This window comes from Arachis ipaensis, chromosome B5 (assembly GCF_059453495.1).
Source record: "Arachis ipaensis isolate K30076 ecotype BB chromosome B5, ASM5945349v1, whole genome shotgun sequence".
In the NCBI taxonomy this organism is placed as follows: Eukaryota; Viridiplantae; Streptophyta; class Magnoliopsida; order Fabales; family Fabaceae; genus Arachis; species Arachis ipaensis.
In genome coordinates, this window is record NC_142440.1 from 140,372,114 (window position 1) to 140,442,971 (window position 70,858).

The following is a 70,858-nucleotide window of genomic DNA, read 5'->3' on the forward strand; positions in this document are numbered from 1 at the left end:
ATTGTTTTAATATAAACCTATTTTTTAATTATTTTTGCTCTACATTATACTTCTTTTTTAAGTTTTAGTAAAGTGTTAAAACTATATAATATTTCGTATATTATATCAATTTTTGCAGACAAAAATTTTTATAAATGGGATAGAATGTAAGATCCTAATTTTTTGAAAATTAAATAATGAGTTAGTTGAGATTTATTTATTTGTCTAAGATTTTATTTTTAGAAAAATTATTTTACTAAAATTAATTTAACTAGATTTTTGTAATTCGAATTTGAATTAATTAGAACTTTTATATAAATTTTATAAGAGTTAGGCCTTTTTGCATACGGAAAAGCTCTGCATACAAGCCCCAATGGCTTGTATGCATTACAAGTTTATTAAACAATAAGATCAAAATACGCGCTGCTTTAGGTACGTTGATTACACGCGCTATATAACATCGCGCGTATATCTAACTACCAGATTTAAAATATTTCTTTCCCTTTTCGTTTTCGTTATTTTGAGATTTCGTTCTTCTTCTTCTCCCGCGTTTACCCTCCTTCTTCTCCTTTTCTTCTCCTTTTCTTCTCCTTTTCTCACTAGCATCTTCTTCGTTTAGGTTACCTTTGTCTCTCTCTGCAACTGGAGCTTCGTTTTCTATTTTTGATTTGTTGTTTTTCGAAATCAAAGTTTGATCTCGTTTTGAAGATAATGGATCATTCAACCTCAGATTGTCATCTGAATGCAGGCGAAGTGGATTATGAGTCAGAATCTAACGAAGTCCCTGAGGTTTGATTTACATAAGATTAGTATGAAATTTCTTTCAGTAATTTGTATAGCATTGTGTAGTTGAAAAATTGCTGAACATTGACTGTGAAAGTAACACGTTTACCTGAATCTGTCGATTCAATGTATTAGTTGTGATTAATTACCTGGAATTTGTAGCAGACGCTCGGGTGTAGATCAATTCTTGTTTGGGTGTATTTTAGGTAGAAGTGTGGGTGTATCTACACTTTACTGGTTTTTTGTTATTTTAATTTACTTGTTGTTGTTCAGCTGTATTATAACAGACATGATTAGGTGTGTTTTTAGAACTGTATTATATCTGCATGCTCTGTATTTACAGTTTATGGCTTTAAAAGTCATTCTGTAGTTGAGTTGTTGCGGTTAGGGTGTATCGTATTAGACATGATTGGGTGTATTTAAATCATATCTATGGGTGTATTTACAGTTCTGACACGCTGTATTTTGCAGCCTCTCTCAGTTGTTGATGACGAGCTTGTTCCAAAGGTCGGAATGACCTTTACCACCCTTGAAGATGCTGGAAAATTTTACAGGAACTACGCCAAGGCTGCAGGTTTCTCTACAAGAGTTCGGTGCACAAATAGGAAGGGAAACGAGATTAAGAACCAACTGATTACATGTAGCAGAGAGGGAAAATGGAAATCTAAAATATCTCTGACCGAGAAGACCAATCCGACAGCCGGTCTAAACTGTCCTGCAAGAATTTATATACACACATTGAAGGATGTCGGTGCTTGGATCATTTCAAAGGTTGTGCTGGATCATTCACACCCCTGCTGTCCAAGCAAAGCAGAGATGCTCAAACAGCACAGGGAACTAAGCATGTCCATTCGTCGTACGATAGAGAATAACGAGGAGGCCGGTATCAGACCAAGCAAAACCTACCAATCATTTGTTGCGGCTGCCGGGGGTCACCGCGAGTTAAATTTTATCGAAAAGGACGTGAGGAATTACATTACCAGGGAAGTGCGGAATGTTTCCGAACAAGAAGATGCAAAGGAATTCGGGAAATATTTGTTAAGAATGAAAGAGAAGAATCCGAATTTCTTTTTTGAGCTCCAACTCGAAGAGGATCAATCGATTAAGCTGGCTTTTTGGGCCGATGCAAGAAGCAGAGCCGCCTTTGAGTATTTCGGAGACGTCATTTCATTCGACACCACCTACAATACAAACAGGTAACAAAATGTCCCTGTTTATGATGCCAAATTAATTTATTTTTACGAATCCGCAGTAGAGGTGTATATTGGCTGTTTCATTGGGTGTATGTGAAGCATTTGTTAGGGTGTAGCTAATGATTTTGCATTCTGGACCATGGTAATTTGTTTCAGGTATAATTTGGTCTGTGGTTCTTTTGTCGGGGTGAATCACCACGGTCAATCAACACTTCTCGGATGCTCTTTGATGAAGAACGAAGAAATTGAATCATTCAAATGGTTATTTCAAAGCTGGCTTCGTTGCATGGGAGGAAACGCTCCGAAAGGGTTTCTCACCGATCAGTGCGCATCCATGAAAAGGGCTTTAGAGGCCTGTATGCCAACAACAGTTCACCGCTGGTGCATTTGGCACATCATGAAGAAGATTCCAAGCAAATTAAACGGGTACAAGGGACATGCCGATATCGAACAAGAAATGAGCCAAGTTGTTTGGAACTCTCAAAGCAAAGACTCATTCGATAGGAATTGGAACGATTTTCTGCTGAATTTTGGTCTTGGGGACAACAAGTGGCTTTCAGGTAATGTCTTTTTAAAATCTGCATCAGAGGTGTAAGTTGCATGTTTTCTCGGGTGTATTTATAGACTGTCTTTGGGTGTATTATGCAGATCTGTACGAAGACCGTCACATATGGGTTCCTATCTATCTGGATCACCATTTCTGGGCAGGGATGAGAAGCACACAAAGGAGCGAGAGCATGCATTCATTTTTTAACAAGTATATCACCCGGAACAGCTCGCTTATTCAGTTCGTCAAACAATACGATAATTGCCTCGGAAGCAGGGAGCAAGCAGAGAGAGAATCAGATGCTGCAGATTTTCATACGGTCATACCGTGTGCAACCAAATCCTGCATTGAAGCTCAGTTTCAAGATGCGTACACTCACGCAAAGTTTAGGGAAGTCCAAGCGCAATTCAGAGGAAAGGCGAATTGCATCACCAGACTAAAGAATTCCGCTCTAGGCTATTCAGTATACGAAGTCGGAGAACAAGTTTCCAGCTCAATATTCAACAAGTTCGTGGTTACTTATGACTCGGTTGCAGCCGAGGTAAAATGCCATTGCTTATTATTCGAGTCGAGAGGGATACTGTGCCGTCACGCACTAAGCGTGTTAAGCTTCGAACAAGTAAGCCAAGTGTCACCGAGATACATACTGGAACGATGGAGCAAGAAGGTAAAGAGGCGACACACACACATCAAGAGCAGCCACGACGAGCCACTAATGGAGCCAAGAAGCAAGAGGTTCGACCAATTGGTTTTTCGTTCGCAAAATATATGCGAATTTGCCTCCGAATCGGAGGAGCTGACTGCAATTCTGCACCGCGCATACGATAACGTCATGGCTGAGATGGAAGCATTAAAAGCCAAAAGGAAGGGGACATCTTCTTTATCCCACGAAGACGCCAACTTGGAATCCGTTAACGAGCTTCAAAGCCCGCCAAGGATTCGAACAAGAGGACGTCCAAAAAACAGGCTAGGTTCAAAGCTGGAGAAACAGATCGCAAATGCCACAAAGAAGAAGAAGACGAAAGTTTTAAGCGAGGTAAAAGTAATGTTCTTTAAATTTGTGGCGATTGAGTTTATTTTTCTCGTTAATAGTTTAGGTAATGTGTGTGTGTTATATTTCAGATAAACCTGTTTGATGCTGCATCAGCGGCGCATTCAAATTGCAGCCAATATCAAGGACACGTTATGAGTTATCAGTTCAGGGTACCAGCAGCAGGGGATAACTCGTTGGGTGTATAGTTTTACAGAATATGGGTGTAAAAGCACCGTTATTTCGGGTGTATTTTCGTTAATTCACAATTTAGATATAGACACATATATAGATATATATAAAACAAAAGCTGTAAAAATTCTCAGGTTATGGGTTTATATTTGATTTGATATTTTTCTTCATATTTTAGTACATGTAATTCATACATTTTGAATACAGCACAGACAGTTTGGGTGTATATTTAATACAACCTTGGGTGTATTATTAGACTTGCGTTGGGTGTAGCAGTTTATAATTTGTGTTTTTTCCTTCATATTTTACCACCTGTAATACAGCTTTTGAATACATCTCAGACAGTTTACCAGCACAGATAGTTTAACTATGGGAAAAAATATACATGGAATAGAAGTTGTAGATAAATGGCAAATATTTACATCATTTGTTCAATTTACAAACTACCAAGCAATTGGATTACCCAGTTTCTATATCAGCAGAATTAATCTGACAAAACGGACTTAATAATATAGAGGATGGCTTCGACAGCCTTATAGCACTACTCTCTCTAATTGCCTGATCTCTCTGTGTATTCATCTCACTGAATAGTATCCGGGATGCGTACTCCACTCTATAGTGGTCCACCTCCTCCTACAATAAAAAAGTATATTCTGTTTAAACAGCAATATTAATTCAGTAAAGTAATACAGAGTTATATGGTTCTAAAGACAGTTACCTGTGGCCAATTATCCCATTGATACTTCCCCTTTTTGATGTTTTCCGGCTCAATTATCTCCATCCACTTCATAACGTACACAGCGCAGTCATAGCTGAAAACGAAGAAAATAAATTACAAATCTCATTTACAAAAGTTTAATGATCAGACTCACAAATTTATACCTTGTTTTTTGGCCTGATATTTTAACATATGGTGATTTAATTTCCTTCTCCCTCTCCCCTTTCTGAAGAGGTTTCCCGCCAGCATATGTTATCAATCTTAAAAATACGTATCCCTTAAATACGAAAACAAATCAGTAATACACCCGAATGAATGGACAAGATACATCCAACTGAATGGACAATATACACCCATCACAACTAATGAAATAGACCTATCTATTAAAGTAAAGAAGACAGAGGCAACTTACAGTGAATTTATTAATGGCCTTTCTCTCATCAGTGGGAGCTATTTTGTGTAGCGGGTCAAGTATTTGACATTTACGCTTTCTTGTATTTATCAGCCATAACCACCAATGCCCGGCGTAGCAGACAGGGGCAAAAATCTGAAGGATTGCCACACATGGAACAGTGTGTTGTTTTATTTTGCAAATAAGTAAATAAGCGTACTAACAAATTTAGCAAACGAAAACTTACATATGGGTGCGAAGTCAATTTTTTTCTATCTATGAAGGGAATGAAACTCGGGTAGGCTTCCACCCTGAATTCCTTTTCCGTTTTTGGTGATACGAATTCCCCATTTGGGTGATCCGAAAGTGCCATGCACTGCAAGAATGGGAAACGAGAAATGAAATACTAAACTTACACCCAATGGAACGTGACAAATACACCCAAATCAATACAGAAAATACACCCGAAGTTCGTAGAAGTAAGACTTACCACAATATCGGGGGGGAGACAGTATATTTGTTCTTGAAATCTCTTTTCATTTTTGTTGTTGAGGATGAGGCAGATGGCAGATACAATCTAGAAATATATGCCGAAATCAATTTTACATTAATAAGCATTGTAATTGACTTTGGTGTAAAAACATGAATCTTATTCTAATATTACCTGAGATTCTATATCACTTTTTGCCTGGAGGGAAGCAAGGTGCATTCTCATCAAAATGTATTCTCCTTGGCCAATCAGAGTGCACATCTCCTCATACTCGTTAGTATTGCCATCTGCATCTTCCTTCAGTCTCGTCCCCCAGATGTAGCACTTTTGTTTCATATCATCCGTAATCTGATATAATCCCCGAGGAGTTTCAAACTTTGCAGAACTTTCTCCCCCAGTCTCCCTCTGAATTTGTGGACTTGTGTTTTTTCCCTTCGTCGCGCTGCTTGCTATTCTTTGGACCAAACTGTCCAATTGTTCTATCAAATTCGCAGCTTCTGGAGATTTTTCCCTTTCTGTCTCCTGCGTTGACGCCCCCTCCTGGCTTGAATCAGTCAATCCAAGGCTGAATGATGGCACCCCTGGATCTGTTTTCGGAACATAGGAAGCTGTCCGTGCCATCATCAATAGGGCAGCAGCGTCTTCTGCGTCTGGATGACTGCGTCATCATGTATAAGAATAAGAATAAGAATAAGAATATACAGATGATAAGCAAAGATTGATTTTAGTCTGATGAACTTACACTTTAGTTGGAGCTGGGGGAACTGTGGGTGTGGTCTCTTGAAGTTGTTTGGGGGTTTCAGGAGTGCTGCACAGTTACAAAAAATTAATCACGGCGTAAAAGAAACTAATCAGGAACAATATACACCCAAACTGTTAGCTAATATACACCCAAACTCCAAACAAATATACACTCAATACTATTTCTTACGTTTCTGTAGTCCCTTCAATCTGTAGCATAGGGGTTGGTTCAAAATCTGTCTCAGTGGTTGTTTGGGATGCCGGCACAAAAACCTGAATCGGGACTCTAAACAAGAAGAAAAATGAAAAGTTAACAACGCCTTTGAAAATAATAAGGTTATAAGGGTGAATATTATTGTAAAACTCACATTGCAAGCGCTTCCGACGGTGTCTGTTCCCTCACAACCATCATATTCGAATCAGACGGACTCAACCTAAAATACACCCAAAGAAATTCAAGAAATACACCCGAACAATTCAAAAAGAAGACAGGCTTTGTTTTTTTGAGAACTTACATACTTGCAGTTTTTGCTTTTTTTTCCTGCCTTTTTTTTCTTGAATAAAATAATAAAGGGCTTTTTTTTCTAAAAAAAAATATATACAGAATTAGAAGTAGAAGGGTAATAGAAGAACAAAAGTAACGGTTATTTGAAAGAGAAATTACATGCTCTGTGACGGCTGGTTTACACTACTCTGTTCTGTGTTTCCTTGAGAGGAAGGAGCATCAGTTCCCAAGTTCACAGCCGGTATTCTAAGACAGATTTGATCCAAGCAACACAACAAAGTTAATATTCCAACTTATTAGACAACATACACCCAACTTGATCCACTCAATACACCCAAATGGTACCACAAGACACACCCAATTCATGATAACAAGATTTTATTAAATAATAAAGCTTCTTACGTTTCAGACGACACATAGCGACCTTCTGTCGATCGCAGGTCAGGTTGGTTCTCCCTGCGAAACAAGAAACAATTATTAGCATACAAAACACAACAAAATATGAAATAGACAGCCCATCAAGACATACCCCTCTGCAGCAGATTTATCAACGTTTTGCCCTAGCCATTCATCCAGTTCGTCACTTGATATTTCATATGTCTCACTACATTCATAAAAGAAGATGTTAACAAAAATAATTACGACGATAGACGGTAATATAGCTTACGAGGTACTGTACCCGTCAAAGTATTGGTCTTCTTTAGGAGGTGAATCCTCCACGAGAACTTTTTTCTTTTTTGGTTGTGTTCTGGGTGGAAAAAAAAGAGTACCAATCAGAAATAAAAAATTAATTTTATCACAGAATATTATGCAAAGAAGTGCTTACTTTTTTGGTGTTGTTTTTGTTTTTTTCTTCTCCTTCTCCCTCTCTGCAGGTGATGATTCTTCACTCCTATAAGTTAATAACAGACACTTCAGTTAATATACGAAATCTTTATAATGAAGCCAAAAGAAAGGAGTAATAATTTCAGGACATTACTCATCACTTTGTTCATATTCAGATTCTGAATCAGAATCTGGCTCCTCTTGCCTCTGCTTTCTTTTTCTGGAGTCCATTCTGGAAGGCAAACAGTGATTATTTAGAACATACTAAAAATACACCCAACGTGATCAACAAGATACACCCAACTCGAAAAAGAAATTACACCCAAGTATGGTACTTACTTTTTCCCCTTTTTGATGGGGTGTTTTCTTGCTGAATCCTCCGAGTCTTGTTGAGTCTCAGACTCAGAGGTAGAAGTGTCACTGTCAGTAGCTGTTTCTGTCTCCGAAGACGATGTTGGACTCGCCTTCCTTTTTTTTGTTTTTTTGATTTCTTGTTTTTTTTCTTTTTTTTCTTTTTCTTTCATTTTTTCTCTTGCTCTTGTCTCCGCCATCTTCACAATCCCCTGAAACATGAGATATTTTAGCTAGCAGCATTCAGGTAAATAAAATACAAGCAACATATTATGTTTACTTACCAAAATTTCTTCTTTTTCTGCAGTCATTCTTTCCACCAACTTCTCCTTAGTCCAGTTGGCAATCCAAGGCTTTGGTGGTCTTTCGGCCCTCTTCTTGCCTTTGTTTTCAGAAAGATGAAAGTATATTATCATGAGGGCAAAGAGGCAGCCATCAATTGCCTTCTTCTTCTTCTCCTGGTAGTCTGTGATGCCTTTGATCAAGAAGGTCAAAACATGCGCCCCCCAGTTTCTATCCGATATGCCGTCCATCTTAAAAATTGGGGCGAGGTGCACGGGCGATATTTTGTTTATCGTCGTTGGCAAAAGGAACGCCATCTGTATGTAGAGGATGAATATCCTCTTGAACATCAGGCGTTCCTCTTCGCTGCCAACGCCGATTTCCATCATTTCATCGGTAAGACTTTTGAGGGTCTTACCCTGGAATCTTCTATAAATTATTTTGTCATCATCAGAAAGTTGCTTATAAAGTTGCTTATACTCAACTTTCTCAGGAAACAGATTTCCTACAAAAAAGAAAACAACAAAGTATCAAAATCGGTTCAAAAACACCCAAGCATCAACCTTAAATACACCCAAGCATGAACTTAATATACACCTATAATTTTGAGCTAGTTACCTATTGCATTGATGCCAAGCGCATCACCTATTGTCTTTGGTGTTATTTGGAAAGAACCATATCCTGTCTTCAGTCTGTTCTCCCCAAGTTTGAAGTTGTTTGCCAGTTCCCTTAAGAGTTGGTGATCCACCCTTAGAGGTGGGACATGCATCAACCCACCAAATCCGAGATCCCTGACAATTGCCTTCTTCTCCTCAGCCATGTTTCTGAACTTATCACTCAGGAGATGTGTGGCACACTTAAGGTCTTTCGTTTGGTTTCTTGCTGCCATTTTGTCTGAAACAAAAAATACACACAAATATACTCCCATTAGTAACAGTAAGATACACCCATATGTAAGATTCAGATACACCCATTGATAACAGTGAGATACACCCGTTGAAATTATTCAGATACATTCATATATATCAGTCAGATATCAGTCAAACATGTTTCAATATCAAGCAACATTACAAGGTCTAATAACAGTAAGATACACCCATATGTAAGAATCCGATACACTCATTGTTAACAGGGAGATACACCCATAGATATTATTCATATAAATCCATATATATCAGTCAGTTATCACTCAAACATGCTTCAATATCAAATTAATTCAGATATCAGTAAGATACACGCATATATGAGTCAGATACACCCATTGATAAGAGTAAGATACACCCATATGTAAGAATCAGATACACCCATTGATAACAGTGAGATAGATATTATTCAGATACATTCATATATATCAGTGAGATATCACTCAAACATGCATCAATATCAAGTCACATTACAAGTTCAAACAGTATTCAACCCCCAATCTACGGAATAAAGCCCCAAAAATCAACAACAGTAGCAAGAGAACTTAGAACAAGAATGTAGAACGACGTAGAACTTAGAAGAATGACGTAGAACTTAGAACAGTGTGACAAAGAAGCAAGAATGATAGCACAGTAAACCCTAGAAGAACGACGTAGAAGAAAACTAAAATATACAGTAATCTTGATGAACTTACGTTGAGTGTATTTGCTTCGTTTTCTCTTCAGATTCTTCACGGAGAGTTTGATCTTGTTTTGATGGAGGTTTCGAACAACGATTTGTATATTTTGAACTTTGATTTTTGCTCGAAAATGGGAGCGTTTCCTTGGTTTCGAAGCGTTTTGAGAAGTGGAAGAAGTGGAGGAAGTGGAAGAGTCTGCCATACGTAACCGTTTGTGTTGAGCGCGTGATTTTGACGCGCCATGTTATGCTTCCTTATGCGCGTGTCTTTGATTTGGGCTGGGCCAACTTGGATGCTTGGATACTTGTATGTGTAGCAGGCCCGTTTTGCATATTTACAGTTATATTTTCACTAATTAAAAAATAATAAAAATTTGTTAATTTAATTTAAATAATTGAGATTTAAAATTTAATATTTTAATTTTATGAATTAAAAAAATAATTAAATTATATTTAATTTTTAAATTAGAATAGCTATTTAAAACTAATTAGTGAGTTTATAAATAAATAATATTCTAAAAAATAATTGTATTTAATATCTAATTTTATCAAAATTTTTATTATATCCTTATTCCCTTTTCTAACTTTAACCCTAAAATTATTCACACACTCTTTCACTATTCTCTCCCTAACTCTAACACTACACACACACGGTAAAGAAGAAGAAAGAGATCAGAGAGGAGACTGAAAAATTGAAGGAAATGGAGAAGAGAAGAGAGGAGGGAGGAGAGAGAAACAGTGCCGGTGGTACTAGGTGCCACCTCGCCCTTATTATTTTACATCTTTTAAAGAGGGATAGGAACTATAACTATATAATATATGTTTGTATATTATTTGTATAAACTGTTATAGTAAATAAAAAGTGCAGTCGTGAATTGTGACGTAGTTATGTATATTTGTGTGATTTATTTTTAGAAGAAAATAAAGTGTTATAAAAACGTCTTCTATTTTAAACTTCATTTTATTTAAAGGCTCCTCCTTATTATATTTATATAGAGTTAAGTCGTCGTGATATCCTCGCTTTCAGAATGACGCAACTGGAAGCGGAACATTCTGATAGTGATGGTGTTATAGTAGTTATTAATTTAATTATTAATTAATAATATATTACCGTTGGATGAAAAAATCTGCTGATAAATAATTACCGGTGAGGTTTATACTGTCAGATTTATTCCGACGGTAAACATATTATTGGCAAATTTTCTTGGTAAATTCTTTGATAAATCCGACGGTACTTAGCATTTTTCTTGTTGTGCAATTTTTTTAACCAATTGCCTCTATGTTACTCAGTATGACAATTTTAAGTGCATTAAAAAATTATCACGGCAAGTGCACAACATCACAAATAAATTTCACTCAAATATCACTCCCTTTTCACCATTTCTAATAATCTCATTGGGATAAGCTATCACAAAAAATAAAAAAACTTATTATTGGCCATTTATATGAGAAACAAAAAAAAAAAGAAAGAGTTGATGTAATTGAGATAGATTTAGTGTGATGAATGGATGAGTCAAGAAGCTACTTATATAGGTCTTTTTTCTAATGTACTTATCTAGGGTATAGAGAACCATATACATTTATACATGTATCTCGGGTACAGTGTCTCAAATTTGGTCTCATCTATATTCCGGATACAATGTATCCAGTTTATGCACAACTGCGTAGTTGTATCATATTACAGGTACACTCGATTTTTGTTTTTTTTTTTTTATTTATCTCTGGTACAGAGTCTCTAGTTTATGGGTTTAACGAATTTTTTCCTTTTATATCCGGGATATGTAATGAGAATGCACATCCATAATTTCTTTACATTAAATACATTTATGTAATTATTATATTTACTTGATTTAAATAAAAAATTCAAAAAATTATTGTGGTGGTCCATTTTTTAACAGTTTTCTTAAAATAAATTAAATAAATATTTTATTTACTGAAATAAATATTTTGTAGTTTTTTAATGAAAATGCACTTTATATTTTATTTCGTTTACACTATAAACTAAATAAGGCTAACATGTACAGACGTGTATATTTCGTTTACAGTGTAAACGAAATACGTGTAATATTATTTCGTTTGCACTGGAAATGAAGTACGTGAAAAATTATGACGTTTACAGTGTAAACGAGATACGTTACAATAAATTTTCAGCAACTATAAAAGGATGTGCGACCTTTTTTATTCTTCACAATTATTTCATTACTTCTATACCTTTTTATTCCGCAAATTAGCCATAATGTCTAATAGTAGTGGATATTTGGTTGTATGTGTGTATCCCAATTGCCTTATGAGAAATGGTAGTCATTTTTGAGTGTGAGAATCCCGTTTTGTTGCGTATACAGTGAGTTACTTCATTGTTGGAGCTAAAGAGCTTGATATTGAGTAGCATTGCTAGTAATGGGAGAAAAGAGATTGGGCGGTTAGGGTATATGCTGCTAGAGCTGATATGGAGTTTTTCGGTTTCGTCTGTTTTGGCTACATGGCGACGAGCATGTGCGGCTGATACTTGACATCCATGGGAGAATCATTTCCGAACAAGTGATGGAGCTTTCTATAGAGGTTGGTGATGTCGGTGGCGGTGGATCTGGATAGTCGGACTTTGTGTAGGATGATCCACCTCTCGCACTACTAGCGATACACGTTGCTGTTCCAGTGGATGACATGGATGTTGACGGTGAAGACTCAGACGAGGAGTATGTTACGGATAACAACGAGGAGGGTTTCTGGATTGGCAGTATCGGGTGGCATCTGTCGGACACGCTCCTGAAGTTATGTAAGTTTCAACGAGAAAGCCTCTCCCCTCTGCACTCCCTGCTGCTGTACTGCAGAAGGCCTGGCACCGAGTAAATGCTCAACCAATTCCCAAGCTTCGGTGTCGTACCAAGTATGGAAGTCACGAAAGCACCCACCGGGCTCACCGTTGGCGCGTAGCCCAAGGTGGTAGGCGACGTCCTGTAGTGTGATTGTGCACTCACCCTACGACATGTGAAAGGTGTAGGTCTCTGGACGCCAACGCTCCATAAATACTGTGATCATGGAGTTATCGAAGCGAAGTCCCTCAGTGCCACGGCGTCGCCAAATCTAGCCTCCCTCAGGTAGGGAAGAATTGTGTCTGGTGGTGGGAGTCTGTGACTAACTCTCCTGGGCTGTAGGCGACCCATCTAGTAAATAATAAAAAATCCAAATTAAGAGTCTATCAACCTATAAAGCTATAAAAATTTTAGTTTACATAATCTTACCAACGAATTTTTTTTAAAGAAATTAAATAAAATATTTATTTAAAAAAATTCCTCCGACCAACAGACGTTTACATAACAACTTAAATTGAATTATAAAATTAAGTTAACAAATAACTAAACATACATCTACATTGTAAAATCATTTGAATAAAATTGATTACTTATTGAATGAATAATTAAATTAATAACCGTCTACATAATTAAATTCAAATAAAAATATCTAATAAAAAATTCGTAATTAAATTGGCAAATGTCTATGTAATTTAAAGTAAATAAATATAATCATTTAAACAAATAACAACAACCTTCATTTTTCATCTAATTCATAAGGTAGATTACGTAAAAATATTTATTAAAATAAGGAACAATGACTACAACATTAACTTAGTAATTTAATCTAAGTTATAACAACTTCAAATTAAGAATTTAGGAATTTTTATATTGACTAAATACAAACCTACATATTCAGATGTAATTAAGTTTACCAATACTTTTTAATTACCTTTTTTTTACAACTAAAGTCGTTAAAAAACACTTAGTAACCTACATCAAAGGAAAACAAATCGAAATAAATATTTAACTACCAAATTCATGTCAAAGTATGTCTAACATCACACTGGATCGTTCAAACCATTCCAAACAAGGAAATGGATCCTCTCCAGTTTTTTCAACATTTGAGGAAATGCAGTGTGATCTCTCACTATTAACTTTATAAGTGGGGCCAAAATTAAATATGAGAGAGAGAATAATGAAGGGTGAGAGATCACAATTGACACCATCTAGTTTTTTTTTCACTGGAGATGATCCACTCCCTTCCAAACAATATATTCTTACGCCTAATATCTACAGCACACTACTATAAAAGTACCCACACTATGGCAACACATTTCATGTTTAACATAAACATTAAACGAAGAACAAGACCAACCTCAAAGTCGGCTGCTCCGGCAACGTGCCACGTCGTGTTCAGTCTATTGATGTCCGCATCGTGTTGATCGGCGCACGCCATAATCTTGAAGTAACTCGTAAATTTGATTAGAGAAGGGTAAAAAGGGGAGAAAAGTTCAGGAAACGTACGGTTTAAGGTTCTTCTCTGTGCTGTGAACGAAACTCCTATATATAGGCACGTCTAGTCTTATTTCGTTTACAGTGTTAACAAAATAAACTCGTTACACAACACGTGTATAAACGTCATGCGGCCACCACATTTTTAGTCTTATTTTATTTACAGTATAAATGAAATACGTGGAGAATTATTTCGTTTATACTATAAATGAAATAAGTCATAGGATGTACTTTTGTAAAAAATCTGAAAAAATATTTATTTCGGTAAATAAAATATTTATTTAGTTTATTAAAAAAAACCTCTTTTAACCAACAATTTAAATAGCGTGGATATGAAAAACCCGATAAAAATGCAAATAAAAATGGCGTAAAAGAAAGTAACCTTATTAGTTAACAAACCCTATAATTTAATGTTATTTTTTTTTAACTAAGATAGGATTGCATTCATTGGAAAAATGAGTACAAAAAAGTCCTTACAGGACACGCACAAGGAATAGAAAGGGTCATCCCAAGAATCAGATAATAAAACAAACAGTAAGTGAAAAAAGAAAACTTTAGTGCTACTGCGTTAGCTTGCTGAATCGATATTCTTCATTGAGTTCCACTCTTTCATTCCATACTTCTTGAGGTGCCATTTTCCATCCTTCAAAAATCCATTTGTTTCTTGCTACCCACATTCTCCATACCAGGGTTGCTACTAAACTACTCCTCATCCGAGTATTAGGTCTTCTGTTGGGCCCCTTATAACCTCCATCCATCATGTGCGAAAAGCCTCATCATCTTCCTCTCCAATTCCTCTATGCATGTCAGCAAGCTGCCAAATAAGCTTCGAGTGTGGGCAAGAGACAAAGCAATGCATAATTGACTCTGGAGCTTGGTTATGGCAAGGACATATTTCAGAGATTGTAGCTATTCTTTTGTGCAGTTTCAATTGGACAGGGAGCCCTCCATGGAGCGTTTTTCACATATGAACCTTCACATTTTCTGGCATCTCCAAGTCCCATACAGAATTCCATAGGGCTTTGTTCTTAAATTTATCAGCAAGAAATTCAATTGGAGGATGGTATAGCTGGAAAGCAATTCCATAACCTGAACTGACTAAGTAAGCTCCCTTTCTTTCTTTGCTCCATGTCAATTTATCACCGTCTTCATATATCTTGACTCTGTGAATTGATTGTACAATTTTTGTTGGGAAACAACTATTAATTAATTAGGAATTCTATTCCCCTGAGTCGGTCATCAATTGAGAAACCCAAATGAGGTTTGGCTGAATTTGAACGTGTGGTTTGGCTATTAAGGGCCCTTCTTTGTTAACCCAGTTTGCTTCCCAGATGTTTATTGAGCTCTGTCTCCCTACTTTCCAAATTGTCCCCTGTTCAATGATTTTTCTCCCTTCCAGTAGACTTCTCCATGCCCATGAAGAATTATTCCCAACACCTGCTTTCAAGAAATCACAGTGTCTGAAATACTTGCTTTTAAAAACTCTTGTAACCAGTTAATAAGGTTTTGTAAGAAATCGCCACCCTTGCTTTCCCAACATCACAATATTGAAAGCTTTGAGATCTTTAAAATTCATACCTCCTTGACATTTTGGTCTACACAATGTGTCCCAACTGATCCATTGTAATTTTCGTTCATCATGTTTTTGACACTACCAAAACTGCATTAGTTGTCTTTGAATGTCCTCTATGAATTTTTCTGGCAGTTTAAAATATCCAAAGGTGTAGACTGGGATGGCAGTTCCAACAGCCTTTATCAGCACCTTCCAACCGCTTACTGATAGTAATGATCTCTTCCACTGTTGTAGTTTTTTTTTGCCACTTTTTCTTTTACATAACTAAATGTGGATGTTTTGGATCTTTGTACAGTTATAGGCAGACCCAGATACTTATCTTGTGCTCCCACATTTGGAACTTGTAGCAAATTCGCCACTCTTATCCTCTCTTGTTGTGGTGTGTTACGGCTAAAGAAAACTGCCGACTTGGCCAGGTTAATTTCTTGACCACTTAATCCTCCATATATCTGCAAAATATTTAGTACGTTCTGACAAGAAGTAGAATTTGCCTTTGTGAATATGATTGAGTCATCAGCAAAGAATAAGTGGCTTATAATAGGACAATTACTGTTGATTTTTAAACCAACTAACTCATGATTTTGTTCTCCTCTGTGGAGTAGATGGCTTATTAGGTCCTCTGCGCAAAGTATGAAAAGATAAGGAGAAAGAGGATCCCTTGGCGAAGACCTCTTGTAGGTTTAAACAAACCTTTAGGTTGTCCATCCACAGTAACAGAATAAGAAACAGTTATCACACACTCTTTAAGCCAATTAATCCACCGGTTACAAAAACCCAGTTGTTCCATCACCTTCCACAAAAACTCCATTCTACTTTGTCATAAGCTTTACTCATGTCTAGTTTAAGTGCCATATCCTAATCCCCATTTCTTTTATTCTTCAAAAAATGCATATATTCATGGGCAATTAGTACATTATCTGTAATAATTCTGCCTTTAATGAAGGCACTTTGATTGTCACTAATCACTTTATTCATAAGAAATTGCATACAATTCACCAATATCTTCGAAATAATTTTGTAAAAGACCGAACTTAGGCTAATCGGTCATACCTGGGTCATTGTCGTAGCATTTGGGATTTTTGGAATTAGACATATATGGGTATGATTGAAGGATTTGAGCATTCTTCCACTTGAGAAAAAATTTTGCACTGCTCTAACTGTCTCTTCTCTAACAACACACCAAAAAAATTGGAAAAAATTTGCTGTAATTCTGTCTTCCCTTGGAGCTGAAAATAGATTTATTAAGAAAACTGCTTTCTTGATTTCAATTTCAGTTACTAGTCTTGTAAGCAACCAGTTATTCTGCCCTGTTACTTTTCTTCTCATAGTAAAAATAGCTGTTATAGGATCATATACACCTTGCGAATTGAAAAGAGACTCAAAATATTGTTGAGCTACCTGTCTAATACCTTCTGAGTCTGAATACATTGCTCCATTTTCACCTTCCAGCTGCAAAATTCTATTATATCGGTTTCTGATCTGCGCTTTTGAGTAAAAAAATTTTGTATTTTGATATCCATAATTGAGCCATTGAACCCTTGCCTTTTTCCGCCAGAACCTTTCTTCTTTTAAGTATGCTTCTGCCAATTCCTCTTCTAAAACCAGAATCTGATGCTTGTCGGCCTGATTGCCTTTACCTTTCTCTTCATTAATTCGCTGTTTTAGATCATTAATTTGTCACAGCGAGTTGCTGCCCTTGCTCCGTTGCCACTTAACCAAGCGATGACGACATCTCTTGAGTTTGGTGAATAATTGAAACATTGGAGACCCTTGCACCGCTTCTTTCCATCCTTCTCTAACTATCCGTCCAACCTGTTCCTCCTCACACTATCTCTCCTGAAATCTAAATCGTCTTTTGATCCTCCTCTGCTCCTCTTCCGTGATCAACAGAATAGGCCTATAATCTGAACCTTGATCATTTAGGTGCACCATGGCATATCTAGGGTAGGCCTCACACCAATTTGATGTAGCCAAACACCGATCAAGCCGCTCTCGGACAAGGTTGCCTCCATATTGCCTATTACTCCATGTGAATCTACACCCTTCAAATTCCAAATCCACCATACCACCCATGTTGAGAAAATTATTGAAACCTTCAATAGATAAGGTTGATTTTGATCTGCCCCCTTCCTTTTCATGATATGCCGTTATAGAATTAAAGTCTCCCATTATTACATAATCACCTTCCAACATTGCTACTAGATTTAACAGCTCCTCATATTGCTGATTTCGTTGATTTTCAGCACTATGAAGGTGAACTCCCACTATATGCCACTTCAAATTTCTTATTGAATCTTCCCACCTCCAATGAATGAAGTATTCTCCATTATTCATGACTGTAATATCAGCAGTACTTTTCTAAGCCAATATCAAACCTCCAGCTATCTCTTGTGGTTCCACACTATATACCTTTTCAAAGCCAAACTTCTTATAGTGCATAGTTACCATCGAGAAATTGTTTTTAGTTTCACACAAAAACAAAACTTTAGGAGAATGAGATCTTTAGATCTCTTGTATGTTGTGAACTGTCAGGAAATTTTCCAAACCCCAATAGTTCCACATCACTGTCTTTATTGTTCGTGGAGTGCCATTTTTGGGTTGGCACCCACCCCCGTATTCAGCATTCCTTCTTCATCATTGCATTGCTTCTTCATTGTTACTCCTTTTCCTTCTTCCTCTTGCTTTCTTTTTTTTCCACTCAATCTGCTGCTACCTCCCTCTCCCATCTTCCTCGCCATATGTTTAATTTTAACAATTTTGCATTTCTGGTTTTTCACACCGGATGGTTTGCTAATGTGAAAACCATGTTTGACAGTCTCTTCAATATCTAGCCATTTATCCACTTGTTGTCCCTCTTTCTCCTCATAAAACATGACTTCTTTACTGGTTATCTCCTTCTGAACGCTAACTCTATTACCTTGAATCCGCCTATCCCCATCCTCCGAGACGCCTTTATCTTCCTCATTTTCCATTCTCCCCATTCGACCAATTGATATACAATCATCTAACTCTTTTTTTCGACTACTCATGCACGGACAGGTTAGCAAATCCTTTGAGCAAACTCACTGGAGTTGGTTTGTGTGATTTCTCCCTCAGGCTTGTTTCAACTTTAGGCATATTGGGATTACATTTCTCCTTTTGTTCTAAAATTTTCCATCCGATCTGCTCTACCTTTAGCCAATTTTCCCACTTTTCCTCCATAACATCTCTTGTCACCGAGTCCTCCAAAAACTTCCACAACTCCTAATCTCATGACCTAGGTGTCCGTAGTAGTAACAGAAGCACCCAATTTTTTCATATTTGATAGAGAGTTCAATGATCTTTTTGTTAGGACCAGCAATTCTCAATGATCTCCTTAGAGGCATTGTGACATCAATCTGATCTTCACTTTCAAAATACGATTCTCTTTGCTTTTCATCGAGAAAAAGTCCACGTCAATCACTTTCCGCATATTATCTCCTATTTTCCTCCCAAGCTTCTTAGTTTTATAGTGTTCAGAAATCCCCCATAATGACATTCATATCGGAACCAGATACAATTCATTATGTTCAGCATCAACTTTCTTCACTATAGCCAATTCCTGGGATCATATATGATTGCAACTTGTCATAGTTGACAATAGCACGAGAGCAAATTAAAGATTCATGACAATTAATTAATTTCTAGTTTCAATTTTATCAAATGAAAACATGTACGTTGATCATGAATTGGATATATTGTCAACAATAATTATACTACTCCACTTGCAATACAAAATGCACATAAAATGGAAATAATTATTATCACCATCATTTCATTTAATTTGCAAAACCTGCATGTCTTCACGAATTGTTTTAGTTAATAATGTACAATTTATTTAATTTATTGGGGTAATAAACAAACAATTGAGTAATTATGGTTAACATATTAGGAAGTTGAACTATCAAGTTTGGCATTTATAGAGTTGGAAGTGCAATATCATCATTCTAATTTCTAATAATGATCAACGTACTATTTTTTATATTATTAAATATACTAAAAATATGCCAATGAGTTATAGCTCAAATGACATAGTCTCCCCATACTCAATTACGAGGTTGCGGGTTTGAGTCTTCTATCTTTGATAAAAAAATAAATAAATATATATATATATATATATATATATATATATATATATATATATATATATATATACTAAAAATATCAGTGTTTTAATAATTTTAATTATTAATTATTTTAATTAATATATGTTATATAAATTTTTTTATATATAATTAAAATTAATGATTAAAATTAATAAAATATTAATATTCTTAAAATATCTTATTTTTTTTATATTATATTATATTTGACATTCCATAGCATTGGTTGTGTCAACGTCAAATTTTCCTGTAGGAATTAATAGTCAAAATCGTCTTCGAAAAATATCTCGATCTCCATTTTAGTCCCCAAAAAATAAAATTAATCAAATTCATCTCCAAATGATTATTTTTTAATCACGTTCGTCCCTCCGTTTAATTTCTTGACACTGCAGTTAACATAGAACGTGAAGTGACAATACAACATAATAAACGGTGTCGTTTTACATTCTTCTCCGAAGCCACCCCGCACATGATTCTCATTACTCCATCGCTCTTTCAGTCACCTTCTCCTTTTTTCACTTATGCATCGGGGAAGAAGGCTAAGGCAGGAGCTGGGTTTCGTGACCCAGTCGCCTTCTTCTTTTTCTGTTTTTATTGTGCTCAAACACCATCATCTATCTACTTTCATGAAAAAAAAAATCCACACTAAAACAAATCTCCCCATTCAAAATTCAAATTAATTTTTCTCGTGAAAATAATAAAACTAAAAATCACAACAGAACAAAACCAAAATCACCAACTTCAAATTAGAAACTAACATAGGTTTGCATTTGAAAAAAATCACAATAAATTTCACAAATAAAAACAGAAAGATTAAGAGGAAAGGATGATTCACCATAAAAAATCTCAATTGATCAAGAATCCTCATTGTCCTCTTCATAACCCACAGTAGAAAGACCCGCATCAACAGGGTCACAATCGATCCCAAGAAAACAAAGCACCCAAAGAAGAAAATGAAATCTGAAGAGAAAATACGGCTATAGTAGCTCATGTTATAGTAACCACCGTTGCCACCATTATTAAAACCTACGCCACAAAAGGGTGCTGGAAGCCCTCCAAAGTAAGGATTTTGAACACCGCAAGATCTCGCAGCATCACCACAATACACTACCTCAGACACAAGCATTTCACGCCGAAAAAGAAAGAAAAAAGAAAGATTTTTGGAGCAAAACAGAAGAATGGCTGTTATGAGAGGTGGTGATGGGAAGAAACGCGATTAAATACCCCATCCTGGACATCAAACGGCGTTGTTTCAATCCTTGGAGGGAAAAAGAACAAAATTACGTCGTTTTAGAGTACTTTACGCGTTCAATGTCAGCAAACGTTAGTCACAGTTGACAGAAGGACGAATTCCATCAACGCAATTATCATTCGGGGACTAATTTGATTAATTTTATCTTTTAAGGACTAAAATAGAGATTGGATAATCGGATAATCTTTAAAGGACGATTTTGACTATTAACTCTTTTCTGTAGCTTTGAAAATGATTCATTGGGACCATACGAGAAACCATTATTGGCAGGAAAATATTTGAATAGCTAAGTCTATACTTTTGGTGTTAGGTTGTCGTTATTTAAGAATTAAATCTCCTCATTTTTTTTAAGTGATAGTATTAAGTGTGATTTTTTGTTAGAATTGTTATATTAAAAAAATAATTAATTTTAAAATTATCTAAATACATAAATCTTATTAGATTATTTAAACTCTTTTTATTATATATTATATATATTTTCTTATTTAAAATATGTATAATAATAAGAAACTACATTTTATAATATTATATAAAAGAAAAAAATTAAAAGATTATATATACAACTATATTATGTGTATATTAAAATTAGCTACTAAAATTAGCTACCAAAATTAGTTACATCATAAAATATATATTAAAATATTAATACACATTAAAAATAAATTAAATCACATATATATTTATACATAAATATATTAGTGACTAATTTTAGTATATGAATAGTGTTCATACCTTGACCCAACACTATGACCCAGGTCCAAACACACCAAAAGGCCAAATCCAAATATTGGCCTTCGTTATCCACCGACCTCCTCAGGAGAGGTCGGATTCAACACAGACTCCACTTCAAAGAAGTCGGACTCGAGGGATAGCTGACAGCTAACACTTATTCAAATAAGTAACTTCCCCTAAAATCTCTCAACCCACTTCTAGGAGCCATATCTCAACTACCCCAAGATAAAGGGACGGTTATCCACCTTAAAAGGTGGAACTACTCCAATAGTGGTTATTGGATCACCACTATAAATACACTGACACCCCTCAGGTATCTCTAAGTTCCAATACACTCTACACCTACTTAACCCCTTGCTAACTTAGGCATCGGAGTGTCTTTACAGGTACCACCCCCCATTCTTTCACATACACAAGTCGGATAGCGGCTCCCAGATGTAAACCAAGTCGGAGACCACCTCCTCTTGACGCTTGGGCCATCATTCAAGCCCAATCCCTCAATCTCAGGTTACCCACATAACATTGGCGCCGTTGCCGGGGACCTGGAAGGTTAACCCATGATGGCGGACGACTTAAACGAGGATGAAAACACAGCGTCTGATTCTGAACAAGAGAATCAAGACGATGGTAACAACGACAGAGCCATAGTCACTCACCAAGGGGCGACCACCCAACACAAGGAAGGTCCCTCCGGAGTAAAGGACCCAAGGGAAACCCCCTCTGAGGGGCACGAATCAGGAAAGGAGGGACAACCCCACGCAGCTGATCTCATGGGATTGTTCCACGGCCACCAGGGACGGCTGGAACAGTTGGAACAAGAACTGGAGTGACAGCGGGAGGTAGAGAGAAACTTGAGGAGGGAGGTCGAGCGACGAAAGGAGCTTGAAGAAAAGCTCTTGAGATTAGAATCCGCTCTCCGAGGTCGAAACTCTCGCAGAGACCAAGAAGACTCTCCCTTGGGAGGGGAGGACCCGTTTAGTGAGGACATAATGAGGGTAAAAGTTCCAAGGAACTTCAAAAGCCCCGATATGGACCTATATGACGGGACTACTCGCTATAAGGCATTTTCGACGACCGTGACAAAAGCAGCGATGAAGTGGTTCAATAGCCTTCCCCCCAGGTCGGTCACCAGTTTCGACAACCTCTCGCATAAGTTCCTTATGTGATTTTCAATCCAAAAGGATAAAGTGAAGCACGCGCCGAGTCTCTTGGGAGTAAAATAAGAGATCGGAGAACCTCTGAGGGACTACATGGAAAGGTTCAATAAAGCGTGCTTAGAAATTCAAGACCTGCCGACGAAGGCAGTGATTATGGGCCCAGTAAATGGACTGCGAGAAGGTCCATTCTACCAGTCCATCTCGAAAAAGCACCCGACTTCTTTAAGCGATGTACAGGAAAGAGCTGAGAAGTACATCAATATGGAAGAAAATGCCAGACTTCAAGAGCCAAGCTAGCGACCTGGGCATTCTCACTCTTCAAAGGAAAAAGAGAGGGAGCCCAAGAAAAAAGAAGAAGTCAGGCCTGAAAGGCCCAGGAGATTTCACTCTTATACTCCTCTACGAGTTTCCCTAGTCGATGTCTACAGGAAAATTTGTCACACTGAAAAGCTGCCTCCCCCTAGGCCCATCAAGAACAAGAAAGGGGAAAGTCGTAGCGAATACTGTGAGTATCATAAGCTGTATGGTCACTCAACAAATGAATGTTATGACCTGAAAATTGTTATAGAAAAACTTGCCAGAGAAGGTCGGCTTGACAGATATCTCATGGAAAGGTCGGATCATCATGGTAAAAGAAAGCGAGATGAGGAGGATCGAAGAGACCCACCACCGCAGACCCCGGAAAGACACATACATATGATCTCAGGAGGGTTTGCTGGAGGAGGTCTTACCAAGTCATCTCGCAAAAGGCACCTGAAAGAAGTCTACCAGGTCTGGGGCGAAGTTCCCGACCTTCCAACCATCTCTTTCACTAAAGAAGATGGGCAAGGCATCATTCTCGAACATGATGATCCTGTAGTGATTACTATGATCCTTGCCAACGCCTATCTACACAGAACCCTGGTGGATCAAGGGAGCTCGGCCGACATCCTGTTCAAACTAGCGTTTGATAAGCTGGGATTGGATGAAAAGGAATTAAGAGCTTACCCTGATACCCTACATGGGTTGAGGGATACACCAATAAAGCCACTAGGATTCATACCCCTACACACAACTTTTGGAAAGGGGATGAAATCCAAAACTCTGAGTATCGACTTCATAGTCGTCGATGTGGGTTCGGCCTATAATGCTTTGATAGGCAGAACAACTCTAAATTGGTTTGGAGCAGTGGTGTCCACCCCCCACCTTTGCATGAAGTTTCCAATGCCAGAGGGAATCACAACCATCAGGGGAAACCAGAAACTAGCAAGAAAGTGCTACAATGAAAGCCTAAACCTGAGAGGAAAAGGCAATGAGGTTCACACCATTGAGCTCAGAGGAGTTCGAGTTAAAGAAGAGTTACGACCACAGCCCGGGGAAAAAACTGAAGAGGTACAGATCGGAAAGGAGGAAGGAAAGAATACTAGCATAGGTGCCAACCTGAAAGAAGATTTGAAGTTGAATATTATAAGGCTCCTACAAGAGAATTCCGACCTCTTCGCCTGGAAAGCCTCCGACATGCCTAGCATAGATCCCGAGCTCAAGTCACATAAACTATTAGTGTACCCCGGATCACGACCTATTCATCAAAGAAGATGAAAGCTCAGACCTGAACGAGCTCAAGTGGTGGAAGAACAAATACAAGCCCTCCTAGAAGCCGGCTTCATCAGAGAGGTCAAATATCTAGCTTGGCTGGCAAATGTGGTGCTAGTCAAGAAACAGAACGGCAAGTAGAGGATGTGCGTCTACTACACCGACTTGAACAAGGCATGTCCGAAAGACCCATATCCACTTCCAAGTATTGACACCTTAGTAGATTCAAGCTTGGGGTATCAATACTTGTCGTTCATGGATGCATACTCAGGATATAACCGAATCCCGATGTACAAGCCGGATCAAGAAAAAACATCCTTCCTTACGCCTAGAGCAAACTATTGCTATGTGGTTATGCTTTTTGGGCTAAAAAATGCAGGAGCCACATATCAAAGGCTGATGAATAAGGTGTTTTCACCTCACCTTGGGAATCTAATGGAAGTATATGTAGACGACATGTTAGTGAAAACCAAGGATGAGGCCGACCTCCTGACTGACCTCTCGCAAGTCTTCAACACCATTAGGATGCATGGGATGAGGTTGAATCCCGCAAAGTGCACCTTCGCGGTGGAGGCTGGAAAATTTTTGGGATTTATGCTAACACAAAGGGGGATTGAAGCCAATCCCGACAAGTGTAAAGCAATCCTAGAAATGAAAAGTCTGACTTGCTTAAAGGAGGTCCAGCAGCTAAATGGCCGACTTGCAGCTCTCTTCAGGTTCTTGGCAAGATCAGCGTTAAGATCCCTACCACTTTTCTCCCTACTAAGAAAAAGATGCCAGTTCGAATGGACTCCTGAATGCGAAGAAGCATTCCAGGAGTTCAAAAGATTTTCAAGCCAACCTCCAATTCTAACCCGACCTAAAATCAGGGAGGAACTCGTCCTGTACTTTTCCGTAGCCGATAAAGCTGTAGCATCAGCTCTAATACAGGAAGATGAGGTCGGCCAGTATCTTGTGTACTTCACCAGCAAAGTTCTACAAGGCCCCGAGTTAAGGTATCAAAAACTTGAGAAGTTTGCATATGCCTTAATAGTAGCCTCTCGAAGGTTACGGCCTTTTTTTCAAGCACATACAATAAAAGTCCGAATGAACCAACCCATGAAACAAATTCTTCAAAAAAACAGACATTGCGGGAAGAATGGTTTAATGGGCTATAGAACTATCCGAGTTTGACCTTAAGTACGAAACTCGGACTGCAATTAAAACCCAATGCCTCACCGACTTCGTAGTAGAGTATGCAGGAGATCAAGAGAAAGCCTCCACAGCATGGTAGCCATACGTGGACGGCTCTTCCAACAAGGTCAGAAGCGGTGCAGGCATAACACTAGTCAACCAAGAGGGAACTCAAATAGAAGTTTCCCTCAAATTTGAATTCCCAGCTTCTAACAACCAGGCAAAATATGAAGCCTTGATCGCTGAGCTAAAGCTAGCAGAAGAAGTCGGTGTGACCAAAGTACTTGTGTTCAGTGACTCTCAGGTGGTGACCTCCCAAATAAATGGAGAGTACCAGGCTAAAGACCCTAATATGAAGAGGTACTTAGATAAAACTTTGGAATATCTTAGGCGGTTCTCGAAGACCGAGGTCAAACACATAACTCAAGATCTCAATAGCAGAGCAGACGCCCTTTCCAAGTTAGCAAGTACCAAGCCAAGAGGGAATAACAGAAGCCTGATCCAAGAAACTCTCCAGGAACCCTCTGTTACAAAAACAGAGGCTAAGCAAGAAGTCTTTGAGGTATCTGGATTAGACCTCGGATGGATGAACCCCCTAATCGAATACATAAAATTTGACATCCTACCCAAAGAGGAAAAAGAGGTCAAGAAAAACCAGAAGGAGGCACAGAATTACACATTGGTGAAAAATATCCTTTATAAAAGAGGGATATCCACACCATTGTTGAAATGTGTCCCGACCTCGAAGACAACAGAAGTACTAGAGGAGGTCCACAATGGTATCTGCGGGAACCATCTCGGAGCAAGGTCTTTGGCTAGGAAAGTCATCCGAGGCGGGTTTTACTGGCCGACCTTGCAGAAAGATGCCACCGAATTCATAAAGAAGTGTCAGCCATGCCAAATGCATGCAAACTTCCATGTCCCTCCCCCCGAGGAGCTCATTAGCATAACTTCACCATGGTCTTTTGCAAAATGGGGGTTGGACCTATTAGGACCCTTCCCCCAAGCGCCTGGACAAGTGAAGTACCTAATAGTGGAAGTGGACTACTTCACGAAATGGATTGAAGCAGAATCATTAGCCACCATTACAGCCCAGAAAAGTCGAAAGCTCCTCTACAAGAACATTATTACAAGGTATGGATTCCCCTACTCCATCACCACTGATAATGGAACTCAGTTCACCGACTCTACCTTCAGAAACTTGGTAGCCAGCATGAAGATCAAGCAACAATTCACCTCGGTAGAGCACCCACAAGCTAATGGGCAAGCTGAGGCAGCCAACAAAGTTATACTGGTTGGGTTGAAGAAAAGATTGCAAGATGCAAAGGGAGCCTGGACTGAAGAACTCTCTCAAGTAACTCCACCTCAGTCTGCCACAGGAGAAACACCCTTTCAACTTGCCTATAGCATAGAAACCATGATACCAGTTGAGATCAATGAGCAAAGTCCAAGGGTGAGCTTCTACGACGAGGTTGGCAACATCCAGGCACACAAATAAGAACTCGAGATACTCCCTGAAGTTTGAGAATAAGCCCAGATAAGGGAAGCAGCGTTGAAGCAAAGGATGACAAGCAGATACAATAAGAAAGTCATTTGAAGAAGCTTCATCCCAAACGACTTGGTCTTAATCAGAAATGACATCGGCGTCAACAAGTCGGGGGAAGGAAAGCTCGCTGCTAATTGGAAAGGGCCGTATAAGATAAGTGAAGTCTTAGGAAAGGGGTACTACAAAGTAACCGACTTGAGCGGTACAGAGCTACCAAGGTCGTGGCATGCTTGTAACATGAAAAGGTACTATAGTTAAAAGCGAACTCCACTCCCTGGTGTACTCTTTTTTTTCTGACTTCATGGTTTTTTCCCAAAAAAGGGTTTTCCTGAAGGGGTTTTAACGAGGCATCAAAGTGGAGGTTAGGGAGGAACAAGCCTTAAAGAACTCCCCTAGTAGCAAAAAGTACCTCCATGAATAAATAAAGATCTTTTCATTACATCTCTTTATAAATTCCATTATTTGTTACATTTGGTTGAGTTATATATATGGTTGTTTGTTGAATAATGAATGAATTGAGAGTTGAAAATGAATTTGTTATTGGAATTGGTTTGGCTTATTGAAAATGATGTGAAAAAGGTTTGAGAGGTGGATTGGTTGGGACCCGAGAAGGGTGGCAAAGTCCGAATTTTAAAGGAGATGCTACCAAAATTTTTATAAAAAATGGAGATTTAGTTTGAAGTATTATTTAGACAAGTATGGATAACAGAATTATATTATTTGACTTTGATTTATAAAGAAAAAAAATGCATTATGTTTTGGAACTTGATTTATTAAGAAAAATATTATGTTGGAATTTCAATTTATCAAGAAAGTATTATGTTTTGAGTTTTACTTAGTTAAGAAGAGAATTATGTTTTGAGTGTGAATTATTGATGAACGGAATGGGAGGTGTGATGATGATAATTTTTGAATGAATTGAATGATGATGATGATGAATTTGATATGAAATTATTTTGTGGGGATTGTGGTTATTTACCGCCCACCAGATTTTAAAGAAAATTATTTTGTGGGGATTGATGCGTGAGCATCTTTCCTATCTTTTTCTAGTGAATTTGCATCTAAATTGTTGAGTTTAATAAAGAATTAATTATCTTTTAGCCAATATGGATGCTACTTTGAGTCTTTTACAATTTTGTTTATTTTAGGTAGCATTCGGCTGGATTTGATGAAGTTTCTGCAGTACAAGAATCAAAGGCGATGGCAGCGAGGAACGACGCGTGCGCGTGACTGACGCGTACGCGTGATTTGGAGCCTTCCATGGCGACGCGTGCGCGTGACTGACGCGTACGCGTGATTTGAAGATTTGCACAGCGACGCGTGTGCGTGACCGACATGTCCGCGTGACATGCGCCACATGCAAAAAATGCAGAAAAACGCTGGGGGCGATTTCTGGGCTGTTTTGACCCAGTTTCCAGCCCAGAAAACACAAATTAGAAGCTGAAGAATGGATAAAACAAGTGGTTCCCATCCATCCATTGAAGATTTGCTGATTATTTGATTAATTCGAATTTAAATTCAAATCTTATTTTTTTTTAGGAAAAGATATTATTTTAGTTTTAGATAATTAGATTTTAAATTTATTAGGATTAGATATAAAAGGGAGAAGAAACCTCTCTTTTGGGGGAGGCCCCGGAGACTTCCAACTCTATACTAATTTACATTCCGTAATCCTAGTTTTCTACTCTGAACCATGAGCAACTAATCCTCCATTGTTAAGGTTAGGAGCTCTGTCTATTTGTATGAATTGATTTTATTGCTTTTTCTATTTTAATTCATGAATGGATTTACAATTTAAGAATTATTTTTGCTATTTATCTTATGAATTTGGGTGGAACGGAAGTATGACCCTCTTTCTATTTGAGTTCTTCTATAACTTGGAAAAGCTCTTTACTTGAACAACAGCTTGAAAACATATTCTCCTAAATTTTAATTATCTGGATTTAACGGGATACGTGACATATAATCCTTTTATTTTTGGATAATTAGAGTTTTTGTGGCATATAAACTGGAATTTGATCATCACCCTCTAATTGGAATTAACTGACCAAGGAATTGGCAGTTGATGAATTTTAGAGGAGACTAGAAAGGTCTAAGGAATTAGGGTCTAGTCACTTATAGTTTGCCATAAATTAAATCCTACATGATTAAAATAGTTAGTAAGAAAAGTTAATCCAGAAAAATAGATAACTCTGAAACCTTAACTGTCTTCTCCATATTTTATTCCCAACTTATCTATCTGCCTATCTTTAATATTTTTTTTATATTGTTTAATGTCTTTTATATTACCCAAACATTACTTTCTGTTTGCTTGACTAAGTCTATCACTCAATCATTGTTGCTTGATCCATCAATCCTTGTGGGATCGACCCTCACTCACCTGAGGTATTACTTGGTACGACCCGGTGCACTTGCCGGTAGTTTGTGGGTTATAAGTTCCGCACCAGGGATTGTGGTTATTTACCGGCCACGTGTGTACTGTTTTCCAATTGAAAACGTCTATGGGGATCGAGGTGGTTTACCGTCCGTAGATGGTGGGGATCAAGGTGGTTTACTGCCCACCAGGTGAGGATCGTGGTACTGTACCGCTCACCAGTTTTCAAGAGGATGATGTCCGGGTTAGCTACCGGACATGTCAGTTTGGCTATATAACCGACAGATGAGACTCATCAATCATAGGGCAAGCATACATCATATGCATATGCGTGTTTTGTTTGATTGTGCATTAATTGGGCTTGCCTATGTGATTACTATGCTTACCTGCTATATTTGCTACCTGCTGTATCTGTACCCTACTTGTGTTTGCTTTGATTGTATTGCTTGTCTGTGCACCGTAGTTTTGGAAGATTGGAGGAAGGCGGAAATTAAGGGTTAAGTTAGAAAGGAATTAGAAATAAGAACCTTAGATGACCTATTCTGTTTATGGTTTTCCATTTATAAACTTTAAATTTTAAATTTGAGTGTCGAAGTTCTAGGATCGCCTCTGGCTTTCCCGGGACCTTATATATTATGTATGTGGGCACCATTACCATGTTGAGAACCTCCGGTTCTCATTTCATATCTATGTTATTGTTTTCAAATGCAGGTCGAGATGTGCCTCGCTGAGCGTCTGGAGTTTTCTGTGCAAGCGAAGTTTGGTTATTTTGGGATGCTGTATTTTGTATTTATGCTATGTATAATGTATAGAGTTTCTCAACTGTATATATTTTATGTTTGTCTCTCCTAGAGGTTGACTTGGAGAAACAGGTGCTTGTTATGTAGTTTGAGTTTTGTTTTGGGTTGTATATATATATATATACTCTGACCGGCCTTAATTTCGCAGGTCGAGTCTGGAGCTTGATATCTATGTTTTTGGAACTCTGATTTGTATATTTTGTTTTTATCCTTCTTTTGAGCTTACCTATCTGTTTTACGATTATCCACGCGAGTGTGAAACGATTTTCTGTTTTCGTTTTGTTTAGCTTATTCTTCAAGACTCCTAGATATAATTTCTTTCAACTATATTTATATAAGCCTTTTATTTTAGAGGTTGTAATACCTCGTCACCTCTACTTTACGACTTAAGCATAAGGCTCTGTGTAATAGGGTGTTACATTTTGCAAATAATCATCAATTCTATTCTATAAAGAATCACTTTATAAATTCCATTTCCCATATTTCTTTCTACTTTTTATAATTTAAATTTTGAGTGACAGATGTATTGAAACAAAAGGTTAAAAGTACACTCCTTTTTCTAAATTGTACTATTTAAAAATCTCACATAATTTCTTGGTTTATGTGCAAAATGTATTGAACTTCTAGTTAAAGTAATTTTTTTGTTTTCATCGTTTCACTTTTGACAGTAAAAATTATACCATTTTAAGACACAAATTTAGACCTACATCCAGCTCCTCATTTTAGTAACCCTACCTTAGTGTTGTCTACAACATGAGCCTCTTTAATTACTATAGTACTTGCTCAATTTCTAATTTTGTTGCTTTCCTATTATAATTGTAGCGTGGGCTTCATCTTGCTCGCCTTGCATTTTTTCTAAACTGTTTTGTAGTTTTGCAATCTCTTGTCCTTTAGCTTCTTCAAGGTCAATTAGTGTATTGAGAATGGTATAATATTCAACCATGGTTATTAATGAATTTTTATGATGTATTTCTCTTAGCTAGACTAATAATTATGTGAGTTCTTTGGGGTATTATGATGCGAAAGGAAAAGATGGATTATTTGAGGGATTATCAAAGTAGGAATTCACTGGTTTTATTTACAAAATTCATTGTTGTTTTATGATTTGTTTGTATTTTTCTATTTTCACTAGCATTAGTTTAATTGGCCATCAGTTTAGCCATTGTATTCTCTTTACTCATAACACTTTTTGAGTTGTGCATTATTTGAACCTCATTGTCATGTTATCAACTTATCATTTTTAGTCCTTCTTAACCAGTAGATATCACAGCCTTGTGATTAAAAAAAACAAAAGAGGGTTCTCCTTGCGAAGAATTTGAGGTGACAGCCTGAATTGCGAATGGTCTTATAATACCACCTTGTCACAAAGAAGTATAAATATTTGTCACTTTTTAATTTTGATATTGAAAAAATTGATGTGTTATTCACCATTATTAGGATTTTGAGTGTTATTCATGAGTGTGGCAGACGGCTGTTAATAACTCAGAGGGTCCGATTTAGTATGACACAAATCGGAGACTAGGTTTTTTTAAATCCTCAATTTTGACCCACCGATTTGGATTTTTAAATTTTTTTTATTTTTTTAACAACAAAACCTACCCTCTGATTTGCTACACACTTGACAAAAAAATTTTGCACACACAATACCTAGGGTTCGATTTGTTCATCAATCAAGGTTAAGAACAAATTAGAGGTTAGGTTTTCTCCCCCTCACAATACCTACCCTCCGAGACAAGTGAAAAAGCATTACAAGAACTAATCAAAGCCGTTGCAGAGACACTAACAACAACAAATTAAGGCAATGCATCGACTATGTCAATTCCAGCAGCAGCAGCATCAGCATGTGATGTTAACACTTCCAATCTTTGATATCCACCAATGGATTCACATAAACTCCTCATCATTCCCTCACCTAAATGCACTTAAAATTGTCATTCAGCAACTATCATCATATTTATTAATCAATCTTTAAGTACAAAAATGAAGGCCACTGATGGATAAATTAACAATCTCAGCAATCAAGGGTACAAAGATATAAATGGAACAAAACTAAAAGTGCAAAGCTTGATCTTACACAAACAGCTGCACAACACCTGCCTCAAGCTGCATATGTGCATGTCAGGGAAATGAACTTGTGAATGTCAAGCCATTTCAAATTTTCAATCCAATATGATCAACGTAATACCCACATCTTGTATAGTCTAGGCTAGTAATATTCAGTATCTACCTACTAGACTTAGATGCTTTCTAATACATAAAGACTTAGATGCTTGGGCCCTATTACTGTAGTATGTTGCATTCTTGCTGCTTAGTTTAATGGCATCTGAATAAAATCCAATGGCTTTCTGCTACTGCTTGCCCTTGTAAACTAGTTATTTTCTATTTCCACCTTCAAAAAAAAAAAAAAAAACTCAAAAGACAATGATAAATGTCATTTTTTCAAAATTTTTAATGTCAATTTTTTTTTCTGAAAAAAAAAAAAACAAACAAATGGACCAATGCTTTTCATGATAACTCCAAGAACGTTTCAAATGAATCAATTGATCTATGGTGGAGCAAGCATAAAGATGAAAGTTATCAAGCCATCAACCTACAAGTTTAGCTCAGCTAACAAATGAAAATACTCTCTACTGAACAATTCCTATCATATAAAATTACCATAATTGTTTCATTAAAACCAGATTTGATCACATAATTGTTTCTTAACACAATATTTTAGCTTTAATGAGATTCCAACTTAAAAGCCCGAATATACCACCAAAGTTTCTCATTTTAATTGTAAAGTTTATAGGTTTATTATTTTTCTTAACATGATTATATGGGAACATACAATTCATGATAGAGTATTCCAACTTTTTTGAGCATTAACCTGTGCAAATGTTTCTTGCTACTCTTTGGGGTGCTTGGAGATTGCGCAAGAGGCTAGTGTTTGGTCAAAATCATTTGGCTTTGAAGTTTGAATCAGTAACTTTTTTTTATCAAGTTGATTGCTTTGGTACAATATGCTTCGGGTATAACTGCATGAACACAGAAAAATGAGAAGATGTTTGCAAAATAACATTAGATTTCATCTAAGGCTACATCAGACAGTATGCTGCTGCATGGGAGTTTACTTTAAATATGGGGAAAATGAAAAGATCGAAAGACAATAAGAGTGCAGGGAAGCTTCACAACTAACAAGGATTCCCTTTGAATGATGAAAATCACAACCACTTCAGCTTAGGAATAAATTAACATCAATGCACATATATAATTACGAAAACAAAAAGGGAAATAATGATAGATCCGACAAGCCATATATAACAGCCATCTAGTCACCGAAAATGCCATAAAATAAGCAAACTACAAAGAAAACACTTAGGTGTGGGTAAAGCAGAATAAAGAATCGAAGATCTACAAGCATTAATATGGAATCGAAAGATGATCGAGAACAAAACACAAGTTAAAAAGAAAGAGATACAAACAACATTTTGTGATGTCTAACAAGAAGAATCTCACCAACTTTTATCCTTGCAATAGGCCTCTCGATATCATTTCACGAAGAAGTTTCTCCGCTTTATCATTTTCACCTTTTTCAAACAGAGCACGAATGATTGTTTCATAAGTCACAGCATTTGGTAAGCAACCATCGTCTTCCATTTTTGCCATGAGTGCCAATGCTTCATGAAGCAGATCCTCTTTGCAAAGCCCATTGATCATAATGGTGTATGTCCGCACATTTGGACGATAGCCTTTAATGGAAAGATCTTGAAATATCTCTTTTGCCTTTTTAATTCTTCCACTTTTGCACAGGCCATCTATAAGTATGTTGTATGTATATATATTCGGATCAATGCCACTCTCTTTCATTTGATTGAATAACATAAGTGCCTTGTCATGTTGTTTGATATTGAACAAAGCATCCATCAAAGAACTGTAAGCGACTATATTAGCGGGTTGACCTCGATCATGCATCTTTTCAAGAAGCTCCAAGGCACAAAGGATTCTCCTTGATTTTCCCAAGCCATCAATTAGAGTACTGTAAGTTACCGTGTCAGGAACCAAGTTCTTGCGACACATCTCTTCGAAGAGATTCAAGGCGTCATCGATCATTTTACTCTTACAAAAGCCATTAATCATGATATTGTAACTCCGAACATTAGGAAACGCTCTACTCTCGGCCATTGTGTTGAATACATATTTTGCCTTATTCACCTGATTAACCAAACAATATCCGTCCATTAAGCAGTTATAAGTAACGACATCTGGTTTCACACCATGTTTTGTCATCACAGCCAACACATTCTTAGCATGTTTGATCTTTCCTTCCTTGCGTAGCCCATCGATCAAAATACTATAGGTATGAACATCTGGAGTAATGTTTCTAAGCACCATATCACTTAACAAATCAATGACTTCCTTATATTGACCCACAAGACACAATCCATAAATTAGAGCGTTGTAGGTGATAACATCGGGAGAAATTCGCTTAGCTAGCATTTCAGAGAATAAATGAAAAGCCTGACTTACAAGTGTATCCTTGCAGAGGCTATCAATAATTGCGCTATACATGAAGACATCAGGAACAATGCCATACCGTGGGACCTTTCTCAACACTTGAATAGCAGCTGATGTGTGTCCTGCCTTACAGAGGCCATTGATCAAGGTCCCATAAGTGACTTGGTTGAAGTGAAATCCATGAGCCAGCACTCTGTCAGGAAAGCGCACTGCTTTTTCAACACTACCACAGAGACAGAGACCTTTCAGGATTGTTGTCAATGTTATGGTATCAGGCTGAAAACCCATCCTGAAAATCTTGGCCATTACAGAGAAAGCAAGCATCATACGGCCCATGCCGCAACAACAATTGATTAAGATGCTCAAAGTAAACAAGTCGGGAGCGATTCCCCTGGCTTGCAATTGCTGAAAAAGAGAAATGGCGGTGGGGAAATGGTTGGTCTTGGCAAGAGATCCCAAAATCTTGGTGAATTGGATGATGGATGGAGGGCGACGCATAGAGAGCATGCGAGTGAAGGAATCAACAGCTTCATCAAGCGATTGGGGATGAGAGTGAGAGTGTAGGGATGAAGTTGAAGGGAAGCAATGACGGAGAGCAGAGTGGGAAACAGAATTTGGGTTTTGAAGAGCATACCTTAACATTATTGGTGAAAATGAGAACAATGATAACATTCTTGCAATGAAGGAGAGTATGGTAAAAAGGAAGAGTGCTTTCCACGTGAGAGAGTGAGGCTGTGAGGGTAGTATCAAGCTTGTTCGAGGTTATTTGTTTAATTGTTTGATTTGTTTCTACTCTTATTATCTTACTAGTCCAAGCGCTGATGCATTGGATCACATACTCTATTTCCATAAATAAGTTCATTTTTTTTAATATTTACATTTCATAATATCAAATTGAAATGCCCATTTCTGTATAGAAATTATATGTATAATTTTGATGTCTTTTTTTTTTTCACAATATCAATCGATAACAATATGAACAATACCACTAACTAATAATAATTAAAAAAATAATTACAAACATAGATTTTGTTGTTAAAGGCAATTTTATTTTTTATATTCACTGTTTAATTATTATAATATATAGAGATTGTAGAAATTTTATTTTTATTAGGCTTGTGAAAATAGAATATCCTTATACAAAATGTTTAACTAATTTAGTTTATCAACTCAGATAATAATCAAAATCTTAATTAATAATACAAATTTTAAAAGACAACAATTTTTACGATACTAATAGAAATACCCTAAAATTTAATAAATATAAATATTATTTGAAAATAATAAAGATAACCACCAAAATTATTTTAATATTTTTCAAACAATATTTTTAAATTTAATAATATATGACTTTATTAATATAATAAACTTAGGTTATTATATATTTAGTCTCCTTATCTAAAATAAATTATGGGTTCATTAACATGTGTCCTAATTTTTAAGAGTATATGATAAGCTTGTTATTAGTGAAAAATTTTATTGAAAATATAAATATTCAAGTTTCCATCTCTATTAAATAAAAATATTTAAAACTTTTTATTAACGATAAATTTATCATGTACCGTAGAACACATATTAAGGCATAACAACTACAGAAGCTATAAATAACAATATTAATAAAAATTCAATAGTCCAAGCAAACCAACTACGCTACAAGGGAACCGGAAAATTCCGACGGTTTTTTTAAAAACTGCTGCAAAACGGTATATCAGCGGTTCCACAAATATTGTAGTATAGGGCGAGAAAGTTTGATTTTGCGGCAGTTCTAATGAGCTACTAGCACAACCGTTGCTAATCAGATTGATGATTTTGTGGCGGTCTATAACCACCGCTATTTTAGTAAGCGGATTTTAAATAATAATTTGCGACGATCACACAACCATTGCAAATTTATGTGCTTTTTTTTTAAAAAAAAATGCAACGGTTAACCGCCACAATTTTATACACAAACTTAAGAAAAACTAACCAACTACAATAGTTTATACCATTTTTCTTTACTATAATCTATTTTCTTTACCTTATATTTATTAAACTTGAGATATTAACATAAAAATACTAAATAAACAATATTAAACTCGTAGATAATTCTAAAATATTAATTAAAAAAATACTTATTTATAAATTATTTACTCAAAAAATATTGAACAATACAAAGAAGTGTACAATATCCACTGAACACTCTTGCAATACAAAAATGGTAAAACAAAGGGGAAAAAATAAAATGGTAAAACAAAAAGAAAAAAATAAAATCAAAATCAACTACTATTCTTCTCTCCTCATAAGAAATCTACATAAAAAAATAAGAACTCATAGCGTATAGTTCAACTTTAAGAATCAAGTATAATTATTACCATTAAACTTAGTGTGTATAGAAAAATCCTTTATGCTTGTAATCTCTTCATATATTTGGAAAATTCATATAGAACAAACTCTATGGATGGTGGCACATGAAGCCATAATTCGGTATGGCTAAGCAATCCAGTTGTTGCTGCTGCATGAGCCCTGGCCTGAGCTTGAAGATGCTGACAAGCTGTGTACATCCTCAGGCTTGTAGCCATTGCAAAAACAGCAAGCACAATGCAAGCCGTAACTACAAGCATACTTACACATGGTTATCATATTAATCGATACCAAATCAAAATGCTACAGAAACCTTTTGATTACCCACAATAGCTAAATTCTTACTTACAATAAAATAATGTGTCATCTGAGGAGAGTTCAGCAGTATGAATAGCATAATAACTGAATGACAAATCAAATACAGGTTTAAAAACTACAATGACTAAGCAGCAAAGCATTAGCTACAACAGTAATTAGATTACCTATGGTAAGAAAAGCCAGAAAATTAGTATTAATTGGCACTTTATTTAGATTAAATCATACATATAATAACATGTATGTATCATGTATGTCAGACGTGCCAACTAAGCTTTTCTCCTAACTATGCATGCATTCTTATTCAATTTAATATGCTTATAAGTTATAAGTTATATATAACGACCAATAGCTGCGAATGAATGAATTAATGCTTCTTCTTGAAGAAAAATCCCTGCGGCAGACAAGGAAATGATTCTAAATTGAAAGCTGACAATATTGAATCTTTTTTATTATGTGCTCTCAGCCACAAACCAAGCCATTTTCTTTTTATTTTTTTTCTTCCACTTACAAAGTTGGTAGTTCTATTAGATACATTTGATATAAAACTTCAAAACTACATGAGAAAGTGGGGGCATTAAACACAGTCCTCATCACTTAGCTTGTCATAAAAAAAATGTTTGGAAGATTGTAAAAATCTAAACTAATACTAGCTATAGCTTAGCTTCTTATTTTTTATATATATACTGAGCTTGAAGATGCTGACAAGCTGTGTACATCCTCAAGCTTGTAGCCATTGCAAAAACAGCAGGCACAAGTCCAATATATGCGATAACTTCGAATTCTATCATAGTTAATTTTATCCAAGGACAGCTAACATATAAAGTGTTTTCAATACTAATTATGTTATTATCATTAAGCTAGTGATTATGAAATTATATTTAGTTTAAGAATAAAGCATCACCTGTATGAGTAGTTCAGTTCTTAGTCGTCTACTTGCTTCATGTTCACTGCGTGCTTCACCGCGTTGACTAATGATTGCATCAATTTCATCAAGAAATATGGTTGAGGGGGCATGGCGTCTTGCAAGCTCAAATAACACATTTCTCAACTTCTCAGAATCACCTGCAATCTAAAATAAATTTTGTAAATGTGCATGCCCAGTTGCCCACTATATTATAAACTAAACAGAGAAGAACAAGGAGCAATTTGAAAGATCTTTCTCTTCCTTACAAGATAGAGGCAATTTAATCCAAACGAAGGAGGAAGCTAGGCATTCAAATGAAGCAATGTCATCTAAAATACAAGAATAATTCTATATCCTCCTAAGGAATTCTCCTAACAGTCTTCATAATTGTCAAACAAGGAAAAATATTTGAATGCTCTGAAAATGTATTTAGTAACTTAAAAAAAAGTATGTTTAAAAAAAAATACTTTGCTTGTTTTAGAAGGATTATTTGGAGGACATTGCAAAGCTCATAACAAATATATCCACACTCTTTCTTTCAATCCAAATCATCCCTAATATACCAAGTGGCCATTTTGAGCTCCTGGCACTCTGAATATAATATATGATGTGAGTGCCTGTGTGTACATATTTGGCTAAGTAACAGAGGATGACAACAGTACCATGTCTTTTCTGAACCAAATAGGATATGAGATTAATTAACAAGATCCAGGCCACTTGTTGCATCATACTATTTCATCAACAATAGTTAGTATTATCACCTTGTAGAAAAGATTAGTCTATCTTCTTGTTCGGGGAAACAGAATTGCAGTGTTATTCTTTGCAACCAAGATATTTAAATCACTTTCTTGAGAAAATGAACACTGCAGACTTATAAGTATTATACATAAACTACAATACAAAAGAAAAATATGAACTTTGGAAAAAAGGGGGAAAGAGTTATGAGTAACATGCCTCGCCATTTGCACACAACAGATGATGCTGAAATATTAAAAAATGTAGTCTGGCACTCTGTTGCAACAGCCTTTGCAAGCATTGTCTGCATCATTCAAATTAAAGTTATATAACTTTCAACAGTTTAAATAAAACATGGATATCCAGAAAAACTGTATTTTTATGTCAAAAGAATTTAGTTTAATTTGAGAGTAAGATTTTATTTCACTAAAAAATAACAATCTCTTACAATTTTAGTAGACACTGACGATGAAATCCCTATACAATTTAGGAGAAATACTAATACAAACCTTTCATGTCCATGGTGGGCCAAAAGAAAAACCATATATAAACTAGAGATTTAAGTGAAAAATTATTGAGTTTAAAAATTAACTCAAAAGAGTGAACTACCAAGCAATTATAAAGATTGTAGTCATAAGAACTTAATTACCCACTGCCATATCCCCAAGCCTAAATACGACTAAATCTTGGAAACAGAAATTAAATCTTTTTCTTCACATCTTTGACTAAATTCAACTTCTATTCAATATATACAGGCATGCCGCATGCATTCAAATGGCTTAGTCTTAAAAACAATATTTTGCTCAAAGAACTCCTGGCAGATTTTCCAAATGCAGACACATTTTTCTAATAACATGATGGTTCTATGGAGGAAAAACAAAATTCTTCCCCGATACACTTGCCTACATTGCTAGAGACTTCCAAGTGTTTTGAATATTGTTCCGATCAATATTGTGAACTATATTCAAAACACTTGGCATGCAAAAGCATAAACACTATAAAATAGCACTAACAAGCATTCTTTGCAACACCAATTCAAAATTCAGCACCATGACATGAAAAATCAGCAGCATTCGCAGTGACTCAGCAAAGTGTCAGTCAATCAATCCAAACAAATTGAAATTCAAACTCAAGAAGCTCTTAACAGCATGTTTAACTATGTATAAACTAACACTAATTCTAATAAGAAAATCCTAATTCTAACCTAAACTCAACTAACAGCAGCAAATAATACTAATCAAATCAAATTAACACTAGAATCAACATATAACTAATCCTAAATTAACTAAAACAAAGAAGAAAAGGTGATCTGAGAACCTGAGTCGAAGGACAGAGCAAGAACTCAGGAGAAAGGGATGCAGTGGCAGTGACCAGCCGCTGCTGCGTCTGAACTCGCTGGAACTAGAGTGCCTCTGTTCTGATTCTGTCACTGGGAATGAGGAAGGCAGGGGCGAGCTAGAGAGCCACAGTGCGAGGTTGTGAGGAGGGGAAGAAGATGGTCGCGGCGGCACTGGATGGTAGCCGGTGGTGAGACAGAGAAGGCAGGAGATAGGGGAAAAGAAAGAGAGAAAAGGTTTTCGCGGTGGTTGTTCGGTGAAAGAAGAAGAAGAAGATGAAGGAGAAGATGATGACGGTGGTGGTTATGTGGTTCTGACAGAGACACTCTGGGGTGATGATCGATGATGGCGCTGCGTGGGTGGTCGAAGAGATGTTAGGGGTGGAGAAGGGGGAGTGATTCAGACTTAGAGCTCCGGACATCTAGTCGAGTGAGTGACGGGGCACTTAGGGCCGTTGGCTCTCTTCTTGGTTTGATTTGCAGCAGGAGGGAAACTAACCGCCGCTATATTAGTTCTTTTTGTAGCAGAAATCCAAACTGCTATCATAATGGCCGTTATCTTGTCAAATTGCAACGGTTTGATTAACAGCCGCCAATTAATCATCATTATTTTCCGTCTTTGCTGTATACTATTACATTAGTCTTAAACCTCAAAATCCAAATTATAAAACAAATACACATCGAAAAAAATTTAAAGCATACACACAAACTAAGCTCTAAAATTTTATTCACCAAATCTTCCTGCAACCTTAATAGTATATAATTAGCTATCAGGACCAATCGAATTATTTTTCCAATGTTGATTTTATTTTTTATTTAGGTGTTTTTAACTTGATTAGCATCTAAACTGTATTTTCATATCTTTGTCATTTTATTACACTGAAGGTCCCAATCCTAAATGAAAGACGTTTTAACATTGAATACATTATCAAGTTAATTTATGTTATTTTAATTGGTTTGAATTGAATTTTAAACTGTGGTTTACAACTGCTTGCAGCCATATTATCAGAAGCACAATAAAAATTGGTTTAGCACTAGCAGCATTAAAAAACTTTCAAGATGGAAGCAAAACGGAATAAAAAAGATACCCCAAATACAATTGCAAGATTAAAAAGCTAGAATTCAGAGATAAACATGCATATCAGGTTCTTATCTCAAATTCCATATTTTCTATTTATAAATGATAAAATGCACAATTATCAAATCCAAATGAATATAGAATAACATCAAATGTGAACAAGTTAGATGAAGCTTCATATGAAGTTGACACATACTTTAAATACAAAAAAGCAAACTGTTTCATATATGCAAATCAATATTAGTTCAATCAACGCTTGATTTTTTGTTACCCATGGATATTTGGACCTTGGATTAAAGAAACATTCACTTGCTCTATATGACGAAGAAAATCAATGACTTTGTTTTGTCAAAATTTATTGCATTTGTGAAATGTGTCTCACTTAGAGCCTCGTAGGCAATTGTATAAACACAAAAAATGTGAAGATGTTTGCAAATAACTCTGCAGATTTGATACAAAATACATTAGATGGCTACATCAGTCCGTAGTTGCTGCATGGTAAAAATGAAAAGATTTAAAGATGATGACAAAAGTGTAGAAAAGCTTAACAAGGGACGGATCTAGAAATATTATTATGGGAGGACCAATAACATATATAATATTAAAAAATTATGCAAATAATTATATAATGTAAAATTTATTACAAAAATATACCGATAGAGAAAATATTTTAAAATACAAAAAATATGTATGTATTTTTTATTAACGAAATTGTCGATTTTTCGTATCATAAAATTCATCGATAATAGAATCTGTGTCAAAATTTTCAGCAATTTTTTTTAATATAATTAAAAGACAATCTTTTATTTTGTTTCTGAGTTATTCGTCACAACATTCATAGTTAAAAAAGATCTCTCAGTTGTAGTAGTTGAAACATAGAGAATTAATACCAAATGAATCAAGAAGGACGCTCACACGAAGAAAAAAAAATTCACTTTATGAAATTTGAAAAATTTTATTTAATTTAAAAATATTAGTAATAATATCTTTTCAGATTTTTTTAATATTGTTACTTACTTTTTAGATATTAGAAATCATTAATATTTAAGTTAGATTAGACTTTTATTTATATTAAACTAAATACTAAATAAATTGTTTAAAAAATTAAATCATACCTAATAATTTATTACTATTAATCTTTTTTTTTAAAAAGCTGGGAGCCGGAGTCGGAGCCGAGGCTTCCACTCGCCCCTCCTCTTAATGTCCGTCCCTGTTAACAAGTAATTCCTTCTTAATAGAAATATAAATAGAATTTTATTGAAATGGACCAAATATTAAAATGTAATAAATTAAAATTTATATTAACTTTATTAAAATGTTGAGAAATAAAAGTTTTTTGTTTAAAAAAATAACAAATGTCACGAATCTCATTCTGACAAATATTATAAATAATAATAAATAAATAAATAAATATTAAATATACTAAAAATATTAATATTTTAATAATTTTAATTAATATATTATATAAATTTTTTATATATAATTAAAATTAACGATTAAAATTAATAAAATATCAATATTTTTAAAATATTTGATTTTTTTATATTATATTATATTTGACATTCCATAGCTTTAGTTGTGTCAACGTCAAACTTTTCTGTAGCCTTGAAAATGATTCATTGGGACCATACAAGAAACCATGATTGAGAGGAAAATATTTGGGGCAAAAAACCATAATGAGCCAAAGCAAGAATCGTGTAACCAAAATGCGCCAAATCCAATTTCGTTTCAGCAATGAGCCAAAGTGTATTTTAATATAATTCGAACCAAGCTGGTTCGAATTGCTCTCCTTCATAATTCGAACCAACCTGGTTCGATTTAGTGTTGTACGTATTTGAATAATTCGAACCAATAAGGTTCGAACTCCTCCCATACATAATTCGAACCACCCTGGTTCGAACTTCTCTCATACATAATTCGAACCAGGTTGGTTCGAATTATGCTTTGAAATCGATTCCATGTAATTCGAACCGGGCCGGTTCGAATTACTCCTAATGCACTCCTTCATAATTCGAACCAGGCTGGTTCGAATTAGGTGTGATTCGAGTATATAAGGAGTTCGAATCACCCTCATTCGAACCATTATCCCTTCACCCCTACCCCACAAAATCTCAGAGAAAACGACCCAGATTCTCTCCGAGGAAGACCTGAACGGACTACTCTGCTGATGGGGGACGATCCGGCACAGTTATATCGGTTGGACGGAGTCGCTCATATAGCCGGGGTCATCAACGACGAGGTTAGTACGGAAATATTTTTGATTCAAGCGTTAGTTGTGCTTTAGTGGTTTTGTATCCTGGTTAGACGGTACTTTATGTTAGTGGTTTATGTAGGTGGTTTAGGTGAGGGGATTATGTAGGTGGTTTATGATAGTGGTTTAAGCTAGTGGTATTAGTTAGTGGTTTATGTTAGTGGTTTAGGGTGGTGGTTTAGGGTAGTGGTTTTTGTTAGTGGTTTAAGTCAGTGGTTTTTGGTAGTGGTTTATGTTGGTGGTTTATGTTAGCGGTTTTTGTTAGCGGTTTTTGCAAGCGGTTTTTATATGTGGTTTAGGGTAGTTGTTTAATGCTAGGTGGTTTAAGTAAGCCGGTTTATTGAATTTCTTTCTTGTTAATGGCTCTCGTTAATTGTGGTATATGCTAGCGGTTTAGTTGTGTGGTTTAGGGTTTGTTTTCCAGTTAGTTATCTTTCATGTGATGTTATGCTGTTTAATTTAGCGAAATGGTAAATGTAAACCGGATTATGGAAACCGTTTTATGTAAACCCGTTTATGTAAACCGGTTTACTTTAAACCGGTTTATGTGAACCGGTTAACTGTAAACCGGTTTATGTGAACCGGTTTACTGTAAAACCTGTGTAGTTATATATCTCAGTATGCGTTTCTTTTCATGCGCAGCCCGAGCGATGCATTAGGAGCATGAGGCGGCAGCAGGGCATGCGTCTTGATGACAGATACGTTCCATACTTGCAGATGGCAGGGCTATACCATCTTGCAAGGCTGAACGACCGGTGGTTCCGGCTAGACGAGGCGCTCGTCAGTGCATTCGTGGAGAGATGGCGTCCCGAGACGCACACATTTCATATGCCGTTCGGAGAGTGCACGATCACACTCCAGGACGTGGCATACCAGCTGGGTTTGCCAGTCGATGGCCGTTACGTGAGCGGGTGCCTGTCAGAGTTTCATATATACATCGATGGCGGCCGTCCACCCTGGGTCTGGTTCCAGGAGTTGCTAGGAGTTATACCTCCTCCCAGTCAGGTTCAGAAGTATGCAGTGAACTGCACCTGGTTTCAGGAGACCTTTGGTGAGTGCCCTGAGGATGCAGATGATGACACTGTTCGCCGATATGTCCGGGCGTACATCATGATGTTGCTGGGCACGCAGCTATTTGCGGACAAGTCTGGCAACCGGATTCACATTAGATGGCTTCCATATGTAGCGAGGCTGGAGGAGCTGGGTACGTACAGCTGGGGTTCGGCAGCACTGGCCTGGTTGTACCGGTGCATGTGCAGGGTGGCAAACAGACATGTTGTGAAGTTAGCGGGCCCGCTCCAGCTACTGCAGTCTTGGATCTTTTGGCGGTTTCCTCAGTTTAGGCCTACAGGATATGAGGCCTTCAGCTGGCCTTTGGCGTCGAGGTACTATACTGGGCCTATTCTTTTTCAATATGACTTACAGAATTGCGTGTATGTTAATACTCTGTTGCATAATGTAAACACATATATCTGTATATGTAACTCATATGTATGGTGCAGATGGGCAGGTTACAACCCTTCCGGTAGCGAGAAGGGTCCGAGAGTGCGGGCATGGAGGCTTAGGATAGACCGGTTACAGTCCAGGGAGGTTAGTATGCTAATTAATAACTGATGCTCTTTTAGTTAAATATTTTACACTTGGCTCGTACAGTTGCCCTGATAATTGTGGGTTTGTTCTGCAGTTTATATGGATGCCGTACAGTAGCCCCGACGTACTTCAGGTGTTGCACCCGGAGGTTTTGGAGCCTCGGCACATGGCGGTGTGGCGCTCTGTGACCGCGCTGATCTACTTTGCTGTCATAGAGTGGCATCAGATAGATCGTGTTCTTCCTCAGTTTGGAGGGGTACAGGCCCCTCCGCGTCCCGCCTTGAACATCGACTTTCTGATGTCCAAGGACGGGAGAGGCGGCGATCGATGGTTCCCCTCTTCCATGCCGAAGTGGCATGCATACTGGGACGCTCGTCAGGACAGTGTATTGAGGTTCGATGTTGTTGCCGACCCTGGACCGTCTCATCAGTTCCTTCAGTGGTGGAGTCAGCATGGGAAGAGGTTCCTGGCACCGGACACTCAGCTACTACCTGTGGGCATCTACGTCTAGTGTGTCCGGGTTGGCGACAAAGGCCACACCGTTTTGGCCTGTTTGGATCTGCCTCATCCATATTCGTCCGTATCCTTGTGGATCTAGGCCTCCCCTCTCTCGCACGCCTTCTGTTTGGGTCCGGAATCACCGTGGGCCCATCGTAGGGTGGCCAGTAGCCCTCCGGGATTGGTGGTGTGAATCCCATCCGATAGACATTGAACACCGAGCTAATCTGATAGACGCTGTGAACATAGGAGCTCCAACTCACACGTGCGTAGGCACAACATGCAAGTGCGTGCTGACACGGGAAATGAAGCGCCTGAAAGTACCCACAGTCACATGTCCGGGAGGCAAGCGATACTCGGTAAGTACCCAAGGAGAAAGTACCAGTCGGAGTGGTCTCCGCTACGGTGAACTCGGAGTTATCACGGTCATACAACGTCACAGTGAAGCACCTGGCCGTCTTCAAGTTGGCCTCGATACACTTCACCAAATGCTGACTGAACTGCTGTCCGGTGCCCATCTGGGCCTCAGCCTCTCGCCCCTTGCGAACAAAGAGTTCGGCCAGCCTGCCATATGTTGCCTTCACCAGGGATGCTACAGGAAGATTTCTTACACCCTTGAGGATTGAGTTCACACACTCGGAGATATTCGTCGTCATGTGACCGAATCTCCTCCCCTCATCGCGATGCTGCGTCCACAAGGAGTAATCAATACGGTTCGCCCAATCACACATCGCCGGGTCTTCAGACCGCAGTATATCAAACCAGTAATCAAACTCAACCTCAGTCTTCGCGTACGCTGCATTCACGAGAAGCCTCCTAGCGTCTTTGCCCTTGAAGGTAAGGGCGAAATTAGCCGCTACGTGTCGTATGCAGAATGCACGGTACGTAGATGGTGGTAACCAACCTCCGTCCGGGGCCTCAAGCGCAGATTTGATGCCGTTGTGCCTATCCGATATAACCAGCAGACCGGGCTGCGGGGTCACGTGCTGCCGAAGGTGCGAGAGAAAGAAGGTCCACGACTCCGCATTCTCACCCTCTACTAGTGCGAATGCGACAGGTAGAATGTTGGAGTTCCCGTCCTGTGCAATCGCAATGAGCAACGTTCCCCCATACTTACCATATAGATGTGTGCCGTCAATGCTGACTAGCGGCTTGCAATGCCGGAATGCCTCGATGCACGGAGGGAAAGTCCAGAAAAGTCTGTGGAAATAAGCTTGAGAGTCGTCCACCTGTCCTCCAACTATAACCGGGCTCGTCCTGAGGACCGCAAGAGTACCAGGCATCGTCAGCTGGACACCCAACACCCACCTAGGTATCTCGCTGTATGACTCATCCCAGTCACCGTAGATGAGGCCAACGGCCTTCTGCTTCGCCATCCAAACCCTCCTGTAAGTCGGCCTAAAACCAAAATGCGCTGCCGTGGCGTTCAGGAGCACCTTGATGCTAACGGATGCGTCAGCCCTAACCATTGGCATAATGAACGCCGAAATCACAGAATGATCCAAACTTCTGTGATCACTTGATATGGATGTGGCTAGGCAAGTGTGAGGGCCATTGTACCGTTTGACCTCCCAAATGCCCTTGCGCTTCCGGAGACTTAGCCGAATCAACCATGTGCAACCATTCCCGAACTCGGAACACTTACCCACATACCGGCGGTGATCGGACTCCACCACCTTGTACTGTACCCCTCGCCGGATGCTATAAGTCTTCACACTTAACAGGGCCTCATCTTTATCCTGGAATTGCTGACCAACTTGGAACTCTGTGAGACCAGCATTCCCTTCCGCATCTCTAGCTCCGAATCCAACAGGGTGCCCTAGCGCACCCTCATGCGTCATGGCGTCCAGGTCTAGCGAAGAGAAATATGGTGGATACTGCTGTGTGCCAGAGCTAGAACCACCGTCAGCCAATGCAGGCCCAGCCGCTACAAGCTCGTCCCCGCTATCTTCCTCAATCGTTTCGGGCTCAACGTCGTCCTCATCAGGATCACCCAATTCTCCGTCTCCGACGCCAACCGGTGGAACGCCGTGTAAAGCGTTTGGCAGAACATCAAAGGATCCTACCTCGTCGCGGACGCCGTCATTCAAATCAACAGCAAATGACGGAGAGGCGACAAGTTGGGCCGCTGGCTCGTAAACTGGGACGGAGGAAGAAGCCACAGCAGCCATCGAATTGGAGCCAGCTGCAGTGGCTACATTGGCGGTATTCCGGTTCGAACCGCCTGAGCTGGATACCACATCAACCAGCTTTGCCAGCAACTCTGGTGTGCGGACCTCCGGAAACTGCCTCCGACAAAGAAACATGACTTGGAGGTCCTCATCACTACCAATCGTGAGACAATCATACTTCACCGTATCGTGCAGGATCGTGACTGGAATGCGATAGAAAAACTTCTTAATCCGCTTCACACCTTCCAGGCCAAGTTTCATCAGCACAGCTCTAACCAGGTCATCATAGCTTGTCGTTCGATTCACCACAATATAGAGAGGATTCTTATCTGTGAACTTCACTCCGGACCGAGTTTTCCTCTTCATGGATCCTCTGTGGTGTACCAAAACAGCAAAACTCTCCTCTTCACTAGCCATATTAAGTCCTCTAATGAGAGCAAATCACGTTTACAGCGTTTATATAGAGCTCTGACTCCTACTAATTCGAACTAACCTGGTTCGAACCATGATACATGTAATTCGAACCAGGCTGGTTCGAATTATAACAATCAGCCTCTCTTTGGTTCGAACCAGGTACATGTAATTCGAACCAGCCTGGTTCGAATTACTTCAGTCGACCTCCCTTCCCATAATTCGAACCAACCTGGTTCGATTTATTACACTTGACTAATCTCCACATAATTCGAACTCAACCGGTTCGAATTACATGCTCTCCTGGTTCGAACCTGACCGGTTCGAATTATTCACATTTTTTTAGTGGTAGTTCGAACCAATGTGGTTCGAATTACTTGCTAATAGAGTTCGAACCTTGTTGGTTCGATTTATATAAAAATGCCTCTTGGCTTATTGCTGAAACAAATTTCTGTTTGGCGTATTTTGGTTAAACTTTTCTGCATGTGGCTTAATATGGTTTTTTGCCCAAATATTTGAATAGCTAAGTCTATACTTTTGGTGTTAGGTTGTCGTTATTTAAGAATTAAATCTCCTCATTTTTTAAGTGATAGTATTAAGTGTGATTTTTTTGTTATAATTGTTATATTAATAAAAATAATTAATTTTAAAATTTATTATTTTAAAATGATCTAAATACATAAATTTTATTAGATTATTTAAACTCTTTTTATTATATAATATATATTTTCTTATTTAAAATATGTATAATAGAAACTATATTTTATAATATTATATAAAAAAAATTAAAAGATTCATTTTTACTAATGAAATTATAATTATATATGATTATATTATGTGTATATTAGAATTAATTATTAAAATATCAATTACAATATAAAATATATATTAAAATATAAATATATATTAAAAATAAATTAAATTATACATATATTTATATAAATATATTAGTAACTAATTTTAGTGTACGAATAATATATATACATTATCGTACTATCGCAAGAGAAGTACAATGAATATATTTACATTCTAAGTATTTTAATCTTAGATATGTATAATATATTTATGGATGAATTATTAATTTAATTTGTCGCCAAAACTCAAAGAAGAATATTATATAAATTATTTTTATGCATGTCTCTTTTATACAAATTTTTATTGTTGATATTAAAAATAATTAATAAGAAGTGGAAAAAAAATAATTTTTTATATCATAAAACAATATATATACATACACACGAAAGGAATAATAAAAAAAAAATAATGCATACAAATTAGAAGAACTCAACAACAAATTTCATTTAATTAAATGAAATAGAATAATACAACTCGATGACAAAATCAAAGTGATACATATATATGACGCGAGGATTTCTATTTTCATTTTTGCTTTTCTGCTTATCCTACATATGGCATTATTAGTATATACTTATATTTATTTATTTATGCCATATATAATTGCAAATTCACATTCAAGTACTCAAAATTTATATTTAATACGGGGCTATCCCTCATCATCCCGATCCTGAAAGAAATAAGGACTACTGCACCTTCTAACATTGAATGTTGCCGTCGGTTTAGCATTCGAAATCAAAGGAACCCTGAGCCGGCGACACTTAACAAACTGAGGATCGAACCGGCCGCTCTTGAACCTCCCAAACTTAGCCCTTATCGTAACATCCAAATCGACGGCCAAGTCATTGAAAATGCCCACACTCCTCTCCATGTTGTACTCAGCAATTTGCTTTGGCCCGAGTCGAATCGAGCTTTGTCCTTCAAACACGGCTTCTTGAAGGAGGGTCGTGTTCTTGTGGCCTTGATCAAATGGCGCCAAGTTTACGGTAGCAAAATACCTGTCTTTGTACCACGCATATGCGGTGATCCTCCTATAGTACACCACCACGTTGTTGTTAGGGTTTCTTGCTGTGATGTTGACTTTGAATTTGTATTTCAATGTGGTGTTGTTGTTGGTGAGATTGAATTGAGTGAGGGAAGCATTGGTTACTTGGAATTTGACACTTGACGGAGATATGATTATCCAAAATAGGAATATGGATAGAATGAAGCACAGGAATAAGGTGAAAAGTGTGACGAAGATGCAGCAAAAACTGCACCTGAATGATCTCAAACACATGATGATGGTGATTTGTGATAGCTAATAACAATGATTGATAATTAATGATGAAGGTGGTGCAACATTTTAATGGATATATATTTGTAGAGGGTACCTCCTTAGCTTATGATTATATGTGTTTAATATGGTGTGTAATTTCTTGAGATTTTTCTAGGGGATTTCCTTGTAATAATGTTACAAAGCATATAGAAGAAGCGTTGACTTTTGATAACCGAGTAAGGAACTCTTATTTTCAATGGGTTTAATTTGCCCATCAAGAAAGCTCTGCTCAAAGTGGAATAAGAGTATGAATAGTTAGACTTAGTCATAGTTAAATATTTATATAAAATTAGTATAAATAGATAGAAAAATTCTATGATACTGATAGTGTAAATCGTCATGTGATGCTGACTGTAGGTGTCACATAATAAGACTGTAGGTGTCACATAATAAGAATAATACGTGTCTGTAAGATGGTTAGATTGTGATGCTGAAAGTAGGTGTCACACAATGAGAATAACATGTGTATGTACGATGATTGGGTTGAGTATCGTTTATTCATTTGTTGTGATGGAGGATCATGATTCTCGTTTGAGCTTAGTGTGATATTTGTTTTTTTTTTTGTTTTTTGGGTCATTACATTACTCACACACCCATATTTTGAGATTTTCTTAAACCTCATCCCAGTATCAGTATCAGCTATCAGTATCAGCTGAGGTTTGAATTTGGTGTAGTTTGATTAAGAGGTAATATGATTGCCACTTGGTGTCCATATTTGTTTAAGGAATTGTGTGTAATGAAAAAGAATTGGACTCCAGAAAAAGTATGGTTGTTGGGTCTTTTTTTTCTGGTAGAGATGGACTAAATTGTGTTAAGATAATGATAATTGGGTCTCGTTGAAAGCTAGAGTAATATCAAAGTACATTGTGCCAAAAATATGCCAAGAAAAAAAATGATCATTTTAAACAAAAAATAAAAGAAAAAGAAATGACCATTTAAAAAAAAAGAAAAGAAGAGGAAACTCATTTTCAATCGTTGGTATAAGGTCGTCGTCACTGAGAAGTAGTGCGTGCAGTATCGTCGGTGTGAACACTACAAGAAAAACGGCCTATCGGCACACTCATGGCCAAAAGTGGTCAATGGCCACACTTTTATGAGGGTGCCAGCTAATTTGTGATTTGACCATATTTTTTTGTCACGCTTAAAAAGCGTGGCCATAGAGAGAAACCGGCACACTTTTACGAGGGTGACGATTAATTTGTGCTTTGGCCACGCTTTAAAAGTGTAGCCATAGAGAGAAACCGGCACGCTTTAAAGCCGTGACTAATTTGTCTTCTAACGGTGACATTTTTAAAGCGTGCCAATATGATGTGTTTAATTAGGCACCTGCAAAAAAGTGTATCGATAGAATTCACCTCAAAATTTGATTTTCCACCTTTTTTTTCCACACTTAAACTTTTTTCAAACTTTTTTCTAAGTTAACTTTTAACCTAGCTGGAAGTGATAACAGCTCATACACTTCACTGTTATTCCCAAATTCACTTTTAACCTAGAAGCAAGCTGTCGTCGCACCCAGCAAGCCGTCGCACCACCCTTCATCTAACCCTCACACCCAGCCCTTCATCTAACCCTCACACCCAACCCTCTCTCTGTCGCACCCAAACCCTAAATCACTTTCTCATTCACCACTCTCATCACTCTTCACTTTTGTATTCTCCTTCTGCCGTCCGCAATTGACTGCGTCTGGAGCTCTACCGTCTTCATTTCATTGCCTCAAGCCACGCTTAAAAAGTGTGGCCATATCTTCATCTATCGGCACGCTTTAAAAGCATAACCAAAATAAATATTCTGGGCACGCTTCAAAAGCATGGCAAAAAAGAAAGCGTGCCGATAGATCCACAAAAGCGTGGCGATAGAACAACCGGCACGCTTGCGGATGTGACCCTTTCAAAAGCGTGCCAGTAGCTCAAAAAGTGTGGCAAAAAGCTGTCGGCACCCTTTTTAGCACTTTTCAGCATGCTTTAAAAGCGTGGCAGAAAGCTTATTTTCTTGTAGTGGAAGCATCTTCAACAGTTCGATTCCAACAGATGAGCGTCGAGAAGCAATCAAACACAACATCGGGAAGCATGCCAACATGACTTTGAGGCTGGTGACGGTCATCTTCGGTGAGAGATAGAGAGAGGGTTAGGACTGAGAGGATCCTCCGTAACCTAATTAAAAGGGAAGATGGTGTAGTTTTTATTTTGTACGTGCTAGCAACACTATGTTTTTCTCCACTTGTATCTCACAAAGGCTTAGGGTTCCACGTTCCTGCTGTTCCGCCTCCCTCCAAGAACAAAACACCCAATACTCCACCTTAAAGCCAGGAACCTATCTCCATTTTTTGGTAGTGCAGAGTTGTCTATCTTAATTAGTACTATACCAAAAAAAACAAAAGTATTATGACCCAAAATCCTTAGTCCATCCTATTTCTTAATCTAAATACTTCATTATCACTAATTAGTAATTAAATATATGAAACAATAAACAGAAAAATGAAATAAACCCAACACTCTATCACACTGACTATATTCACGGAGCTCTATTCCGCATTATACACTACCACGCGTCAGACTCCACTTGCGACACCTATGATCTGCATCACATGATGATCACCACCCCCAACACTTTAGAATGTCCCAAATAGATATTGATATAGCAATATGTCTATTAATTTATTTTTAATGAATTAAATATGTATAATTATTATTAATTAATATGATAAGTATTTTATTTAAAAGAGTATTGGATTTAAATATCAAATAATATTTTTTTATAAATTATATACAATAAAAGATATTTTAAAAAATAACTAAATCAGTTTCATATCTCTATTATATATAATAGATTCTAAATAAATATATAAATATAATTTATCTAAAGTTTCTAGACAAAATATATAATAATTAACAATCAAAATAACAGCTGCAATGTTGGCTTGATGGAACAACCATGGGTAAAAGTCCTTTATTATATCCTCCCCCAATTCAGATTTGGAATAAAACAGTATTCCCTAGCCTATGCCACTATCATCCCATGAATCTGATGAACAAATTCAGAAACATAACATTGAATTTGTGAGGGAATGTACTATATATATGGGAGTTGGTTGTAGTTAATATTTTGGTATTTTGTATTATTTGATAGTACTCAACGAATTCATTCTTTTTCCACCATAAGGACATTGAGATTTTATACTATCTTAATTACCTTTCTAAGTTTAAATTCTGAGTTTTCAGCAGTTTCTGAAATCAAATAAATATACACTACAAAAAATTATCGAAATAGTGATTGATTTTTTTTTTTGAAAATCGGTCGCTAATTTTAGTGACCGATTTAGGTGGTCGTTAAAACCATGGTCGCTAATCAGAAAATAGCGACCAACTTTGATCACTAAACTTTAACGACCAATTTTAGCAACCGGCTTTTTAACAAGGCTATCAAATCCTCACCAAAGAGTATTGGTCGCTAAATCGGTTGCTAACAAAATCGGTCGTTAAATTGTGACCAAATTTTTCGTCGCTAAATCAGTCTCTGAGTAAATCGATCGCTAAATGGTGACCAACTTTTAGGTCGCTAATTTACGACTAGTTTTTCAGTCGCTAAGTGTGGACCAGTATTTTGGCAACAAACATTTCAGTCGCTAAATCGGTCGCTAATTAACAACCAAGCATTTTTGTGATCAAATTTCCATTGCTGATCCTAATTTTTTAATTATCAATTTTTTACTAAATTTTTACATCTAAGCCATCAAATATTAAAAAACCATCAACATAAAACCTACCCCTTAATGCATAAAAGTAAACAACACTTAAACAATAACTAAAATAATCATCAATTCAATATCATAGACAACAACACTCTCAAATTACTAATTACATCATTTAAAGTCTATTAACTAAGCAGCATCACAACTACAATAAAATAATCACTCTTCACACGTACGTTCACCATTTTCATCCTCTCCTATATTTGTTTTTCCACCAAAATTATACGTCTATGGGAAAATGTTGAACTGCATTAAGGCTAAGGGATGAAGACCCAAGTGTAATAAAGCTTAAAACAAATGTTCCTGAAAGAAACAAGAGTGGATAAACAACCTTCTTTGTTTCATTTCCTAGCCAATAATGTATGTCGTACTGAGGAGTGCCAAATTTCGGAAAAACTGGACTTTTTCCATAAACACAAAAAAAGGTATTAATTTTACATACAAAAAAGAGAAAACTACTAAAAATAACATTATGGTGAAGCTGAAATCCAAAAGCAGCAGGGTAAAGTAAAAAATATAGTGAAACAGTGAAAAGATCTTACATTCAGAACTATGTATGTACTTTCAGTATAGAATCTTCCATGGCTTGATTTTGACACTGGAACCAACCGCTGGTTCTCAATATACCAAATTTCTAAGCCTCTAAAATTGAAAATTAAGTGAAAAACAGAAAAGCCGGTAAAAAAGAAAAAGAAGTCCATTTTATAACAAAATTTCTTCTTTTATGTGAAACACAAATTTGGAAGAATTAGGAGACAAAGATTAAACTAAAAAGTTAAGTCTCCCGGTTACCACTTCAATGTGCCCACCAACTACTTTTTAAAACAGGCCACTATTAAAATGCAAAAACCAATTTTCAACTTCCTTTCTTGGCATCACCTCAATAACAAAGAAGAAATTTATTAAAAATTTTTGAAAGAATTTATTTCTTTTATGGTCCTAATAATGTCTAACTAATGAAAGTATAATTACATATATGTTACCATCGCAAATATAGTACAATGAATATATTTACATTCTTAGATACTTCTTATTTTTTATATTAAAAATAAGAAGCGAAAAAATAAAAACTTTGTCTTTTAAATTATAAAACAAAAATATATACAAAAGACATGTGAAAAAAAGGGTAAATTTCATTTTCTATATAGCAGTAATAGTGGAACAGACAAATTAGAAGAACTCGACAACAAATTTCATGTAATAAAATGAAATAGAATACAAGTCGATGAGAAAATCAAAGTAATACATGTAAAAAAAGAATTTCTGTTGGTATTATAAGTATATACTTATATTTGTTTATGCTATATATATATAATTGCAAATTCAAATACTCAAGACTTATATTTATATTTCTAAGGGGGTTATCCGGCTTCGGCATCACGATCTTGAAAGAAATTACTACTTCTGCACCTTGTAACACTAAAAGTTGCTGCCGGCGGTTTACCATTCGAAATCAAAGGAACCCTGAGCCGGCGACACTGAACAACCGGTGGATTGAATCGGCTGCTCTTGAACCTCCCAAACTTAGCCCTTATTCTAACATCCAAATCGACGGCCAAGTCATTGAAAATGCCCACACTCCTCTCCATGTTGTACTCAGCGATTTGCTTTGAGCCGAGTCGAATCGAGTTTTGTCCTTCGAACACGGCTTCTTGAAGGAGGGTCGTGTTCTTGTGACCTTGATCAAATGGCGCCAAGTTGACGGCAGCGAAATTCCTGTCTTTGTACCACGCGTATGCGGTGATCCTCCTATAGTACACCACCACGTTGTTGTTAGGGTTTCTTGCTGTGATGTTGACTTTGAATTTGTAGTTCAATGTGGTGTTGTTGTTGGTGAGATTGAATTGAGTGAGGGAAGCATTGGTTACTTGGAATTTGACACTTGATGGAGATATGATTATCCAAAATAGGAATATAGATAGAATGAAGCACAGGAATAAGGTGTAGAGTGTGACGAAGATGCAGCAAAAACTGCACCTGAATGATCTCAAACACATGTTGATAGATGATGGTGATTTGTGATAGCTAATAACAATGATTGATAATTAATGATGAATGTGGTGTAACATTTTAGTGGATATATATTTGTAGAGGGTACCTCCTTAGCTTATGATTATATATGTTTAATATGGTGTGTAATTTCTTGAGATTTTTCTAGGGGATTTCCTTGTAATAATGTTACAAAGCATATAAAGAAGCGTTGACTTTTGATAACCGAGTAAGGAACTCTTATTTTCAATGGGTAGGTTTGCCCATCAAGAAAGTTCAGCTCAAAGTGGAACAAGAGTATGAATAGGTAGACTTAGTCATAATTAAATATTCATATATAATTAGTATAAATAGATATTGATTAGTTCACTTACTCATATTAATCAACTTGGGTTCCTCATGTGATTAGTTTACTTATTTACTTAAACAAATGTCAGAAGTTTAAATTCCATCTTATATATGCATTAGTATGTACAAATTATTAAGATTAAGAGAAAGTCGTCTAAGAAGTCAGCACTTTTATTAAAATTTGACCAGCACAAGCTAAGAAAAATGAGTAATTTCACACTATTAGATATAATCTCATACTATTAAAATATTAATGATGACTAATTAATAATTACAAATCACAAAATTGACTGACCTCATAGCACTCTTTAATTATTAATTTAGGGGATCATTGTCCCATTTCCATTAATGTAACTCCGCCATTACCAGAGAAAGACTTTTTAATGGAGTTCGGATGCGATAAATTAGTCTTTTGGCGGATTAAAATGTATAATACCATAAAAAAAAAAGCAATATGTCTATTGATTTATTTTGTATGAATTAGATATTTATAATTATTTTAAAAAATCTTGAATTTAAATGCCAAATAACTTTTTTATTTATAAATTATATACAAAGGGTATTTTAGAAAATAACTAAATCAGTTTGATATCTCTATTTTATATATATATATATATATGTATAATAGTTTCTAAAACAATAAACTTAAATAAATATGTAAATATAATTTATCTAAAGCTTCTAAATACTATATATAATAATTAGTAATCAAAATAAAGCTCCCATGTTGGCTTGATGGAGCAATCATGGGATTAAGCAAGGTTATTTGTTTGATCCTCCCCCAATTCAGTTTTGAAATTTAGTAATTTGGGATAAAATAGTATTCACTAGCTTATGCAGTTATGCCACTATTATCCCATGAATCTGATGAACAAATTCAGAAACGTACATTGAATTTGTGAGGGAATATATATATATATATATATATGAGTTAGTTTGTTAGTCTTTTGGTATTTTGTAATAAAACACTAAAAGAATAAAAAAAAGTAAAAATAAAAAATATTGTGTTTTGTGTTTTTTTATTAAAAAATTATAAAAATAAAGTTAAATATATATTTATTATTGTCTATGAAAGATAAAAAACAAATGTTATGATAATAGTAAATAAAACAATAAAAGCTAAAATTATGACTAAATTTATGTATTTCATTGGGTTGAATTTATAAACTCATGTGAGACTTCTTTGTTGTTATTATAGGCTAATATGAAAGAGTGGTTTAATACGTCCCTGTAAATTGGAGGATGAAAAATATCAAGAACACCGAGCTCATGAGATTAAGATGAAAGAGTTGAAGAGACAGATTCGGTAAAAATGTCAGCTAGCTGTCCAGAAAAAGAAATGTGGAGAAGTTTCATCACTCTAACTTAAATTTTTTGTCGGACCAAATAACAATCAACTCCAAATATTTGATCCGTTCATAAAAAATCGGATTAACAACAATATGAAGGGCACTCTGATTATCATGATGCATGCGCATCTTTAGTAGTTTCTAGTTGTTATTTCTTTAAATAATGGTAGTAACTTAGTATTTTTGTTAGGAATTTCATACTTTTAATCTATGTTCTTAGTATTTCTTTCTATAAATTCAAGTTAGAGATTTTCCTTACTTTAATTGAAACTTTTGGTGCTTTGATCAATGCTCTTTGGAGTTGTTTTATGCTTTTATAAGTGTAGGAAATGAAACAAAAATCAAAAGAACAAAGGAGGAAGCTAAGGACACGCTTTGGAATAAAGGACACGCTTTGAAAGTCAAGGACACACTTTTTTCAAATGCCAAAAGCAATACATTTGGGCTTGGAAGCTGTGCCGTTCAACGTGAAGATGCTGGCGTCCAACGGCATTTGTGCATACGTATGCCCCATGCGTACGCACAATTGTTAAAATAAGTGAGCTCATGTGTACGCATGCCCTATGCATACACATAAGTGGTGATTTCAGCAATGTCATGTGTACGCATGACCCCGTTTTACGTCCCACACTAGTTTTGTGACATCCCATGCTAAAGCAAAATAGAAGCATAATTTGTGCCATGAATTGAATTAATGTTGCAGGCGTCCCACGTTAACCACTTGGCGTGCCACAGGAAGTAATAGAGGCCAATTTGGGCTAGTCTTTGAGAAGCAAAAATGTGTCATTCAACCTCAATTTTCATGCTTCAATTTTCTCATTCATTTCTCAAATTCTCCAAGGATCAAAAGAGTAGATTAAGCCCAAGAATTCGATTTCACAATTTAAATTTAATGTAATTTGAATTTTATTTGAATTTGTATTTAGATTGATTATAAATAGAGGATGAAGGGGACATTTGGAGGGCAGACTTCTCCTGCTCCACTCTTCTCCATTTTCTTATCTTTATATTTTGTAAGCCATGAGTGGCTAATTTTCTTTTCATGGGAGAAAAGAGCTCTATTGAATTTAATGGATCAATTATGATTTATTTTTTATCTTCAATTCATCTTCGTTCTTCACTCAAAGAATTTAAATTTATTGAGAGATAGTTTGAATCTCACTTGAATTCTATGAAAACTTGAAAGAAGGATAATGGAATTGAGCTTGAAGATCTTTCTCCTAATTCTTGTGAATTTGGATTTGGGATTGATATGTGACATATAATCAACCCATAACTTGATTCATGAAATTGTGTGGCTCTAAATCAGAGACCAATTTTCATCTCTTCTCATGAGCAATTAGATCAAGATATTGGCAATTGATCAAGTTAAGAGAGATTAAATTACCATGACATTGAAATTTAATCACTTATGATTTGTTGAGAGATCAATGATTGCATGATTGAAGATGAGATGAAAAATTATTTGATCCAGAGAATTTAATATCTCTGTATCACAATGATCTTCTCTTATTCTATTATTCCCTTTCTTTATTAATTGCTTTCAATCAATGCTCATTTTCATTGCTTCCTTTACATTCTTGCAATTTATTTTTCTTGCAATTTACTTTCACAGTATTTACATTCTAGCAATTTAAATTTCCAACAATTTATATTTATGTTCTTTATTTTCAAGACATTTATTACTTCCATTTACTTATTGTTTAAGTCATTTATATTTCATGTTTCTATTGTCAATTGTTCCTAATCAAACTATGAATTGCCTGACTAGAATACTCAATCAACCATTGCTTGCTTAATTCCTTAATCCTCGTGGGATCGACACTAACTCACCTTGAGTTTATTACTTGGTGCGATCCGGTACACTTACCGGTACTTATGCAAGATTGTAAAAGTCCCGTATCATATCACAATATAAAACTAGTGGTCGGATTGGAGAGATACGTAAAAATTATAAAACATTGAGTATCCATTGAAGTTCACATGTTGTGTTGGCAAGTGCACGATATTCTACTTCGGTGGATGAGCGGATAATGGTGATTTATTTCTTGGTCTTCCATGAGACTAAAGAGTTGCCCAAGAAGAAACAATAGCCTATTAAAGATCACCGAGTGTTAGGACATCCAACCCAATCAAAGTCACTAAAGTTGAGAATCTGAATTTTTGAACTTCTAGGGAGAAAATTTCTTTTTTCGAAGCTACCCTTAAAGTAACTCAATACTCGCTTTATGGCTTGAAGATGAGACTGAGTAGGAAACGCCATAAATTGACTTAATTGTTGTGTTGCATACAAGATGTCTAGTCTCGTGGTGGTAAGATATATGAGGCGACCAACCAAACATCGATAGACAAAGGGATCCGAGAGAAGGGGGTTGTCGTCCTGATGAAGTTTTGTAGCACTATCCATGGGAATTGAAGCTGGTTTGACACCTAACAAACCAGAGTCTTCTAAAAGATCAAGACAAAAAAAAAATTTGAGAGAGAAATTTTTTTTCTGCTTGAACAACTTTAATACCCAAAAAATATTTCAAATGATCCAAATATTTTGAAATGCTGGTTCAAAATTATTTTAACAGCAGTAAATTCAGAAATAAAATTTTCAATTATAATAATATCATCAACATAAACTAGAAGAATAGAGATTTTAGCACCAATAAATTTAACAAACAAACTATAATCAGAAATAGTCTGCTGGTATCCATGAGATAGTAAAAGACTGGAGAGTTTTTCATACCACATGCGACTAGATTGTCGTAAACCGTATAGAGATTTCAACAATTTACAACATTGATTTGGGAGAGTTGGCACAATTTCAAGGGGCAGAGATATATAAACATCTTTCAAGAAGTTACCGTGAAAAAAACCATTATTGACATCTAGTTGGTGTATAGATCAATGCTTCATGAATGCCAAAGCCAGGACTAATTTGATAGTGGCAGCCTTGACAACAGGAGAAAATGTCTCTAAAAAATTAACACCTTCAGTCTGAGTGAATCCCTTAGACACAAGACATGCTTTATATCTATCAATGGAACCATCTGACTTACGTTAGTTTGATTTGGTAAACCCACTTACAGTCAATCGACTTGATACTTGCAGGACAATCAATAAGAAATCAAATTTTATTTAGCTCAAGAGCATTCAGTTCATCTTTCATGGCACTATGCCAACTAGAATGATTGTTGGTGTTCTTAAAAGACTTTGACTCAACTATTCAGATTAGATAATAAAGACACATTGAGGAAGAGAAATTTGTGCACGTGAGAGAAAAATTACAAACATAATCTTAAAGTTAAGTTGGTGGTCATCAGCGAGCTCGATGGCTGTTATAGAAAAGAAGAGGCTTCTCTAATGAAGGAGACAGTGATGATGGGCCTGATAGAGAAAAGGATCTGGAAGGATATGATGGTGTTGTGTTGGATATAGAGAATTGAGATGTGTCTTAGTTTGGTGAGACTTCGGAGACTAAAGGAAGAATGGGAGATGTTGGTGGTGTAGGTGAAGATGAAATATGAGAATGGATAGATTAGTGGAAATGAGGTGTGGGTCAATAAGAATAGGTTCTGACCCAAAAGAAAAACTAATTAAATTTTGTTTTTGAGGTATGTTTGATGATGTTGGGGTGGGCATATAAAATTGGACATTTTTTGTGACTAAGGACAAGATCATTTCATAAAAAATTACATTTTTAAAAATCTCAATTCTTTTAGCTTCTAAAATATAAATAATATATCGTTTAAAACCATGTTAAAAACTAATAAACACAGTTTTGTTGACTCTTAGATCAAATTTTGATCTATTTACCATTAAAGTAGAAATAAAACATAAGCATTCAAAAATTTTAAGGTCACGATAATTTGGTAGATGATTAAAAAAATATCAAATGGCATTTTAGAATTAATTGCAGATGATAAAATCTATTAAGTAAATAAACAACATAATTAGTGACACAAGATAAAAAATATGATGGTAAATTAGATTGAAACATACGAGCATGAGCTATATTTAAAATATGTTATTGATGCTTGTGTTTTATCTTTCATTTTGTTGAAGGATTTCAACACAACTTCGTTGATGAAATAATGCCCTTTAAAGCATAAAAATAATGTAAAATGAATTCTGGTCTATTATCGGAATGGATATTTTTTACTTTAAAGTTGAATTGTGTTTCAACTAAATTAATAAAATGATTTACATAATTTTGCACTTCTCTTTTTTATTTTAATAAAATAACCCATGTAAAGCGACTAAAATCATTAATAATATTTAAAAGTATCTATTATATCTATTAGCCATTATATCTATCTATTCTATTCTATTATATAAAAATCGAATTTTTGCACTTAATGATGGAGCTGACGTGGCATACTTCTGAGAGTGTTTTTCGGTTTATTTCTTTTAATTCATTAAATACAAGTTATTACGATAAACTAACTATATCAACTAATTGATTTGATTAGATATTTAAATATCATATAATTTATTATAATTTATATCAATTTGATTTGGTAACATTTCCTAATTCATTTATTTTAATACTCTGTTAGTATTTTTAAATTTATTAAACCAAATTTATTATGTGTACTAATTAATTAATTTGATTAATTTATTAGTCATTAAATAATAAATTTATGAATAAAATAGACAACTGGGATATTTTTAACTAATAATTAAATCAAATCAAATCAAATAATATATATTAAGCTAAATTCAAATAATGTGAATTAAAGACTAAATTAAAATAAGATAATTTCTTACTTATTCAAGTTGAGTGCAATAAATAAAAATGAATTTTATTAGATAGTCATAGTTGTCTGGTGTACGATATATAGATGGCCACATAAAATTATAAGAATCATAATTTTTATTACTCTTGCTATTTCAACTCTTCTTTTCTTCTTCTTTTTTTTCTTTATGTATAATTTTTTTTATGTATAAATGTACCCAAAATAAGAAAGTACGGATGAATGTTTTATTGATTGTTTGTTTGATGAATATATCTCAATTTAGGCATTCTACTAATGTGGATGGAAGTTGATCTGTAGCAATTCAAAGTGGCCAATTAATTTTTTTATAGTATTAGATAGAAGAATATTTGTTAAAATAAATATACCCATTGTAATGAATTTTTTTTCAATTGTTATATTTTTATGTTAGTCGTGTAAATTCTTTGAAGGCACAAGATAATAAAATAGGTTAACTTTAATATCATTAGAAGCTAAATTTAATGGTTCAAACAAGCACCACTAATTATGTTAAAAAAGTATTTTGTAATAATAATGTGATTTACATATTAATTTTTTTGAGTAAATTTATTTTAAAATGTAGAAATTAGACTTAATTACGCTAAAATTTTAAAGGTAATATAGAATTTTACAACAAATTTAACACTCATTAAGGAAATAAATTTATTTATGGCTATTTTCTAATTATAAATAATAACAAGACTTATGAAAAAATATTAATGTCATCATTCTTATTAATTAAATCATAATATTAGATAATTGATAGTTTCATAGGCAAAAATTATTAAATAATTATGTAAAAATTAGCAATGAACAAGCAATAAGAATTTAGAAAAAATCTATTATATAATACCAATTTCATAATTAAAATATGTCTCATATCATATTCTCATATATTCTATTTATTATCTATTCTATTATATAAAAATCAAGTTTCTGCACTTAATGATGGAGTTGACGTGACATGCATGCTTATGAGAGTGTTTAGCGATTTGTTTCTTTTAACTCATTAAATACAATTTATTATGATAAATCAACTATATCAACTAATTGATTTGATTAGATATTTAAATATCACATAATTTATTATAATTTATATCAAATTGATTTGGTAGTATTTTTTAATTTATTTTTTTAATATTTTGTTATTATTTTTTAATTAATTTTTTTAATTTATTAAATCAAATTAATTATACTAATTATCTGTATTAATTAATTAATTAGATTAATTAATTAATTATTAAAATAACAAATTTATGCATAAAATAGGTTCTCAATATATTTTTCACTAATAATTAAATCAAATCAAATTATATATATTGAGCTAAATTTAAATCATGTGAATTAAGGACTAAAATAAAATAAGATGATTTTTTACTTATTCAAATTGAATGCAATAAATAAAATTAATTTTGTTAGATAATCATAGTCTTCTAGTCTTCTATATATAGGTAGCCACACAAAGTTATAAAAATCATAAGTTATCACTCTTGCTATTTCAACTCTTTTCTTTTTATGTATAAATATACTCAAAATGAAAAGGTATAGATAGTATTGTTGTAAAATAAATATAAAATAAATAAGAAAGAAGTAATATAAAATAAGAAATATAATTAGATAAATCTAGTAATAATATTCACCACGATTTCAATATAATAAGAATGATTAATATATTACTAGATTATATGATGCAGTATATATATATAACTAAATAAATAAATAAAGAGGAGGTAACAAATATAAAGAAATATAAAGAGAGAGAAGTATTGTAACATAAAAAAGAGAGAGAATTGTTTATTGCTTGTGTGTGTATCCCTTCTTTGCCTCGTACATGTATTTATATGCACACAAAGTTTACATTTCAAACTTCATTTATTTCTTTCAACATAGGAAAAATGTGCCCTCATAAATGGGCATCCATCATTCTTATCCATCCTCATTACAACACTCCCTCTTGGATGACCATTTAGGATTATTGCCTCGTTAAAACCTTATCAAAGAAAAACCCAGTGGAAAAAAATTTTTGTGAAGGAAAAAGAGTACAATATCCTTTAGTGATGGGGACTGCCTCATTAAAAACCTTGTTAAGAAAAATTCAATGGGAAAAAACCTGACCAAGGAAAAAAGAGTACAGTCTCCCCCTCTTGTCGACATCAGTTGATGTCTCGAAATCGGCGCATCTCAATCTCATGTACCAATCTTTCAAAGGAGGATTTTGAGTGACTTTGTAAATAAATCTGCCAGATTGTCACTTGAGCGGATCTGTTGGACATCAATTGTCCCTTAATTTTGAAGATCATGAGTGAAGAATAATTTGGGAGAAATATGCTTTGTTTTATCACCTTTGATATATCCGCTTTTAAGTTGAGCAATACATGCTGTATTATCTTCAAACAGGACAGTTGGAGCTATCTTCTGATTAATCAGTCCACATGATGACAGAATATATTGGATCACACTCCTGAGCCAAAAACACTCGCGACTTGCTTTATGTATCGCTAGTATTTCAGCATGATTAGAGGAGGTTGCTGCTATCGTCTGTTTCGTGGACCTCCATGATATAGCTGTACCACCATATGTGAATATGTATCTTATTTGAGATCTTCCTTTATGTGGATCAGATAAATATCCAGCATCTGCATAGCCAACTAATTGTGACTTGGATCCATAGGGATAAAACAATCCCATATCAACCGTTCCATGAAGATATCGAAAGATCTGTTTGATTCTACTCCAATGTCTTCTAGTTGGAGAGGAACTATATCTTGCTAGTAAATTCACCGCGAATGATATGTCGGTCGCATATTATTGGCAAGATACATTAGTGCTCCAATGGCACTAAGATATGGTACTTCAGGACCAAGGATATCTTCATTCTCTTCTTTAGGACGAAATTGATCCTTTTCCATATCCAAATATCTTACGATCATTGGGGTACTCAAAGGATGTGACTTATCCATATAAAATCTTTTCAAGATTTTCTCTGTGTATGTCGCTTGATGAATAAAGATCCCATTTTTTTGTATGCTCGATCTGCAGGCTGAGACAAAATTTAGTCCTTCCAAGATCTTTCATCTCAAACTATTCTTTCAGAATTTTTATAATTGTTGGAATCTCTTCAGGAGTTCTAATGATATTTAAATCATCAACATACACAGCAATTATAACGAATCCAGATGCGGTTTTCTTTATGAAAACACATGGACAGATATCATCATTCTTGAATTCATTTTTGGCCAAATACTCAGTAAGACGATTATACCACATTCATCCAGATTGCTTTAGACCATCACTACAAGGATTTTGTTTATTTGTGGCAGTTTTTTCTCTTATTTGTGGAGGTTTATAACCCCCACCAAATGGTTCGTGGGGGTTTCTAAAACCCCCAAAATTTGAGGTGCCACGAGGTCTTTTGTGGAGGTTTTTAAAAACCTCCACAATCTATTCAGTGGGGGTTTTGTGTGTGTTTAGTGGGGGTTTTATATTGGACTTTTGTGACAATTTTAAATCACTTTTGTGGCAATTTAAAACCCCCACAAATTGATTTTTTAATTAAAAAAAATTAATTATTTTGTGAGATTTTCAACCCTCCACAAACTCTATAATTATTTATTTATTTTTAATTTTAAATCATTCATTAATCTCATCTCATTTACATACTCTCAAATTAAACATTTATTTTTTAATATCAAAATTTAAAAACTAAATCTTTTATAATAACACAATTTCTCAATATAAGGCATAACTCTATATATAAAAAAAACTTGTCAATGTATCAAATCATGCAGTGTCCAATGATCACTTCAGCCATATAATAACAAAATTAAAAACAGAATAAAAATTCAATTAAAAAATACAAAATTTTAGTTAAAAATTTAATAAAATTATAAGAAGAAAAGGATAATTTAACCTCATTTTTATTACATTATATCATAGTCTATATTTAAGGAAACAAGATATTTTAGTAAATCTTACCAAAATATATACAGAAGTTCTGAACCACTAAGTTATATGTATCTGTAGTAGCAAGAACAAGAAAGTTATGAAAACTCTTAGCTTGTACCTCGACAAATTTGTTTTGACATATGTGCCAGCCAAAAAGACAATAAATGCAAATCTGGACTCTATAAATTTTCAGATTTCACATTCCCAATTATTCATCATGCTAAAATTACAGTTCATTTTCTCTTCAAATTCAACAAAGATCAAAGAAAAAAGAAAAAGAAAACAAATACAGATCAAACAAGAGATATATAGATGATGAACAAATAAATCAATATTAATAATAATAATAAGCCTCCCCAAAATTCCAAAGAAAGAGTACTAATTAACAGTAACAAATTAAACAAAAATAATATTTCCAATAATGAAGATCCTAATTAAGATTATATTAGTGAGCCATGGCTGCTGGTACCTGATGAGTAATGCTTCTTTGATTTGGCATAGAAAGCATGGCAGTGTGATCCAAGAAATCTTTAAGCTCCACAACAGATTGAAGAACAATTCTAAGATCCTCAAAACAAGAGAATCCAAAGCTACCAATTTGCCTAACAGCATAGACATAGAAACTACTGATAGAGCCACAGGAGTTAAGATTCAACAGCAATCCTTCTTCATCAACCCAACCAAATAGTTAATTACCAATTGTACCTAAATATGGGACGAAAGTAACTCTAAGGACTAATAAAAATTACCTTCACAATGAGTATATCCGTCACCAACAAATTTCACATTTTGCACAACAGGGCATTCACAAACTCTTCCTCTAAAAGTGTCCTATACTTAGTGGAGAAAAAAAGATGCTGATTAAAACAAGAAGAAAAAATCCCCTATATATGTATTTAAAGCTATAGTGATTACCCTGCATGCAGTAATGTTAGCAGATTTGTCCTGCCAACAACCGCCATTGTTTACGAGGCAATCATTTGTTTCCATGTCTGCAAACAAAGATTAAACCAAAGGTGCTTATTGTCCAAGAGAAGGAGGTTTGATATGATAAGCAGGCTGATAAATAAAAGAAGATAGTAAAGGAAAAAGGACCTGGAGTTAAGCAAATTGATGGCTCAGTGGTTTCTTTGAAAGCAAAATAGATGGCCTTGAGTACTGCTTCTCTTGACAACTTGCCTAAAACAAAGTTAAGAACCAAAGATGATACTCATAGAGAAAAATTTGAATATGCATTAACAATTTCTATCATATATACCTCTATACTGTCTGTTGTTTATGATGAGAGTAGGCAGAATAGTAACATCACCGCGAGTGCCTTTCCCAATCTGATGTGAAATTTGCATCACCAAATCAAATTAACAAAGCTATGGTATATATACATGTCTACATAGTATTTGAGGCACCAACCTGTGCATCCTGTTCCTTCTTAAGAACTGGATTCTCAACATCCACATTAGGATCTCCAACACAATCTCTTATCTTCTTCACATCAACACCTATTTAGTTATGGAATGAGGCAGGATGAAAGGCAATGGAAAAAACAAGAACTTGACAGTTAACATATTTATAATTCACAATCAGAACACACTCCAATCATGTATACCTTAACAAAACAGAGGGCATTAGGCAATATTAGATATCTTGGAATCATCATCATCAATGAGCCACCAAATGAAATTGATTTGCTAAAGTATATTGAACAAAAATGCTTCTACTTAACCACACTGCTGCAATGTTAAGAAGCTTTTAAGTAAACATAATGCTATATTAAAATAGTTACTCTAGAAATTGGTTTGGGCTTTTGCTTTTCAGAAAGAGACTCATTTTCTCACTATATTGAAAACAAAATACATGTAGTCAGTGAATAGAGAGTGAGTGTGTTGTGTGTGTGTGTGTGTTTGTTGTGTGTGTGAGAGAGAGAGAGAGAAGGGGGAAGAAATACCTGTAATGAGTTCCTAAAAGAGCAGAAAAACTTTCTCCTTTCAGGTCTGCAGGAAATACTTGATCCTAGACCAATTTTACAAAAAGAAATAATAACAAGGCTTAAAATAGTATTTAGCTTAACTCACACATAAATAACAAGGCTTTTTGCAAACCAGTGCATTGAACGCCTAATAATCTTCACATCTCTAAGACCAATACACTAGTTTGAATCCTTAGGGTCTAATATGTACCTTCAATGGATAACATATTTTAAGCACATAACTTTCACCAGAAGGAATTTCGAACCTTTCAAATGCATACTTCCTCTGCAAATAGGAGCAGGAAATCAGAATAAACCCAACAAAATAATCATTTACAACAAAATGATCACATTGACCAAAAATTTGTTTACATAAGAATTTGTTAATCAGCAAACCTTAACAGGAGCCATACTAAAGCATGAAACATTCAGGTTCAGAAGATGTTTTGCTAACTCGTTCTTTAAACTAGATACTGCATCCTAAATTTTAAAAAACAATAAAAAAAATGACAAGATAGAATGCATTAGCTCTCTGTTGAAAGAATAAACAAGGATAAAAGTCAATATAAATAAAAATACAAATTTATGCCAAACACCGATAAAAGATAAACTTACTTGCAGCTTTTTATGGAAATCTACAGATTTTTTAGCATCTTTCTCAAGTTTCACCATTTCATCAGTAAGATGTATAGGGTGACTTGGAGTGGCGTAGACACATCTTTGCATGTTCTTCACAACAACACAACAACTCTGATACGAATTCCCGGCTTCAACCTAATTCTCAATAAAAATGCAAACAGTCAATATTATCTTCTCCTTCACTACCACACACAGTTAAATTTCGTATATTTCTAATAATTTAACAGAAAAAATTAGGAACAAATACAGCTTCAATCGAAGGTTCCAGAGACTCCCGCTCGCTTGCGTTCCTGATCTCCTCAGCCAGCGCCACCGAGACCACGCTTTGAGTGTTTCAAGCTGCCGGAGCAAAAGCAGAACCAACGGCAAAACCCGCCATGGAAGACGATGCAAAAGTGAAAATCTAAAGCATTAGCTCAACGATCTGAATGGAATCGTCACTAAAATACACGAGAGGCAACAAGAGCTCCACGAATTGAGAGGCTCCACGATCACCTCGTCCTCCATTCATAACTCCACCGGCGTCGCGTTGACGGAGGAGGCTTGTCAGCAATGGCGGCAAGGAGATGAATAGCGATGGCGAGAGAATTGAGATTTTAGGGTTTCAGACCCTACCTCGTTCTCTCTCTCTCTCTCTGAACTCTTGATTTTTTTTTTTTTTGATATGGGGCTATGGGCTTAGTGAGTGTTTATTTGGGTTGGGTTTTTATTGTAATTAATTTGGTTGAGATTATTATAACAGTGGGAGTTTTTGTTAGTTATTTAAAATTGTTAAAAATAAAATATATTGTGGAGGTTTTAATAACTCTCACTAAAAAACTTTCACAAACAAATAAGAATTTTTTAGTGCATATAAAGATCTTTGCAATTTAACTAAGTATAACCCTTGCGAATATTCACTGGATGGTTTAGATATCTTAAGTCTTTTAGGGACTTTCATATAGATATCTCGATCTAATGAGCCGTACAAATAGGCTGTTACCACATCCATTAAATGCATATGCAGTTTATGATATGCAGATAAACTGACCAAATAACGCAATGTTATCGCATCCACTACAGGGGAATACGTTTCTTCATAATCTATACCGGGCCTTTGTGAAAAACCTTGTGCCACAAGTCGGGCTTTGTAGCGCACAACTTCATTTTTCTCATTTCGTTTTCTCACAAATACCCATCGGTATCCAACAGGTTTTACATCTTCAGGTGTACGGACTACAGGTTCAAAGACTTCACGTTTTGCAAGTGAGTCTAATTCAGCCTTCATGGCTTCTTTCCATTTTGGCTAATCATTCATTTGTCGACATTCTTCGACTAATCTTGGCTCAAGATCCTTACTTTCATGCATGATATTTAATGCCACATTATATGCAAACATTTCATTGACAATTGTCTTATTTCGATCCCATTTCTCTCCTGTAAAGACATAATTTATTGAGATCTCGTCATTCTCATAATTTTCAGGTACCTGAACGTCTTCTGGCGTTATATTAGAATTTTGGACAGCTGCAGGTGTCTTTACTATGTCTTTTTCAACAGGAATAGTATTTACCTCTTTTCTCTTTCGAGGATTTTTATCTTTGGAACCGACAGG

The 70,858-nt window shown here is 35.6% G+C and overlaps 8 protein-coding genes across 14 annotated transcripts; 1 reads left to right on the plus strand and 7 right to left on the minus strand.

Annotated features, from left to right (window-relative positions):
- Positions 1-690: 690 nt before the first annotated feature.
- LOC148565970 (protein FAR1-RELATED SEQUENCE 5-like) lies at positions 691-3,047 on the plus strand. Its single transcript, XM_088487319.1, has 5 exons — positions 691-768; positions 1,234-1,958; positions 2,112-2,515; positions 2,604-2,821; positions 3,039-3,047. Exons 1-5 carry the CDS (start codon positions 691-693, stop codon positions 3,045-3,047), a joined length of 1,434 nt encoding a protein of 477 aa, XP_088343445.1.
- A 1,771-nt stretch (positions 3,048-4,818) lies between these two features.
- On the minus strand, positions 4,819-9,886 carry LOC148565971 (uncharacterized). The gene is made up of 18 exons (XM_088487639.1): positions 9,646-9,886; positions 8,646-8,921; positions 8,030-8,532; positions 7,734-7,957; positions 7,549-7,626; positions 7,396-7,461; positions 7,249-7,317; positions 7,099-7,173; positions 6,972-7,025; positions 6,729-6,815; positions 6,580-6,648; positions 6,433-6,498; positions 6,255-6,350; positions 6,066-6,131; positions 5,498-5,981; positions 5,324-5,410; positions 5,081-5,209; positions 4,819-4,989 (listed from the first exon to the last, which is right to left on the minus strand). The coding sequence occupies exons 1-18, from the start codon at positions 9,830-9,832 to the stop codon at positions 4,819-4,821; spliced, it is 2,787 nt and encodes a 928-aa protein (XP_088343765.1). The 5' UTR covers positions 9,833-9,886.
- A 5,008-nt stretch (positions 9,887-14,894) lies between these two features.
- On the minus strand, positions 14,895-16,565 carry LOC148565972 (uncharacterized). The gene is made up of 3 exons (XM_088487321.1): positions 16,557-16,565; positions 15,711-15,955; positions 14,895-15,096 (listed from the first exon to the last, which is right to left on the minus strand). Exons 1-3 carry the CDS (start codon positions 16,563-16,565, stop codon positions 14,895-14,897), a joined length of 456 nt encoding a protein of 151 aa, XP_088343447.1.
- A 15,169-nt stretch (positions 16,566-31,734) lies between these two features.
- On the minus strand, positions 31,735-35,470 carry LOC148565973 (uncharacterized). 3 transcript variants are annotated; one of them, XR_015883412.1, is made up of 3 exons: positions 33,732-35,470; positions 33,103-33,250; positions 31,735-32,145 (listed from the first exon to the last, which is right to left on the minus strand). XR_015883412.1 is itself a non-coding variant. In XM_088487640.1 (2 exons), the coding sequence occupies exon 1, from the start codon at positions 35,400-35,402 to the stop codon at positions 33,738-33,740; it is 1,665 nt and encodes a 554-aa protein (XP_088343766.1). In that variant the 5' UTR covers positions 35,403-35,470; the 3' UTR covers positions 32,162-33,250; positions 33,732-33,737. The 3 variants fall into 3 exon arrangements, 1 of the variants encoding a protein (XP_088343766.1); XR_015883411.1 differs by lacking the exon at positions 31,735-32,145 and adding an exon at positions 32,162-32,622; XM_088487640.1 differs by lacking the exon at positions 31,735-32,145 and having other exon boundaries at positions 32,162-33,250.
- A 1,358-nt stretch (positions 35,471-36,828) lies between these two features.
- LOC110262522 (uncharacterized) lies at positions 36,829-40,815 on the minus strand. Its single transcript, XM_088487647.1, has 4 exons — positions 40,345-40,815; positions 39,247-39,331; positions 38,290-38,450; positions 36,829-37,320 (listed from the first exon to the last, which is right to left on the minus strand). Exons 2-4 carry the CDS (start codon positions 39,326-39,328, stop codon positions 37,273-37,275), a joined length of 291 nt encoding a protein of 96 aa, XP_088343773.1. The 5' UTR covers positions 39,329-39,331; positions 40,345-40,815; the 3' UTR covers positions 36,829-37,272.
- A 9,051-nt stretch (positions 40,816-49,866) lies between these two features.
- Positions 49,867-50,496, minus strand: LOC107641110 (NDR1/HIN1-like protein 10). The gene has a single exon (XM_021102761.2). The coding sequence runs from the start codon at positions 50,494-50,496 to the stop codon at positions 49,867-49,869; it is 630 nt and encodes a 209-aa protein (XP_020958420.1).
- Positions 50,497-55,548: 5,052 nt separating this feature from the next.
- On the minus strand, positions 55,549-56,488 carry LOC107642082 (NDR1/HIN1-like protein 10). The gene has a single exon (XM_016345400.3). It carries the CDS (start codon positions 56,278-56,280, stop codon positions 55,645-55,647), a length of 636 nt encoding a protein of 211 aa, XP_016200886.1. The 5' UTR covers positions 56,281-56,488; the 3' UTR covers positions 55,549-55,644.
- A 10,484-nt stretch (positions 56,489-66,972) lies between these two features.
- On the minus strand, positions 66,973-69,990 carry LOC107644134 (DNA polymerase alpha catalytic subunit). Of its 5 annotated transcripts, XM_088487646.1 has the most exons (11): positions 69,512-69,990; positions 69,241-69,399; positions 69,022-69,105; positions 68,837-68,911; positions 68,605-68,669; positions 68,070-68,158; positions 67,918-67,987; positions 67,755-67,838; positions 67,575-67,651; positions 67,409-67,490; positions 66,973-67,325 (listed from the first exon to the last, which is right to left on the minus strand). In XM_088487646.1, the coding sequence occupies exons 2-6, from the start codon at positions 69,349-69,351 to the stop codon at positions 68,152-68,154; spliced, it is 342 nt and encodes a 113-aa protein (XP_088343772.1). In that variant the 5' UTR covers positions 69,352-69,399; positions 69,512-69,990; the 3' UTR covers positions 66,973-67,325; positions 67,409-67,490; positions 67,575-67,651; positions 67,755-67,838; positions 67,918-67,987; positions 68,070-68,151. The 5 variants fall into 5 exon arrangements, with proteins under 5 accessions (XP_088343772.1, XP_088343769.1, XP_088343771.1 ...); XM_088487645.1 differs by lacking the exons at positions 66,973-67,325; positions 67,409-67,490; positions 67,575-67,651 and adding an exon at positions 68,266-68,386 and having other exon boundaries at positions 67,754-67,838; XM_088487644.1 differs by lacking the exons at positions 66,973-67,325; positions 67,409-67,490; positions 67,575-67,651 and adding an exon at positions 68,266-68,389 and having other exon boundaries at positions 67,754-67,838.
- Positions 69,991-70,858: the final 868 nt, after the last annotated feature.

What these genes read in the sequence shown, in the direction of transcription:
- LOC148565970 (XM_088487319.1), top strand. Translation starts at nt 691, where the DNA reads ATGGATCATTCAACCTCAGATTGTCATCTGAATGCAGGCGAAGTGGAT. An exon ending in AATCTAACGAAGTCCCTGAG is followed by an intron (nt 769 to 1,233) that starts GTTTGATTTACA and finishes TGTATTTTGCAG; the next exon opens with CCTCTCTCAGTTGTTGATGA. An exon ending in GGACAACAAGTGGCTTTCAG is followed by an intron (nt 2,516 to 2,603) that starts GTAATGTCTTTT and finishes TGTATTATGCAG; the next exon opens with ATCTGTACGAAGACCGTCAC.
- LOC148565971 (XM_088487639.1), bottom strand. Translation starts at nt 9,832, where the DNA reads ATGGCAGACTCTTCCACTTCCTCCACTTCTTCCACTTCTCAAAACGCT. An exon ending in CAGAAAAAGAAGAAATTTTG is followed by an intron (nt 7,958 to 8,029) that starts GTAAGTAAACAT and finishes CTCATGTTTCAG; the next exon opens with GGGATTGTGAAGATGGCGGA. An exon ending in GAATATGAACAAAGTGATGA is followed by an intron (nt 7,462 to 7,548) that starts GTAATGTCCTGA and finishes ATTAACTTATAG; the next exon opens with GAGTGAAGAATCATCACCTG.
- LOC148565972 (XM_088487321.1), bottom strand. An exon ending in GGAAGAGATCATTACTATCA is followed by an intron (nt 15,097 to 15,710) that starts GTAAGCGGTTGG and finishes ATCAATTCACAG; the next exon opens with AGTCAAGATATATGAAGACG.
- LOC148565973 (XM_088487640.1), bottom strand. Translation starts at nt 35,402, where the DNA reads ATGTTATCATTGTTCTCATTTTCACCAATAATGTTAAGGTATGCTCTT.
- LOC110262522 (XM_088487647.1), bottom strand. Translation starts at nt 39,328, where the DNA reads ATGCTTGCAAAGGCTGTTGCAACAGAGTGCCAGACTACATTTTTTAAT. An exon ending in TGTTGTGTGCAAATGGCGAG is followed by an intron (nt 38,451 to 39,246) that starts GCATGTTACTCA and finishes TTTAGATTGCAG; the next exon opens with GTGATTCTGAGAAGTTGAGA. An exon ending in GAACTGAACTACTCATACAG is followed by an intron (nt 37,321 to 38,289) that starts GTGATGCTTTAT and finishes GTATGCTTGTAG; the next exon opens with TTACGGCTTGCATTGTGCTT.
- LOC107641110 (XM_021102761.2), bottom strand. Translation starts at nt 50,496, where the DNA reads ATGTGTTTGAGATCATTCAGGTGCAGTTTTTGCTGCATCTTCGTCACA.
- LOC107642082 (XM_016345400.3), bottom strand. Translation starts at nt 56,280, where the DNA reads ATGTGTTTGAGATCATTCAGGTGCAGTTTTTGCTGCATCTTCGTCACA.
- LOC107644134 (XM_088487642.1), bottom strand. Translation starts at nt 69,351, where the DNA reads ATGCAAAGATGTGTCTACGCCACTCCAAGTCACCCTATACATCTTACT. An exon ending in TTAGTATGGCTCCTGTTAAG is followed by an intron (nt 68,912 to 69,021) that starts GTTTGCTGATTA and finishes TCCTATTTGCAG; the next exon opens with AGGAAGTATGCATTTGAAAG. An exon ending in AAATATGTTATCCATTGAAG is followed by an intron (nt 68,670 to 68,836) that starts GTACATATTAGA and finishes AAATTGGTCTAG; the next exon opens with GATCAAGTATTTCCTGCAGA.